A 72,089-nucleotide genomic window follows, 5' to 3' on the forward strand; every position below is an offset into this window, starting at 1 on the left:
GCGAGACCGGAGAGGGATCGGGACATCTCCAGGTGATCCAAATTCCATGGCAAACTACACCACTGCCAAGAACCTCAATGGAATGGGATGGACCATAGTACCCTTCCCCCTACCTAGGAACTAGATTGCCTGTGGGAAGAATCTCAAAGGCTGAAAATAGGAAAGGAATAGGGAGGAGGAAAGGGAAAAAGGGAGGATGGGATAGGGTAGAGAGGATTGGGGGGTAATTAGGTTTGGTCTGGAGAAGTAGACCAAAGGGTCTAATTCCTCAGACCAAGAGCTTCTTCACCACGCCAAGGAGCCCCCCTTGAAGACGACTAAGTTGCATGCCTACCCATTTCATCTGACTGATAAAGCATCAAAAAACTTATATACCCAGTTAAACAATGGAAAATGTTTTACACTTGAAGTGGCTTTCACAAGCCTCTATATTCATCAGCCTCATCTCTTCCTTGCCTGTAAACTCATTCGTCTTTATCAACTTACGGTGTAGAGTTGGTAGAATTACCGACAATATGTAAAGTAAAAGGACACAAGTGCAACTAATGTGATATTTTTATTGTGGCAACGTTTTGCTCTCCCGGAGCTTTGTCAAGCTGTTACAAACAGTACATTGACTTTGTCAATGGTCCAAGTCGGACCGAAACGTCGTCGTAAGCTTCTCTCTTTTATGTGCAGGTTATTTGTGTATGGACACAGAGGGTACATATAGGCTCAGAGTGAGGTGCAATACTAGTGGTAGTAGTAGTAGTAGTGATATAAGTTGTAGCAGTAGTAGTAGTAATACAATATGTTAGAACAATTAACTCGCACATGAGTAAAAGAATATAAAAGGTATTACAGTACTTGGGTAACATATTTGTCTAACCTACTTTTATGTTACCCAAGTAATAGCTTTTATATCCTTTTACTCATGTGCGAGTTAATTGTTCTAACATATTGTATTACTACTACTACTACCACTTGTATTGCACCTCACTCTGAGCCTATATAAACCCTCTGTGTCCATGTACTGCTTGTAACGGCTTGACAAAGCTCCTGGAGAGCGAAACGTTGTCATAATAAAAATGTCACATTAGTTGCACTTGTGTCCTTTTACTTATGGTGTAAAAGTAGATTTTTCTAGTTCACATAGATGGTCAAGTGCCTCTTTCTTGAGTGGGCCAATATGTCAGTTAAGAGTGTCACAGATGTTAGTTCCTCAGAGCTGAGGACACTATTATGTGTATGACACTGGGAAAACATGACGGTTAATAATAATAATAATTATAATATAATATTTTTATTTCAAGTACATGTACAAGATATACAGGCCTAACTGATATGTGATATACTACTATAGAAAACTGTGTGTTTTGAAGAGCATTTTGGGCAAATTACATCAATTTTGTCCCAGGATGCGACCTACACCAGTTGACTAACACCCAGGAACTCATTTTTATTGATGGGTGAACACTGACAACCGGTGTATGGAAACATGCCCAATGTTTCCATACAGTGCTGAGGACACTATATGTATGACACTGGGAGATGTCAGTTAATAGGTGCTACAGGTGTTAGTTACAGTGCTGAGGTCACTATGTGCATTAACTATTGTACTCCTATATTATTTACACAAATATAATGGAGTGCTCAACTTTTTACACACTTAGCGAATGTTAACTGGTAAATATTGTATGAGTGCTCATTTTGTAAATTGTTGTGGTGAAACCTAACATAGCCAATGTGTAAACAAGGACCTTATTCTCAAGCTATAAAAAGGTAAATTTTACAACTCAGCATTAGTCGTGCTTCTGAATTCCACTCGTCTCCTTTACCAAGCTAAGGAATAAAAGTGAATCTGCAAGACTGTATATACCTAGAGAGGGTTTTGGGGGTCAACGCCCATGCAGCCCAGTGTATGACCAGGTCTTGTGGTGAACCAGGGCCTGATTTACCAAGCTGCTACTGTTGGCCAGAGGTAAACCGAAGAAAAGAGTTTATTTGGATCTTTAAACCCGATTAGCCATCCAGGACAATCCAAGGAAGTGAGTGTATCATCGAGGGACTATATGTCTGATTTCCAGTGGGGGTCCTCAATCTTGTCCCCTAAGCTACGACCCACACCAATTGACTAACACCCAGGTACCTACCTGCTTGCTAGGTGAACAGGACAATAAGTGTAAGGAAACATGCCCAATGTTTTTACCCTTCCCAAGGATCGAACCATGGACACTCAGCCTGTGAAGCAAAAGCATTGCCAAGGGGATTCTATACTGAATGAACACTCATGTGTTGTATTAAATGTGATTTCTGTGCAAAATCTTTTAAGCACTCTGAACACTTAAATGGTTTTTCTTGTGAATGAATTCTCAAGTGTCTTATTAGATTTCCTTTCAGTGAAAAGTTTTTTAAACACTCTGAACACTGATATGGTTTTTCTTGAGAATGAACTGTCATGTGTTGTATTAGATGTGATTTACATGAAAAGTCTTTCAAACACTCTGAACACTGAAATGGTTTTTCTTGTGAATGAACTCTCATGTGTTGTGAAAGATATGATTTTTGTGAAAAGCCTTTTAAACACTCTGAACACTGATATGGTTTTTCTTGTGAATGAATTCTGATATGTTTCATTAGACTTGATTTACATGAAAAGTCTTTTAAACACACTGAACACTGACAAGGTTTTTCTAGTGAATGAACTCTCATATGGCTTATAAAATATTTTTTTAAAGCAAAGTTTTTTAAACACTCGGAACACTGGTATGGTTTTTCTTGTGAATGAATTGTCATGTGTTGCATAAGAGTTGATTTTTGTGAAAAGCTTTTTATACACTCTGAACACTGGTATGGTTTTTCTTGAGAATGAACTGTCATGTGTCGTATTAGAAATGATTTTCTTGAAAAGTTTTTTAGACACTCGGAACACTGATATGGTTTTTCTTGTGAATGAATTTTTGTGTGTCGTATTAGATGTGATTTTCTTGAAAAGTTTTTTAAACACTCAGAACACTGATATGGTTTTTCTTGTGAATGAACTATCATGTGTGATGTTAGACTTGATTTACATGTAAAGTTTTTTAAACATTCTGAACACTGGTATAAATTTTCTGATGAATGAACTCTCATGTGCCGTATAAGACTTGATTTACATGAAAAGTCTTTTAGACACTCAGAACACTGATATGGTTTTTCTTGTAAATGAAGTCTCACATGTTGTACAAGATATTTTTTTGTAACAAAGTTTTTTAAACACACTGAACACTCATGTGTGTTGTTTATATTAGGAACTTTCATGGGCTGCATTATGTTACCTAACTGAGAAGTCACTTAGATAATGAGTACTGATATTACTTTTTTTGCTTATTAAACTCTTGCACATCATCCAAAATTTCTAAAAAAAGAATATTGTGGAAAAGATCATTTAAACACATTGTGTTCATATAACTCATTATTATCTCTTGTTTATTGTTAAAATTACCTAATGTTTAAAAAAATTATTAAAAACTTTAGAGAATATAATTTAATTTTAAATTAAGCATTATTTACTGACTTATATTGTAAATGAGAGAATAAAAACAGTTTTTTTTTGCAATTAATGTTCAGACTTAATACAAATTCTAAGCACAATGAATAATGAGCAATCCAATGACAAAATTCTAAATAATTCATGGAATATATTAGTATTAGTATTTTATAAACTTTATATGAACTGCAATTAAGTAATTAGCATTTTCTTAAGTAATTTTGTTATCTGCTATTGTTTGTATGACTAAAATTAGTACACTGCATCAACGTGAATGTATATAATAACAACAGTGCAGAGCATCAACATGAGTGTATACAATAACAACAGCACACACTCTCTTAAACTCTGCATATTATACATCACAGCAGTGTTCACAACAATGTTTAATTCATACAGTCCACAAATTTGTTGAGCAGCAAATATTGGTCTAGACATATGAGAATGGGTTCATGTGGTGAGTGCACAGCATAAAAATAATTCTACCACACAGGGCATGACAGTAACAGCTAACCTTTAACTCTGTGTTTTAATTAAAATAATTTTGGGAAACTGTTAACATGATATAACATATTCAGTTGCCTTCGTTATTACTTCTGCAAAATGGTTAATAAAATACTGATATTTTTAGACAAAAAAATTACAAAATAAATTTACACAGTTTATTAAGACTCTACGCTTACGTTTAATAACAATACTAAATATTTACATATGCTAGGAAGCTGTCAAGATGTAATTGGTTTTAGAGCAAAAGATATTGATAATACATGTACAGTGTTATATTAACATAAGTACAGTATTTCTCCCTGGGGAAGTGGAATAGAATTCTTCCTCTGTAAGTCATGCGTGCCATAAGAGGCGACTAAAATGCCGGGAGCAATGGACTAGCAACCTCTTCTCCTGAATACATAACTAAATTTAAAAAGAGGAACTTTTGTTTTTCTTTTTTGGGCCCACCTGCCTTGGTGGGATATGGTCAGTTCGTTGAAAGAAGAACTACATTATTATAATAAGAGAGCTAACGTTCACTGGTTGTTGAAGATGTAGTTGCGATTGTCAGAATAATTAGGTGAGCTTCAAGTCTGGACCATTGTTCACACAGTTTCTGCAGTATATCTGCCACTTACAACACTTTCATATTACTGGATGATGACATTAAGTATAATTCTTTTTTGTTGAGATGATTAACTGCAAAAGGAAGGAATACACATTAATCAACAATTGTAAATGTAATATTCATAATTTTATTAAAGATGTAATTTGTTCTCAACTGGTTTTCAACCAAATGTATAGATGTTGTGCAAGAAAGGTATAAGGTATACAATAATGACAAGATGAAAGTTAAGACACATCTAACTGAGATAATTACTTTCAGAGACACTTGCAGTTATCTCACCTTATTAAGAAAAGATGTACTGACCATAACTGATGATACCTATACCAAGATAGATGTATTGTTAGAAGCCTATGGTGGGGCTGTTATAAAGCACCTCTGCACAAAGTTTACATTGAAACAAGCTATTATACTGGTTATATTTCAGTAGGTATATCAAGTGGTGTATTTCCCATCAGGTCAGTGGACTTGTTGATAGGGAATGATATCCTTCATGCTGGTATATGTAAGGAACCACTTGTGATTGATAATACCACTGATGATAATTAGGCTATTGAAGCTTGTAGAGAGAAGCCTATTTTATTTCCTCTCAGCGCAATTACTAGAGCTATGTCAAAGATACAACAACCATCCTTGTCTCTTGTTGAGTTAGTGGATGACAATGATTTGGGCTTGAATATGTTGTTCAGTGATGCTCTGCACCCAGGATCATTAACACTGACTTCCCCATGTCATCAACCTAGTCAGGACACAACTGACGTTAAATTTCTAACTCATGATGATTTAATGAAGGATCAGTTTGTTGATCAGTCACTGGAAAGACTGAGAGATATAGCAGTTACTGAGAGTTAAGCAAAGGATCTCGATAATTGTTACTATTATAGTAATGGTGTACTGATGGAGAAAAATACATTTAAGTTGTCAGCTGATAGTGTTTCCACCACAGTCAAGCATCTCACAGTGTTACCAGTTACATTTCGTGAACAAGCCATTGATTTTGCTCACAATAGTCCCATTGGAGGACATATGGGTGTCAAGAAGACACTCGTTAAACTGGCAAAAAATGCAAAAGCTATTCATGTGCGACGTTGCCACACGTGTCAAGTGACAGGCAAGCCAGCACACACACCTCCACCTACACCTCTTAGTAAACGTTCTCAAGAAATATCTGCTTTTACTGTTCAAGATGGATTGTTTAACTACCTCGTCACCCCCTTCAGCTTATGTAACGCGGCTTCTTCATTCCAATGTATAATGAATGAGTTAACCCACAACTTCGACGGAGTAGAAGCCTACCTTGACGACTTAGTGGTGTACAGTGACGAGTGGGAACAACACTTGACGCGTATCAGAGTATTGTTTGAGAGACTGGCGCACTACAGCTTCACTGTTAACTTAGCTAAATGTAGTTTTGGTCAAGCCAAGATTACCTATCTAGGCTTTTGTATCGGCCAAGGTGAGGTTGCTCCTATTGAGGCTAAGGTTCGTGCTATTTCTGCATTTCCAGTGCCACAAGATAGGAAGGAAATACAGTGGACCCCCGGTTAACGATTTTAATCCGTGCAAGAGGGCTCATCGTTATGCGAAATAATCGTTATGCGAATGAATTTTCCCCATAAGAAATAATGGAAATAAAATTAATCCGTGCAAGACGCCCAAAAGTATGAAAAAAATTTTTTTTTACCACATGAAATGTTAATTTTAATACACACAAACTGAAAAAGGCATGCACAATTACATGACACTTACTTTTATTGAAGATCTGGTGATGATTGATGGGATGGGAGGAGGGGAGAGCATTATCTTCTTACTGTTTAGAAGGGGAATCCCCTTCCATTAGGACTTGAGGTAGCAAGTCCTTTTCTGGGGTTACTTCCCTTCTTCTTTTAATGCCACTAGGACCAGCTTGAGAGTCACTGGACCTCTGTCGCACAACAAATCTGTCCATAGAGCTCTGTACCTCCCGTTCCTTCAAGACTTTCCTAAAATGGGCCATAACATTGTCATTGAAATAGTCACCAGCACGGCTTGCAACAGCTGTGTCAGGGTGATTTTCATCTATAAAGGTTTGCAGTTCAACCCACTGTGCACACATTTCCTTAATCTTTGAAGTAGGCACAATGGATTCCACAACTGGCATAGGCTTCTCAGGGTTAGCCCCAAACCCTTCAAAATCTTTCTTAATTTCCATACTAATTCTCACCCTTTTTACCACAGGGTTGGCACTAGAAGCTTTCTTGGGGCTCATGGTCACTTATTTTCCAGAAACAGCACCGAAAACACTGTAATAATACGAAATATTCCGAGTGTATGCTTGGATGTTACCGCGGAGGCTGGCTGGTAAACAATGGGACGGCCGGCACATGTGAGGGCACATTGGACGCGTCTCGGACGAAAATCGGTAAGCGGGTTTTTAATCGGTATGCGCGGCAAAAATTTTGCGATAAAAGTAATCGGTATGCGGAAAAATCGCTATGTGATGCCATCGTTATGCGGGGGTCCACTGTACAGAGATTCCTGGGCATGGCAGGATATTATTGCAGGTTCTGTCCAAACTTTTCTCAGATTGCTGCTCCTCTCACTGAGCTTACTAGTAGCAAAGTTCAGTTCATCTGGACTAGAGATTGTTCAGACTTGTTCAAAAGGTTGAAGCGTTTGCTCTCCTCTGCTCCTGTATTGAGGAGTCCTAATTTCAATCTTCCTTTCTTTTTACATATAGATGCGAGTGGTTATGCAGTGGGTGCTGTGCTGCTCCAACAGTCAACATCCACTGACATTCTCCATCCTATATGTTACTATTCATCTAAGCTCAAACGACACCAGAAAAACTATGCCACTGTTGAGAAAGAGGCTCTAGCTCTTGTGGTGTCCTTGGAACATTTTGACGTGTATTTGGGCACTTCCCCATTTAAAATTAACATTTTTCCAGACCACAATCCACTCACCTATATAAACACAATGAAGAGTAAAAATGATAGGATCATAAGGTGGGCTCTCAGAATCCAGCCTTACTCTATTAGTATCCAACATATCAGTGGTCATTGTAATGTAATTACTGACGCTTTGTCACGTCCTTAATTATCATAGTTACATTAAATTAACGTAATTTTATGCCCAAATACCTTTTGTTACTTGCTACGTCAAATTCAGTAAAGTAACATAATCTCTCCAGCCCATGTAAACTATGTATACTCATATCTAATTAATCCATTTATATATTCACAGTAGTGGTGATATATGTTGGTGTGAGGAGGAGACAGTTGGAGACAGAAGCTGAGTGTTGAGTGTGTAGTGTTGTGTGGGCAATATTACCGAGTGGCGGAACAGTTCTGCCGCAGACCCCCCCCCCTTCACTACACACCTTAAGTTTTCTCATATGCAGATGTCCATACTGCCTCGCATTCCACTACCACTACTTAAGAGTGAAATGCCGTCTCCTGTCTATCGCACAAGACTGTTGTTCATATGCAGTCTCCACTACTATGATCGAGCCTCAACATGTCATGCTTGTCTACGTTATCCTGTCTCTACACTGATGTACAAACCACAAGTATGCAGAGATATGATACTGTGTACTGCCCTAGTACAAGAGGCATAACTTATAGTGAAACAGATGCTTTAAAATGTAAAAAGTGCTTGGCACAAGTGTGACTCTTAATTTTATAATGAATTGTATTATTAAAGTGACACGAGTTATAAGAGTAATTATGTGAAAGACATTAACGCAACTCCTAGTGCGACCGTTTGTCGTGCTGGGGGGGTATTGCGACCCCTGAATGGGTCACAATGCATATAATGTATATTACCTGTTCATATAATTTTATATTGCTTATATTTGCGATAATAGCTAAATCATAAATATTTTGCTTTATATTATTATTTGACTTAGTTATGCTATTAGGTAGGATGTAACATGTATATATATATATTATTCAGTGCTCATAGTTCAAGTCTTGATTGTCTAACTACTGTAATTATCGCTCATTGCTCGTTTCTTTGCCGGCTTCTCGGTGCTGCTGGGTAGCAGCAGCACGGAGTCACGTGATCAAAGGGGGGTGTTCACACCTCGCCTGGAGTAGTCTGCCTGGGCTGCGCTCTCTCTTGTTGGTTGGACGTTCTCCTGGCAAGACACCCCACATGCCTGTCTCTTGTGGGCCCTTGTTGGAAGATCGTCTCTGTCATTTTCTTGTTGTTGGTTCTGTGGAACTTTGTTCATAGAACATTGTCTAGACTTAGTGATTTTCGACGTTGTACTGAGGTTGTGTGTCGCATAGACACTCTGAGAAACTCAGGTCCTGAGCTGTAGCTTCTGACCTAACTTGTACTGGTACCTGTGCACTGTCACAGTCGGGGATTTTCTAATGCTGAAATTAGATTCAGTAGTATGGGAGTTTTGTGATTTTTGTGGAGGATCTGCAGATGGTCCCTACTTAGTGTCGTTATATTATCTCCTTGTTCCTGATTCTGTGTCACTTTTGCTTGTTATATTGCTGTTCGGCTTATCAGTCATTTTATTGTTCAAGCAAGCTGTTCTGATTGCCAGGTTGGTCAAGAAGTTAGTTGATGTGAGGACTTTGTCAGTCACTGGTTTAAGTCTAGTCGAGTCATGAGACATAGCGAACTACTTAGAGCACTTACACACATACACACAAACTTATTTGTATATATATGTATTATTAAATGTTAATGTACCAGACGGTACTTATGACATATAAATGTGATATGTGCCTTCAGCACAATACTACTGTACACGAGAGAAGTGATTATTTCGATTATGTTCATTACATTAATTTAATTTGATAATATACGCCTAGACAATTTTATTATTAATAAACTTATTAAATTTGAATTTCTTTAGTCGTAGCCTACCAGTTGCAATCCTGAAGCACTAATAATTATTATTGAATTCTAATGAATAATTGGACCAGGATACTGACTACTTGTTACAAAAACCCAGTAACAGGCTGGATGCTAGAAGGGCAGTCCTTCCTAGTATTCACTGGAGATCTCTATGCTTATTAGAAATCGCGTTTTTTGTAACAAGGGCAAGTGTGTGAAGACGGGGGTTAATGGAGGAGAGTGCAAGAGGAAAATAAAAATTGCAGATACTCTAATAAGCTAGCAAATTTAACCCTTTCAGGGTCGGTGCCATACTTGTATGGCTTGAGAGCCAGGGTCAGTGCCGTACTTGTACTTATAAATTCTAGCGCCTTCAAATCTAGCGAGAGAAAGCTGGTAGGCCTACATATGAAAGACTGGGTCTGCATGGTCAGTGTGTGCAGTATAAAAAAAAAAAAATCTTGCACCTCAATGCATAATGAATAGAAAAAAACTCAGACTGTGTTTTTGGTTTAAAACAGGGACTTTGCAGTGTATTTTTGTATGGTATTTATGGTTGTGTTCTCGTTTTCTTGGTTTCATTTGATAGAATGGAGGATATATTACAGAAATGGTGATGATTTTGATTGGTTTCATAATGAAAAGTACCTTGAAATTGAGCTCAAAATAGCGGAAATGTTCGATTTTTGCCGATGTACAAGGGCAAACAAATCATGCCACATGTCCAATACACGTCAACTAGTGAGTCTAATATTCTTTCACAAGTATGCTGATATTATTTATACCATTTTTACAATAATGCAGTAGTCTGCATAATAAATCTTCTATTTTTTGTGAGAATAAAAATTCAAAATGAAAAGCAAGAGTAATATAAGAGAGGCCTGGAGACATGACTAATGAACAGAGAACATGTTATTTTAGTGCCAGGAATGTCTGTCTTGTTTATTCTAGACCCTATTTTAAAATGGACATCCTTTGAAATTTGTGAGAAATTGACCAAATTGCCAATTTCTGACCACTTTATTAGATAGTTGAAATCAATAAATGGGCAGTTTCTTGTACTCAATTGATAGAACAAATGGAGTTCTAGCAAAATAGTTATGATTTTAGCCAACGGAACACTGGAATTGGCCAAAAATAGGCCTGAAAATTGGCAAAACCACTGATGCATGTACAGTGGTAGTGATGGTGGTAGAGGTTAGTAGTGATGGTGGTAGAGGGTGCCTTCTGTGATTCAGCGATTCTACTAACTTGTTCAATATTGTTGGAGTTATTTAGGGCTACAGAAAACACCGCTGCCTCAGCTGCAGCCTTCACCAACATCATGTATGGGTTATACTCACAGTGGCCCTTATACATCCAACAACAACACAACACCTGTCGTTACATAATGACTTATTTTATTCATTCCAGAGTATATGTCATGTTTCTATGTTATTAATATTGTTTATTATGTCATATCAGTTGAATTGTGATAGATAAATAAGCTATAGAGCTGATATTAGTGTCATATTCCCCAACAATAAACTCGCCTCCCCTCCCTCTGCCATACACCAAGAGTCTTCAATAAAGATATGTGTGATGTTAAATGTTCATTTATATATTTTATTAGTGCTTTATATTTATTTGTCAATCTTTTCTGCATGTAAATCTATATTTAAGCTAGGGAAGTGGCTAAGGAAGTGACCCCTGATAAGGACTTGGTTCCTAGAGTCCTTATGGAGGGGGATTCCCCTTTCAAACAATAACCTCTCTTCCCTCTCCCCTCCTCCCTGTCTTCCATCCATCAACAACAGCCTTTAATAAAGGTAACTATCATGTTGAATGTTCATTCTTTTGTGCATGTAAATCTCTCTTTAAGGTAAAAAAAAAAATTTTTTTTTGTCGATACTTCTGGATGTCTGGAACAAATTAATTTGATTTACAATACAGTGGACCCCCGGTATTCAATGGCATCAGTATACGTTAAATTCGGTATTCGATACATTTTAATGCCAAAATTTTGCCTCGCCACTCGTTAAAAAACCTGCCACGTAATTTGCCTGGGACGCGTCCACGTGAGTGCCAGTGTTTATAAGCCAGCCAGTGTGCTCGCATCTAAGCATATATTCGGTACATTCCATATTATCGCAGTGTTTTTGGTGCTTGTTTCTGCAAAATAAGTCACCATGGGTCCCAAGAAAGCTTCTAGTGCCAACTCTGTGGTAAAAAGGGTGAGAATTAGTATGGAAATTAAGAAAGATTTTGAAGGGTTTGGCACTAACCCTGAGAAGCCTATGCCAGTTGTGGAATCCATTGTGCCTACTTCAAAAATTAAGGAAATGTGTGCAAAGTGGGTTCAACTGCAAACCTTTATGGATGAAAATCACCTTAACACAGCTATTGCAAGCCGTGTTGGTGACTATTACAATGACAATGTTGTGGCCCATTTTAGACAAATCGTAAAGGAACGGGAGGTACAGAGCTCTATCGACAGATTTGTTGTGCGACAGAGGTCCAGTGACTCTCAAGCTGGTCCTAGTGGCATTAAAAGAAGAAGGGAAGTAACCCTGGAAAAGGACTTGCTACCTCAAGTCCTAATGGAAGGGGATTCCCCTTCTAAACAATAAGTTCGACACTCTCCCCTCCTCCCATCTCATCAATCATCACCAGATCTTCATTAAAGGTGTCATGTATTCTATTGTTAGTAGAGTACTACTAATTGTGCATGTCTTCTTCAGTTTGTGTGCATTAAACTCAATATTTCATGTGGTAAAAAAAATTTTCGTAGTACTTTTGGGTGTCTTGCACGGATTAATTTGATTTCCATTATTTCTTATGGGGAAAATTAATTCGCCTTTCAATAATTTTGGCATACAATGAGCTCTCAGGAACGGATTAATATCGTATACTGGGAGACCACTGTATTTTTTATGGGGAAAATGGTTTCGTAAATCATAAATTTCGATAGTCAAAGTCTCGGGAACGGATTAATTATGAAAAATGAGGGATCACTGTATTCACTTTTAACCCTTTCAGGGTCAAAACCCTCGATCCTTAACTCCCACTCAGGGTCAAAAAATATTAAAAAAAAAAAAAAAAAAAAAAAATTTCTTATGAAATGATAATTCTTTTCTGATCATAATGACACCAAAAGTATGAAATTTGATGGAAAACTTATGGAATTATGCTCTTGCAAAGTTAGCGGTATCCACGATATTTATGCGTCAGCGATTTCTCCCACTTTGATCCCTATTTTCAGCTAATTCCAATGTTTCAGTCTACAATCATAGCTATTTTGCTAGAGTTCCATTTGTTCTATCGACTGAGAATGAGAAACTGCATTTACCAACTCCAACTACACAATAAAGTGGTCAGAAATTAGCAATTTGGCCAATTTCACACAAATTTGAAAAGATGCCAATTTCAAAACATGGTCCAGAATAAACAAGACAGACATTCCTGGCACTAAAACAAGATTTTATCTGTTCATTAGTCACATCTCCAGGCCCCTCTTACATTACTTTTGCTTTCTATTTTGAATTTTTATTTTCACAAAGAATAGAAGATTTACTGTTATGTATACTACTGCATCATTGTAAAAATGGTATAAATAATATCAGTGCACTTCTGCAAGAATATCAGACTCACCAGTTGATGTGTATTAGACGTGTGGCGTGATTTGTTTACTCTTGAACATCGGCAATAATCAAACATTTTCGCTACTTTGCCCTCAATTTTGAGGTACTTTTCATTGTGAAACCCATCAAAATTATCTCTATTTCTGTAAAATATCTTCCATTCTATCACAAGAGACCACGAAAGCAAAAATACAACCATAAATTCCATATGAAAATAGACTGCAAAGTAGCTGTTTTAAACCAAAAACACAGTCGGAGTGTTTTTTCTCCTTATGCACTGTGTGCTACAGGATTTTTTTATACTGCATACACTGACCATGCAGACCCATTCTTTCACATCTAGGCCTACTAGCCATTTCCTGCTTGAGTTGAGGGTGCAAGATGTACTATGTCAAAAACCTTGAAAGGGTTAATTTTCTTCTTTTACAAACCCTACCAAACTCGTCCAGCAACCTCTGCAGCTTCTCTTCAGAATCTCCCAAGAGAACAGTGTCATCAGCAAAGAGCAACTGTGACAATTCCCAATTTGTGTTAGATTCTTTATATTTTAACCCCACATCTCTTGCCAACACCCGAGCATTCACTTCTCTTACAACTCCATCTAAAAATATATTGAACAACCATGGTGGCATCACATATCCTTGTCTAAGACCTACTTTTACTGGGAAATAATCTCCCTCCTACAAATTTTAACCTGAGCCTCACTATCCTCATAAAAACTCTTCACTGCTTTCAATAACCTACCTCTTATTCCATACATCTGTAACATCTGCCACACTGACCCCCCTCATCCACCATCATACGCATTTTTCAAACCCATTAATGCCACAAAAGCCTCTTTATCCTTAACTATATGTTTCACTGTGAACACTTGGTCTACACACCCCCTATCTTTCCTAAAATCACCTTGTTCATCTGCTATCCTACTCTCCATCTTACTATTAATTATTTCAATAATAACTCTACCATACACTTTACCAGGTATACTCAACAGACTTATTCCCAAATAATTTTTGCACTCTCTTTTGTCCCCTTTGCCTTTATAAAAAGGAATTATGCATGCTCTCTGCTTATCGCTAAGTACCTTACCCTCTAACATACATTTATTAACCCCTTAACTATCCAAACATAGATCTACATTTTCTCGCCCAGCGCTCCCAATATTTAGATTTTTTTTTTTTTTAAAGAAAACATTTTTTTACATCAAGCAATGTAAAAAAAAAACGAGTCAGTACTTATGGAGATAAAAGGTCGCAAATTTGGCACTTGTTGCTCACCTGATGGCAACATGAAGCGCTGCCATTTGCAGAAGTGTTGCCGACATACCTTTTTTTCTCATTTTATGAATTTGTATAATTTTTGTTTTCTGATAATTACAATTTGTAGTAGTTCGTGTGATTTCATAGCTGATCTTTGTTCTGACACTAATAAAGTGGACCTTCGCCTAACGAATGCATTGCATAACATTAAATCCGCCTAACGAAGCATTTGAGTGTAAAAAATTTGGCCCGCTCAATGATAAAAAACTCGCCCAATGTGATTCTTCCCAAACCTGTCCGTCCAGCCTGAGCGCCTCAGCTGCCTTGCTGTCATTGTTTACAAGCCAGGGTGGCCGGTTGCATGCATACATTTGATACATTTTGTATTATTCCATTGTTTATAGTGCTTGTAACTGCTAAATAAGCCACCATGGGCCCAAAGAAAGCTTCTAGTGCCAACCCTGTGGTAAAAAAGGTGAGAAATACTATTGTACCGCAGTCAGGTGTTGCTGCACCACGGTCAGCTGTTGCACCAGCCTGCTTCACCACCATCAGCTGTTGCTGCACCACAGTCAGCTGCTGCTGCACCACAGTCAGCTGTTGCTGCACCACCATCAGCTGTTGCTGCACCACAGTCGGCTGCTGTTGGACCAGTCAGCTGTTGCTGCACCATGATCAGCTGCTGCTGCACCACAGTCAGCTGCTGCTGCACCACCATCAGCTGTTTCTGACCAACATGACTTGTCCCGAACCTGTCCATCCAGCCTTGCCGTCATTATTTACAAGCCAGGGTGGCTGGTTGCATGCATACATTCGATACATTTTGTATTATTCCATTGTTTATAGTGCTTGTAACTGCTAAATAAGCCACCATGGGCCCAAAGAAAGCTTCTAGTGCCAACCCTGTGGTAAAAAGGGTAAGAAATACTATCATACCACAGTCAGCTGCTGCTGCACCACCTTCAGCTGTTGCTGCACCACCGTCAGCTGTTGCTGCACCACCGTCAGCTGTTGCTGCACCACTGTCAGCTGTTGCTGCACCACCGTCAGCTGTTGCTGCACCACAGTCAGCTGTTGCTCCACCACCATCAGCTGTACTACTAGAAGATGTGGAGAGTGTGTTGTTGGTGTGGCTTAACGTGAAACAATTACCGAGAAACGATTAACCCCAGAGGGTTAGCCACCCAGGAAAACCCAAGAAAGCCAGTGCATCATCGAGGACTGTCTAACTTATTTCCATTGGGGTCCTTAATCTTGTCCCCCAGGATGCGACCCACAGCAGTTGACTAACACCCAGGTGAACAGGAAAAAATGCCTGGAACTAGTGCTCATATTGATGAATTTAAGGGCAGCAATGGTTGGCTTGAGAGATTTAAGAATTGTAGTGGAATACACAGTGTGATAAGGCATTGTGAAGCTGAAAAATTCATCCCCCAACAAGTGTTCAATTGTGACAAAACAGGCCTCTTCTGGAAGAAAATGCCAAACAGGACCTACATAACTCAGGAGGAAAAGGTACTCCCAGGACACACACCTGTGAAAGACAGGCTAACTCTCATGTATTGTTGTAATGCTAGTGCAGATTGCAAAGTGAAGCTTTTACTCATGTATCACTCTGAAAATCCGAGAGTGTTCAAGAAAAAAAGTGTCTCATCACCCATCAATACTCTTCAATAAAGGTACATAAGTGTCATTTTAACATTTATTTGTGTAGTTATTGTTCATGTCTTATTGTTTTCTTTGTAGGGAAATGTATATTTCATGAAAAAAAAAAATTTTTTTAATACTTTTGGCTGCCTGGAACGGATTAATTGGATTTCCGTTATTTATGAGGAAAATTAACTCGGCTAACGATGAGCTCTTAGGAACGGATTAATATCGTTAGGCGAGGGACCACTGTATTAGGTGCTGAAATAGTACTCAAATAGTCACAAACACAGTGACAGGTGAAAATATTCACCTACCTTAGTCACATACTATTGTCTAGATATATATACATACAGAGGCGTTGCTAGGGTTGGTGTCACCCAGGGCGGCATCTCTGGTGTCACCCCCATGAAATCCAGGGGTGTGGGAATGGGGGGAGTAAACTCCAGTTACTTCACTACTGCATGACCAGTGACTAATGTTTAGCAATGAGAATGTTTAACCCCTAAACAGTCCAAACGTATATATACACCTTCTTACGTGTAGCGCCCCAAACGTATACATACGTTTTATTTTTCCTGCCTCAAAATTTGGCATGATTGGTCTGAGATGCCTGGTCAGCATAGAATTGGTCTTAACACTCAGTGTGCGCAGTATTAAAAAAATATGGGACCACTTAGTACCTTGTGGGAGCACCAGTTAAACTGAGTGCCAGCTAGAGCAAACAGTGCAGCAAACACCAAGGATTCACTGATGTAATGTCATATTAACACTTCTCTTTTAAGAGGAAAGTTTAGGGTCTGTCGATTTCTGTCTCTGTCTCTATGTCTCTGTCTGTCTGTCTTGTATATCTCTGTCTCTTTGTCTATCTCTGTCTGTCTCTATCTGTGTCTGTCTCTGGCTTTGTCTATCTGTCTCTGTCTATCTTTTTCAATGTCTTTGTCTGTCTGTCTCACAGGTACACATAAATACAAGTATACATAGTATAAATTACCTAGGATAACCCAAAAATCCAGACAAAGTGCTATACTCTTCTTGATGCGAGTAAATTGATGATGCAGTCTTGTGGCTCTCTCTGAGACAGAGAACTAGACAGATAGTTAGACAAGGAGCTTGACAGACAGAAATGTTTGTGCACCAGCAAAAACAAAGCATGGGGGAGGGTCATCTAATCTTTTCTTATCAGCTGCACCCTCCCCCACCCTCGTGTATGCTCTTATCAGATGTTATCTCCCCTTATCATGTCACTGTCAGGGGTGGACTTAGTTTTTTATGCTTCAAGGGAACTTATTATTACGTATTATTATTAGGTACACCTACCATCCGACTTACGACCGAGTTCGGTTCCGAGAAACCGGTCGTAAGTCGAAATGGTCGTAAGTCGAACTTTACTACTGAATATCAGCAAAACATTTTTTTGTAATGACTTTATTTTATTGTTTTATTTTGGTATTTCATGTTTTACTTTACTTTTTATGTTGTTAGTACTGTATTTTATACTGTAAGGTTTAGGATAAACACTGTACAACACAAATAGTTGTTTATTTCCCAGAAATTTGGCATAAAAAACACGGTCATAAGTCGAGTGGTCGTAAGTCGAGCAGGTCGTAAGTTGGATGGTAGGTGTATTATTATTATTACGTATTATTATTATTATCATTATTATTATTCTCCTCCATCTCCTCCTCTATCTCCTCCTCTATCTCCTCCTTCTCCTCCTCCTCCTCCTCCTCCTCCTCCTCCTCCTCTCTTCCTCATTATTATTATATACTTCAACATATCCAAAACATTGCTGGGACCTATAAATACTTTGTTTCTATTCCAAGACAATAGTAAATGGCCAAGGCAGGTGTAAATGTCCATCTGTCAATGTCTTTGTGACAATTTGAGTACAATTTCAGTACCTAATACTAGTGTCAGAACGAAGATTGGTTATGAAATGGCAAGAACTGCTATAAATTGCAATTATCAGAACATAAAAATTATATAAAATACAGTGGAACCTCAAAAATCAAACTGCTCCCAACACAACCAATTATGTAAGTGCATTTTTGTAAGTGCTTTTATAAGTGTATTTTTGAGGGTCTGAAATGGACTAATCTAATTTACATTATTCCTGATGGGAATAAATTCATTCGGTAAAGACACTTGAACAGCCTTCTGGACCGAAGAAAGTTCGATATTTGAGGTTCCACTGTAATATGAAAAATAGAAAAAAAGGTATATTGGCAACACTTCTGCAAGCAGCAGGACTCCATGTTGCTGTCACATGAGCATCCAGTGCCAATTTCTCTGCCTCATATCTCTCTAAGTACTTATTCTAAATTTTTTTTTTATTCTAAAACACTTAAAAAAATGTGCCCTTTTTTTCTATGAAAAAAAAAGTTTTTTTTTTTTTTTCAAAATGTTCAGGGCACTGGGCGAGTGAATGTATATATACGTCTGGACCGTTTAAGGGTTAAGGGCCATAAACGAAACAATAGAATACTTCTCAGCTTTATTAATGAAAAAAAAAAAATAATCATAGTAATATTGAGGAAACAAACTCAAATACCACTTTGAGTACAGGTAACAGATCCTACATTTATTCACCTCCATGGACCCCAGCCATGGTGGCAGCATTGTCATATCCTTGAGCACAGCACAGCATGAAGTCCAGTCCATCACTTTCCAGCTTTTTCAGGATATCAGAACTGATATCAGCAGCTTTTTTTGCCCTTCAAAGGGAAAAAACAAGAAAAACTTCCTTCACTTGAACTCTTCCATCCTCCATTTGCACGTACCTGATGACTTCTGACATACAGTCAGTGTGTGGTGCATCTGGTGTACTGTCAAACATAATGCTGTAGTATACAGCTCTCCTGATATCAGTAACAAGCTTCTCTTTGACTCAATTTGCCAGAACACTTAAAAGCTCATTTTGAGTTGATGGTGAGAGATACGAAACTGATGATCTGTGTTCACTTGAGCTGCACTTCAGTCTCATTAGGTGCTCTTTTAGCACAGGATCATACTTAGCCATTAATTCAACCATCTCAAGAAAGTTTCCTCTATTTGACGAGAGTTCATTCTCCCTGTGGCCACGAAATGCTAGATTCTGTTTAGCCAGAAACAATGTAATGTCAAGCAACCTGTACAATATTTCCTTCCACCTTTTCTTCTGGATTTCCATTGAAACAATTATTTCTGCATCTATGGTTTTGTTCACCCTTAGACCGGCTGCCATGGTTTTCCAATTCTCAAGGCAACTTAAGTGTTCATCAGAAATTTCATAATTGTGTACTTTTGGATTCAGCTTCCACCATATTTGAAACCCAGTCACAAACTTTGATGTTATACTTGTAACATCAGAGGTAAACAATCTACAGCAATAACAGTATAATTTCCCATGGACTGGCACGTACACCATCCATGATCGCAAAACTTTCTCACCATTCAGCATCTGTTTGTAGAACCACTCTTTAGAAAGCTGACGTTCATCACCTTTAGCATTTTTCCTCTTTGTAATATGAAAAGGGCCATCCTTGTTCTGATGATTTCAATCCGGGAATGGTCTGGAACTGGAATTATCCAAGAAGAAACATCACACATCGATGCTAACTCTCTCAGACTCTCATTCCTTTCATTTCTCTCGCTTATATTACCACTGTCGGAGTCAGAATCGACATCAGTGTTATCAGTAGGATCATGACTAAAATCATTTGATGAACTCTGGCCATTATCAGGTTTCTTGAGATACTGAACCATAGACCCAGCCATTTTTCACATTAGCTGAACTTTTTCATTTTTTGCCTTCCTTTGTTGACATCCACTAGGCCTCTTTGATTTATACACTCCATGAGGCATGATGTTATATCAATGATCTGAAAAAGAATGCCAGGTCCACCATTTTGGTTCTACTGAATATTCAGTAATTTTTAATGGTGACAAAGAAATAAATGGTCCCAATCCTATTATCCTACTGAGGATGAAATGAAGTTAGGAAAGGAAATAAGTGGGTTAGGTTCAGATGAAATTAAGACTAACCATTAATAACTGTTGTTTCATGATTGCATTAATTTTTTCAATAGAACTTAATTTGAATATTTAATTCAGACTCTAACCAGACTGAGAGCAAAGCAGAAAAAATTTAGCCTACGTTCCAATGAATTGGCAAAATAATCATAATGGTCATTACAGATGTAATCCTAATGTGTACCACATATACAGTGGAACTTCTACTTGAGAGTTTAATCCGTTCCATGACCTTGCTCGCAACTGGATTTGCTCGTTTGCAGAGTCAATTTTCCTAATTTAAATTAACTGAAATGCAATTAATCTGTTCCAGTAGAATTCTGTACTTCAATAATTTTGCTAATATCAACTCTACGGCTTATTTATCAATCTCACTTCATCTAATATGACATAATAAACAATATAAATAACATAGAAACCTGATATATACTCTAGAATGAATAAAATATGCCATTCATGTAGTGGTATGGGTGGTGTCCGCGGTGGACGAGAGTTTGTCTGGAGACCGGGCATGATATTTCATGAATAATTTCGCTAATATCATCTATACGGCTTATTTATATATCATAGTTCATCTAATATGACATAACAAACAATATAAATAACATAGAAACATGATATATACTCTAGAATGAATAAAATATGTCATGTAACAGGTGGAGGCGGCCACAACCGCTCCCTCTTTGTTGTGGTAAACATTGCCATCTAGTGACGGCCTTTTGAAGCCTTCTATTATTATAATTATTACAAGTAGTACATTATTATTATATATGTATGTATTATTATTATACATATATTATTATTATGATTATTATTGTATTATATTATTATACTATTATTATTATACATATTATTATTATACATATTATTATTATACATATTATTATTATACATATTATTACATAAATTTGTAATTTTTATTCACACAAAAAATATAAGATTTACTATTATTCCTTATTGCAATAATTGTATAAATAATGTCAACTCATTCACGACTGCATACTGGAATGGACAGTGACATCAATTGTTTACTCTGAAACAGCCAAGCAATGGACCATTTCTCCTAGGTTGAGCTCTATTTCAAGGTACTTTTTGTTGTGAAAGCAATTAAAATCATATCTATTTCTGTAATATATTTCCGTTCTATCAAATGAGACCAAAAAACAAGAATACAACCATAAAAACCATTCGAAATTATCGCAAAGGGGTGGCTAATTGCTGAGAAGTGAACTCCATTATTTATACTTAGATTTCTTTCATTTTTGGTGTACGTTAAGAAGCATCTTTCCATCATACATTGCCCATGTTTCAATAAGATAGTCCAACAAACAATTCCCAAGATCAAGAGCAAGAGTCCCTTACCAGTGTCAAGGAACCTGCCTTGAGGTCTGCTCGCTTGTGGAAATTTTGCTCGCGTATGGAAGCAAAAAATCGACCCATCGACTGCTTGTATTTGGAAAAACTCATACGTGGACATGCTCGCAAGTAGAGGTTCCATTGTATATGGTAAGCTTCCTGGGCCTATAGGCTTTAGCCCACAAAAATTGGTAACAACAATGCACAGTTAAAACGGATACCAATAAATAACAAAAAGACACAATACCATGACTGGAGCAATACAAATAACCCACACACAAGAAAGAGGAGCTTACGATGATGTTTCAGTCCAAGTTAGACCATTTACAAAGTCACACTAACAAAAAGCAGAGAAGGAGGCCATATATATAGGCCAGCAGACAGGGACGGGACAAGAGAGGTAGTAGGAAAGAAGGAAGAGAAGTAGTGGTAGAGGTAGTACAGTGGACCCCCGGTTAACGATATTTTTTCATTCCAGAAGTATGTTCAGGTGCCAGTACTGACCGAATTTGTTCCCATATGGAATATTGTGAAGTAGATTAGTCCATTTCAGACCCCAAAACATACACGTACAAACGCACTTACATAAATACACTTACATAATTGGTCGCATTGGGAGGTGATCGTTATGCGGGGGTCCACTGTAGTAGTATAGTGGAGTCAAATACTAAGAAAGAGGAGCACTGCAAGGGAGTTATGGGCCCACAAAAGGAACATGAACACAGAGGGAGTGGGGGGAAATAATAATAATGGATCAAATACCCAAGGCAGAAGAAAGAAAACCCAAAGGAGAAAGAGGAAAGGAGAAGGGGGAAAAAAGAATCAGGTTAAGTCATGGGTGTTCTGAAGTTTGGAGCATTTTACAATGTAGTGGGAAAGGAAGGCATCTACAGAGACAAAGCCATGACTATGATTCATACAAGGAAAGTTGTGTATGTAGATGACATCTTTGCTCTTTGGCCTCATGACTCTAGTCTCTTTCAACCATTTCTTGATGCCCTTAATAATCTTGCCCCTTCCATTAACCCTTTCAGGGTCCGTCCCGTAGATCTTTACGTTCAGGGTCCAAACCGTAGATCTACGCCATGAGCTCAGCTCACTCTGATAAACTGTGAGTGGTACATTTGGGCCTAGATATGAGAGAATACATCTATGTGGTATGTGTGCACCACATAAAACAGATCCTGCAGCACACTGTGTATAATGAGAGAAAAAAAATGAAATCATGATTTTTCGATTAAAACAGCAACTTTGCAGTGTTTTTTCGTATGTTTTTTATAGTTGTATTTGCGATTTCTTGGTCTCATTTGATAGAATGGAAGACATATTACAGAAATAGAGATGATTTTGATTGGTTTTAGCACTGGAAATGGCTTGAAACTGAGCTCAAAGTAGCGGAAATGTTAAATTTTTGCCGATATTCAAGAGTAAACAAACGACCTCACACATCTAATACACGTCAGCTGGTGGGTCTAATATACATTCACAAATATGGTGATGATATTTATACAATTATTACAGTATTGCATAACAGTAAATCTTCTATTTTTTGGTGTGAATAAAAATTCATTATGTGAATAAAAAATCAAAATGGAATTTATTTGTAAAGCATCAAAACATAACTAATGAACAGAGGAAACGTTAGTTTAGTGCCAGGAATACCTACATTGTTTATTCTGGACCCTATTTTGAAATTGGAATATTTTGAACTTTGAGTTAAATTGGCCAAATTAACAATTTCCTATCACTTTATTTTGTAGTTGAAACAGTTGACTTGGCGATTTCTTGTGCTCAATCGATAGAATAGAAGTAATACTAGTGAAATAGCTAAGAATTTGGTTGATTGGAATAATGTAATTGGCCTAAAATGGGAGTCAAAGTCGGCAAAATCACCGATTCGTAAATGTCGCTGACACATCAAAATTCACGAGAGCATAATTTCGTCAATTTTCCACCAAATTTCGTACTTTTTGTTTTATTACCTTCACAAAAAGATTCTCTACGATTTCATAAGAAAAAATAACAATTTTTTTTTTTTGAAAATTCTTGGACACTGGTGCGTGACTCCAGATATGGGCCTTGGACCCTGAAAGGGTTAAGTTTAAAGCTGAATGGGAATCTAATATGATAAATGATTTTGAAAACTGACAAGTTGAAGATTGATACATGTAAAGTAAAAGGACACAAGTGCAACTTATGTGACATTTTACTGTGGCAGCATTTTGCTCTCCAGGATCTATGTCAAGCTGTTAATGGCTTGACATAGCTCCTGGAGAGCGAAACGTTGCCACAATAAAATGTCACATTAGTTGCACTTGTGTCCTTTTACTTTACATATTGTCGGTAATTCTACCAACACACATACAAGATGGAGACACTTATGCAACATATGGGAATCTTTATTAAGGAAATGTTTTGCCACAAGTGGCTTCATCAGTACAATACAAAGCAGAAATAGGTATGGAGAGGAGGATTTTGGGGTAATCCAGGCTGAGGGACTGATTATCTCAAACTCCTCCTCTCCCTACCCATTTCTACTTTGTATTGGACTGATGAAGCCACTGTGTGGCAAAATGTTTCCTTAATAAAGATTCCCATATATTGCATAAGTGTCTCAATCTTCAATGGAAATCTAATTCCTTGCTTCCTTTCCTTTATGTTAACCCTTTCAGGGTCCAGAGGCCCTCTCCTAAACTTGTTCTCAGGGTCAAAAATTTTTCGGGAAAAAAAATTTATTTTCTCTTATGAAATGATAGAGAATCTTTTCCCGATCATAATGACACCAAAAGTATGAAATTTGATGAAAAACTTATGGAATTATGCTCTCGCAAAGTTAGCGGTCTCGACGATGTTTATGCATCGGCGATTCAGCCCACTTTGAGCCCTATTTTTGGCCAATTTCTGTGTACTAGTCGACAAAAATCATATTTATTTCGCTAGAACTTCATTTTTTCTATCGAATGAGTACAAGAAACCACATATTTACCGATTTCAACTATCCAATAAAGTGGTTAGAAATTGGCAATTTTGCCAATTTCACACAAATTTCAAAAGATGCCAATTTCCAAATAGGGTCCAGAATAAACAAGAAAGACATTCCTGGCACTAAAATAACAAGTTCTCTGTTCGTTAGTCACGTCCCCAGGCCCCTTTTATATTTCTTTTGCTTTCCACTTTGAATTTTTATTCTTACAAAAAATAGAAGATTTACTGTCATGGAGACTACTGCATTAGTGTAGAAATGGTATAAATAATATCAGCACACTTGGAAAAGAATATTAGACTCACCAGTATTGGACACTCAAGTATTGGACACTTGGCATGATTTGTTTACTTTTGAACTTTGGTCAATATTGAAAATTTCTGCTACTTTGAGATCAATTTCAAGGTACTTTTCTTTGTGAAACCAGTCAAAATCAATTCAGTTTCTGTAATATGTCTTCCATTCTATAAAATGAGACCAGGAAAACTAGAATACAACCATAAATACCATACGAAAATACAGTGCAAAGTCACTGTTTTAATCCAAAAACGTGGTCAAAGTTTTTTTTTTGAGTCTCATTACGCACTGTGTTCTGCAGGATTTTTTTTATACTGCGCACACTGACCACATAAACCCATTCTTTCATATGTAGGCCTACCAGCCTTCTCTCACTAGATTTGAAGACGCTAGAATTTAGGCGTACTAGTACGTCAATAACCCTGGTGCGTAAGCCATACCAGTACGTCGAAAAACCTGAAAGCGTTAATGTCCTCCTCTCAGATACAGGTTTTGGTTTTTCCATGTAGCGCAAGCCAATGCACAGTGGCATATACATTCACTACTGTGATAAATGGTTTGAAAACTGACAAGTTGAAGATTGAGGCACTTACGCAACATATGGGAATCTTTTATTAAGGAAACGTTTCACCACAAAGTGTCTTCTTCAGTCCAATACAAAGTAAAGAGTCAACATTTCACTCTCCAGGAAGTTTGTCAAGCCGATACAAACAATACAGGGACACAGAGGGTATATATAGTCTTTGAGCGAGGTGTAGTACAAGTCGAGGTAGTAGTAGTTGTAGTTGTTCTTATGCATGTGGTGGAAAAGCTTTGGGTAGGGGTGGTTTTGATAAGGACCTGCCTTGTATGAGCCAGCAGGCCTTCTGCAGTGTTCTTCCATTCTTATGTTCTTACGTACCACGGTTATTTCAACAGGGAGAGTAGCAGACATGCAGGGAGTGTAGCAGGCATGCAGGGAGTGTAGTAGGCATGCTGGGAGTGTAGCAGGCACGCAGGGAGTGTAGCAGGTATGCAGGATGTAGCAGGCATGCTGGGAGTGTAGCAGGCATGCTGGGAGTGTAGCAGGCATGCAGGGAGTGTAGCACGCATGCTGGGAGTGTACAAGGCATGCAGGGAGTGCAGCAGGCATTCTGGGAGTGTAGCAGGAATGCAGGGAGTGTAACAGGTATGCTGGGTGTAGCAGACATGCATGGAGTGCAGCAGGCATGCTGGGAGTGTAGTAGGCATGCTGGGCGTGTTGCAGGGAGTGTAGCAGGCATGCTGGGAGTGTAGCAGACATGCTGGGAGTGTAGCAGGCATGCTGGGAGTGTAGCAGGCATGCTGGGAGTGTAGCAGGCATGCTGGGAGTGTAGCAGGTATGCAGGGAGTGTATCAGGCATGCTGGAAGTATAGCAGGCATGCTGGGAGTGTAGCAGGCATGCTGGGAGTGTAGCAGACATGCAGGAAGTGTAGCAGACATGCTGGGAGTGTAGCAGGCATGCTGGGAGTGTAGCAGGTATGCAGGGAGTGTAGCAGGCATGCTGGGAGTGTAGCAGGCATGCTGGGCGTGTTGCAGGGAGTGTAGCAGGCATGCTGGGAGTGTAGCAGAAATGCAGGGAGTGTAGCAGATATGCAGGGAGTGTAGCAGACATGCAGGGAGTGTAGCAAACATGCAGGGAGTGTAGCAGACATGCTGGGAGTGTAGCAGGAATGCAGGGAGTGTAGCAGGCATGCTAGGAGTGTACAATGCATGCAGTGAGTGTAGCAGGTATGCTGGGAGTGTGGCAGACATGCAGGGAGTGTAGCAGACATGCAGGGAGTGTAGCAGACATGCTGGGAGTGTAGCAGGCATGCCGGGAGTGTAGCAGGCATGCTGGGAGTGTAGCAGGCATGCAGGGAGTGTAGCATGAATGCAGGGAATGTAGCAGGCATGATGGGAGTGTAGTAGGCATGCTGGGAGTGTAGCAGGCATGCAGGGAATGTAGGAGGCATGCAGGGAGTGTAGCAGGTATGCAGGGAGTGTAGCAGGCATACAGGGAGTGTAGCAGGAATGCTGGGAGTGTAGCAGACATGTAGGGAGTGTAGCAGGCATGGAGGGAGTGTAGCAGGCATGCATGGAGCGTAGCAGGCATGCTGGGAGTGTAGCAGGTATGGAGTGTAGCAGGCAGGCAGGGAGTGTAGCAGGCATGCTGGGAGTGTAGCAGGTATGGTGTAGCAGGCAGGAAGTGTAGCAGGCATGCTGGGAGTGTACAAAACATGCAGGGAATGTAGCAGGCATGCTGGGAATATAGCAGGAATGCAGGGAGTGTAGCAGGTATGCTGGGTGTAGCAGACATGCAGGGAGTGCAGCAGGCATGCTGGGAGTGTAGCAGGAATGCAGGGAGTGTAGCAGATATGCAGGGAGTGTAGCAGACATGCAAGAAGTGTAGCAGACATGCAAGAAGTGTAGCAGGCATGCAGGGAGTGTAGCAGGTATGCTGGGAGTGTAGCAGACATGCAGAGTGTAGCAGGCATGCAGGAAGTGTAGCAGGCATGCTGGGAGTGTAGCAGACATGCAGGGAGTGTAGCAGGCATGCCGGAAGTGTAGCAGACATGTAGGAAGTGTAGTAAGCAAGCTGGGAGTGTAGCGGACATGCAAGGAGTGTAGAAGATATGTAGGAAGCGTAGCAGGCATGCTGGGAGTGTAGCAGACATGTATGGGGTGTAGTAGACATGCAGGGAGTGTAGGGACATGCATGGAGTGTAGCAGAAATGCAGGGAGTGTTGCAGACAGGCAGGGAGTGTAGCAGACATGCAGGGAGTGTTGCAGACAGGCAGGGAGTGTTGCAGACAGGCAGGGAGTGTTGCAGACAGGCAGGGAGTGTTGCAGACAGACAGGGAGTGTAGCAGACATGCAGGGAGTGTAGCAGACATGCAGGAGCGTTGCAGACAGGCAGGGAGTGTAGCAGACATGCAGGGAGTTTGCAGACAGGCAGGGAGTGTAGCAGACATGCAGGGAGTGTTGCAGACAGGCAGGGAGTGTAGCAGACATGTAGGAAGCGTAGCAGGCATGCTGGGAGTGTAGCAGACATGTATGGGGTGTAGTAGACATGCAGGGAGTGTAGGGACATGCATGGAGTGTAGCAGACATGCACGGAGTGTTGCAGACAGGCAGGGAGTGTAGCAGACGTGCAGGGAGTGTTGCAGACAGGCAGGGAGTGTAGCAGACATGCAGGGAGTGTTGCAGACAGGCAGGGAGTGTTGCAGACAGGCAGGGAGTGTAGCAGACATGCAGGGAGTGTTGCAGACAGGCAGGGAGTGTAGCAGACATGCAGGGAGTGTTGCAGACAGGCAGGGAGTGTAGCAGACATGCAGGAGCGTTGCAGACAGGCAGGGAGTGTAGCAGACATGCAGGGAGTGTTGCAGACAGGCAGGGAGTGTAGCAGACATGCAGGGAGTGTAGCAGACATGCAGGAGCGTTGCAGACAGGCAGGGAGTGTAGCAGACATGCAGGGAGTGTTGCAGACAGGCAGGGAGTGTAGCAGACATGCAGGGAGTGTTGCAGACAGGCAGGGAGTGTAGCAGACATACAGGGAGTGTTGCAGACAGGCAGGGAGTGTAGCAGACATGCAGGGAGTGTTGCAGACAGGCAGGGAGTGTAGCAGACATGCAGGGAGTGTTGCAGACAGGCAGGGAGTGTAGCAGACATGCAGGGAGTGTTGCAGACAGGCAGGGAGTGTAGCAGACATACAGGGAGTGTTGCAGACAGGCAGGGAGTGTAACAGACATGTAGGAGGCGAGAAGAAGGTGAGTTTATCATGCTTCAATATGATGCTAATATCATCTCTATTTACTTATCACAATTCATCTAATATGACATAATAAACAATATTAATAACACAGAAACATGATATATACTCTAGAATGAATAAAATGTCATAATGTATGTGAGGAAAAGTGATGGAAGTGTTGTTGTTGGATTTATAATGGCCACTGGTGGGAGGCTTCTGCGATAAAATCGGATACCGATGCATTTTTGCATATAAGTATTGACTTGGCCAACGATGAAAAACTCAGTTAATGACATTTGTCTCAAACGTGTCCGCGCAGCCTTAGCCCATGTACAAGGTAGTGTGCCATTGTTCACAAGCCAGGGAGGATGATTCCACGCTTACACGCTTATATTTTGTATTATTCCATTGTTTTTATTGCTTGCAATTGCTAAATAAGCCACCATGGGCCCAAAGAATGTTTCTAGTGCTAACTCTGTGATAAAGAAGGAAAGAAGCACAATAAAATTCAAGAAACACTCGCAGCAAAGTACCGAAGTGAAGGAGGAAGAGAGAAGGGTGAATGTGCCTTCTGTTGTGATTCAGTGATTCTATGATATGTATGATACTAAAGCAGCAGGTATCGATAAAGGCTATAGTGCAAGTCAGTGATAAAGTGTAGAATAAAGAGTGTAGCAAGTAAGTTAAGCGAGTAAGCGATAGAGAAATGACGCGAAAGTAACTCTCCAATGTTGTTGGCTGTGTGTATATCTGCTGAACATTTGCAGGCCTGCTATCTTCCACTACCCTAAACCTCTGCCAGCATCTGCATCAAACTAATTAAACTAACATCTCCTCCAAGGTAAGTGTAAATATAAAAGTGTAAGCATAAAAGTATATATAGTGGACCCCCTAGTTTCGTGATTAATCCGTTCCAGAGAGCCCGCCAAAGGTCGAAATTCACGAAACTCGTAACCATTTTCCAAATAAGAAATAATGGAAATAAAATTAATCCGTTTCAGATACCCAAAAATATTAAAATATTTTTTTTCAAATTAAATAAAGATTTACAAATTGAAAGCAATCAGAAATCAAGTACATGCATTTAAAATAAATAATAACAACATTACACTTACCTTTACTGAAGACTTCTGCGTGGATGAAAGACGGGAGGACGGGATAGGAGGAAAGTGTACACTATTTTTTGGAAGGAGAATCTCCTTCCATTAGGAATTCAGGTACGAAGTCCATATCTGGGGTTACTTCCCTTCTTCTTTTAATGCCACTGGGACCAGCTTGAGAGTCACTGGACCCCGTCGCACAAAATATCTGTCCAGAGAAGTCTGTTTCTAGCGTTTCTTTAAGATTTCCCTGAAGTGGGACACAACACTATCATTGCACATGTTGCCAATACGGCCTGCAACAGCTTTGTTAGGGTGAAATTCATCCATAAATGTTTGCACTTCAGTCCACTTTCCACAAATGTCCTTAATCTTTGAAGAAGGCATATTCCTCCATCTCTCTTCCTCCTCCTCTGCAGCAGTTTCCGGAGCTGTGATCTGTTGCTGTTGCAGATGAAGCTCTTGCAGCTCTTCAGTGGTTAGCTCTTCCCTGTGGTCCTCCACCAACTCTTCCACATCCTCACCACTCACCTCCAACCCCAGGGACATCCCCAATGCCACAATAGTTTCCACAACTGGCATAGGTTCCTTAGGGTCAGCCACAAACCCTTCAAAATCCCTCTCTTGTACACAATCTGGCCACAAATTTCTCCAAGCAGAGTTCAAAGTCCTGGAAGTCACTCCCTCCCAAGACTTACCTATAAGGTTTATGCAATGGAGGATATTAAAGTGATCTTTCCAGAACTCTCTTAGGGTCAATTCAGTGTCTGAGGTCACTTCAAAGCACTTCTGAAACACTGCTTTGGTGTAGAGTTTTTTGAAGTTTGAAATGACCTGCTGGTCCATTCGGCTGGAGGAGAGGAGTGGTATTAGGAGGCAAGAACTTCACCATGATGAAACTAAACTCCTCCACTATTTGCTCTTCCAAGTCTGGAGGATGAGCAGGAGCATTGTCCATTACCAGGAGGCACCTGAGTGGCAATTTATTTTCCAGGAGGTATTTCTTCACACTGGGGCCAAACACTTCATTAAACCAGTCTAGGAAAATTCCCCTTGTGACCCATGCCTTACTGTTAGCCTTCCACATCACACACAAGTTACTCTTGGCGACACTATTTCTTGAACACTCTGGGATTTTCAGAGTGATACACCAGTAAAGGCTTCACTTTAAAATCCCCACTAGCATTACTACAAAACATGAGAGTAAGCCTGTCTTTCACAGGCTTGTGTCCTGGGAGTGCCGCTTCCTCCTGCGTGATGTAGGTCCTCTTTGGCATTTTCTTCCAGAAGAGGCCTGTTTTGTCGCAATTAAACACTTGCTGGGGTTTGAATTCTCCAGTGTCAATGCACTCCTTAAACTCCTGTACAAACTTCTCAGCTGCTTTTTTGTCAGAAATGGCAGCCTCACCATGCCTTATCACACTGTGAATGCCACTACGCTTCTTAAATCTCTCAAACCAATCTTTGCTGGCCTTAAAATCACAAGCATCACCACTTGTTGCAGGCATGTTCTTTACGAGATCGTCATGCAACTGCCTTGCCTCTTCACATATTATCGACTGCGTAACACTATCTCCTGCTAACTCTTTTTCGGTAATCCACACCAACAATAACCTCTCCACTTCTTTGAGGATTTGTGATCTCCTTTTTGTCAGCATATCCACCCCTTTTGCAACAACAGCACACTTTATTTCCTTTCCTTTCGCCACGATCGAAGTGATGGTTGAATGGGGCTTGCCATACATCCTGGCAAGCTCTGTAACACGCACTCCACTCTCATATTTTTCAATTATTTCCTTATTGAATTCGATCGTGTTTCTCACTTTCTTTACCAAAGGTCTTGCACTAGTTTTCCTTGGGCTCGTGGTGACTTATTTAGCATTTGCAATAACAAAAAAACAATGGATTATTACGTATGAACCCGCGGGGTGATGGTCACGTGTTGGTAAACAATGGCACACTGAGTGTGAATGGCATGGGAGACTGGCTTTGTGTGCGCGGTGACGGGCGGACGGGTACCGGACGGTCGCCGAAACACGAGTTTTTTCACGAAACTCGAGGCCAAATTTTTCCAAAAAAACTCACCGAAGGTCGAATTTCATGAAAGTCGAGGCTGCCAAAACTCGAGGGTCCACTGTATAAGTGTAAATATAAAAGGACCCCAATGGAAATACATAAGTGACTGACTTTTTTGGGTTATCCCAGGTACTTTAGACATATGCTGCTATGTATGATAATCTATGTAACTGTATTTGTGTATACCTGAATAAACTTACTTATTTATAAATTAAAATGTAAATATTTCTTATTTATAAATTAAAATGTAAATATTTCTTATTTATAAATTAAAATGTAAATATTTCTTATTTATAAATTAAAATGTAAATATTTCTTATTTATAAATTAAAATGTAAATATTTCTTATTTATAAATTAAAATGTAAATATTTCTTATTTATAAATTAAAATGTAAATATTTCTTATTTATAAATTACATACATTAAGTGTGATGGTGGTGGTGGCAAAAGCCTCCACCTCCTCCAAGAGGGCTTCTCTCAGTGGCAGCCCTTAAACCTAACAACAACATTTACACCATTTACTCCTCTTATACATTATGACATTTTATTCATTCTAGAGTATACATCATGTTTCTATGTCATTAATATTGTTTATGATGTCATATTAGATAAATTGTGATAGATAAATAAGCCATAGAGATGATATTAGCATCATATAGAAGCATAATAAACTTGCGTTCCTCTTGCCTCCTACATGTCTTCCATACACCAACAAGTCAATAAAGGTAAATGTGATGTTAAATGTTCATTTATCCATTTTATTTGTGCTTTATATTTATTTGTCATTGTTTTCTGTATGTATATTTATATTTAATCTTTAAAAAAAATATTTTTCGTTAATACTTTTGGCTGTCTGAAATTAATTAATTGGATTTCCATTATTTCTTATGGGGAAAATTAATTCAACTAATGGCTAATTCGACTAAAGGCTAGCTCTCTGGAACGGATTATAGGCATTAGTTGAGGGTCCACTGTACTAGTATGCTGGACACAGTACCAGCACCAGTGTACTAGTACGCCAGACACAGTGCCACCACCTGTTTACTAATATGTCGCACATAGTTATGATAATGTTTAGTTGGACATTTATAGCTGTGTTAAGAGTATTGGTAGTCATCCAGGTTAATATCTTTAAGAGCACTCATTAACAATGCTGTTGAAAGAATTTAAATTTGGGCAAGAGATGACCAAAGTCTGCAAAGTGATGAGGTCTAAGCTGCTGAGATACATCTGAAAGATCATTGATGTATATGAGGAAATGCATAGAGCCAAGAACACTGCCTCTATATTGATGTGGAGAAATTTTCTCCAGGAGGGGGTATCAGCCCCCTTCAGCCCCTTTCAGCCCTGAGGGGCCCAGCCCTCTCAGAAGGGGCAAACATCTTGTCTACTGCTACAGCAAGTAATTGATCCCAGATGCAATATGAGTATGTGACGTGGTCAAGCGACCGCCGCTCCTTGCAAGAGTCCAATGTTGCAAAGTGTAGCTTAATGAGAGACAGTCCATCTCTTACCTTAGCAGGACAATTAAGGAAAATCCTGCTCCCACTTTATTACCATGGTAAAGATAGTGTACATTGTTGTCTATGCTTAAGACAGCAAGAATCAAGCATTCTGCTTTGCTTCATGGAGGAAGTTTGGCAAGGAAACAAAAAGTACTAGGTCAGCTTTTCTTTTATGTTCTAGGGGCATTGCAGCAGCGTAGGAGGCTGTGAGGTCAGATTACTTTTGACTCTACTGAGAGAGAGACATTGACGTGCCGGGATAACCAACAAAGAACACTGTTCCGCATGTTTTGCACAAAAGAATCTCAATAAACACTTACAGAGAAGTGTGATCAGCTTCTTTAGTGACATTATGGTGTGAACATTTATTGATGAACAGTGTAACAACAAGTGCTTCGATCCAACAGAGTGTAGTGCGATATTCTTCAAAGAACACTATTCTTCAATCAACACTTTGGATATCCGGGCATAACTACGGGTCAGATACATATACCCAGATAAGTGTACTAACTCGAGATGTACTACTCTTGACTGCGCAGTTGAGTATAAGTTACGAGTTAGTCACTTATCATAAACCCCACACAAGTAAGTGTCATCAGCAATCAGTGTCTGATATATGCTGACATAACACCCCCTGGGGGTAATTTATAATCATACCTAATATACTTTATTTCAGCCCGTTGCGAAGTGGTCAAGATAGCTTCTGAAGACCTTGCCTGCAGGGGCGGCTGTGTGGGGGATAGCTGTCTTATCCAGATAAGTTCCCCCTATATTTAACCCTTTGAGGGTTTCAGCCGTACTAGTACGGCTTATGACCCAGGGTTTTTGACGTACTAGTATGCCTAAATTCTAGTGCCCTCAAATCTAGTGGGAGAAAGCTGGTAGGCCTACATATGAAAGAATGGATCTATGTGGTCAGTGTGCACTGTATAAAAAATATCCTGCAGCACACAGTGCATAATGAGAAAAAAAAAAACTTTGACCGTTTTTTTGGAATAAAACAGCGAATTTGCACTGTATTTTCGTATGGTATTTATTGTTGTATTCTAGTTTTCTTGGTCTCATTTTATAGAATGGAAGACATATTACAGAAATTGAGATGATTTTGACTGGTTTTACAATGAAAAGTACCTTGAAATTGAGCTCGAAGTAGCAGAAATGTTCGATTTTTACCAAAGTTCAAAAGTAAACAAATCATCCCAAGCGTCCAATACACGTCAACTGGTGAGTTTAATATTCTTTCACAAGTGCGCCAATATTATTTATACCATTTTTAAACTAATGCAGTAGTATGCATAACAGTAAATCTTCTATTTTTTGTGAGAATAAAAATTCAAAGTGGAAAGCAAAAGAATGTAAGAGGGGCCGGCCTTGAGACGTGACTAATGAACAGAGGAAATGTCATTTTAGTGACAGGAATGTTTTCTTGTTTATTCTGGACCCTATTTGGAAATTGGCATCTTTTGAAATTTGTGTGAAATTGGCAAAATTGCTAAATTCTGAAGACTGTACTGGATAGCTGAAATTGGTAAATGGGAGGTTTCTTGCACTCATTCGATAGAAAAAATGGAGTTCTAGCGAAATATTCATGTTTTTTGTTGACTAGTACAGTGGAATTGGCCGAAAATGGGGCTCAAAATGGGCAAAATCGCTGATGCGTAAACATTGCCGAGACCACTAACTTCGCGAGAGCATAATTTCATAAGTTTTCCATCAAATTTCATACTTTTGGTGTCATTATGATCGGGAAAAGATTCTCTATCTTTTCATAAGAAAAAAAAAATTTTGTTCTTTTTTAACCCTTTCAGGGTCCAAGGCCCAAATCTGGAGTCACGCACCAGTGTCCAAGAATTTTCAAAAAAAAAATTTGTTATTTTTTCTTATGAAATCGTAGAGAATCTTTTTGTGAAGGTAATAAAACAAAAAGTACGAAATTTGGTGGAAAATTGACGAAATTATGCTCTCGCAAATTTTGATGTGTCAGCGATATTTACGAATCGGCGATTTTGCCGACTTTGACTCCCATTTTAGGCCAATTACATTATTCCAATCAACCAAATTCTTAGCTATTTCACTAGTATTACTTCTATTCTATCGATTGAGCACAAGAAATCGCCAAGTCAACTGTTTCAACTACAAAATAAAGTGATCGGAAATTGTTAATTTGGCCAATTTAACACAAAGTTCAAAATATTCCAATTTCAAAATAGGGTCCAGAATGAACAATGTAGGCATTCCTGGCACTAAACTAACATTTCCTCTGTTCATTAGTTATGTTTTGAGGCTTTACAAATAAATTCCATTTTGATTTTTTATTCACATAATGAATTTTTATTCACACCAAAAAATAGAAGATTTACTGTTATGCAATACTGTAATAATTGTATAAATATCATCACCATATTTGTGAATGTATATTAGACCCACCAGCTGACGTGTATTAGACGTGTGAGGTCGTTTGTTTACTCTTGAATATCGGCAAAAATTTAACATTTCTGCTACTTTGAGCTCAGTTTCAAGCCATTTCCAGTGCTAAAACCAATCAAAATCATCTCTATTTCTGTAATATGTCTTCCATTCTATCAAATGAGACCAAGAAATCGCAAATACAACTATAAAAAACATACGAAAAAACACTGCAAAGTTGCTGTTTTAATCGAAAAATCATGATTTAATTTTTTTTCTCTCATTATACACAGTGTGCTGCAGGATCTGTTTTATGTGGTGCACACATACCACATAGATGTATTCTCTCATATCTAGGCCCAAATGTACCACTCACAGTTTATCAGAGTGAGCTGAGCTCATGGCGTAGATCTACGGTTTGGACCCTGAACATAAAGCCGTAGATCTACGGGACGGACCCTGAAAGGGTTAATTTGGCCGACCCTGAGAACGAGTCTTGGAGAGGGCCTGTCAACCCTCAAAGGGTTAAACTTTAACCTTAGCTGGTAAACCATTTCTCAGCAACTGATAAACCATATCACCAGCAGGGCTTCAACCCACAGTTAGAGTGGTAAAACTCCAGACTGATGTGCAAAGCCCTTGATGTCTGTTATTAAGGTAGAACTTTATACAGTGGACCCCCGAGTTTCGTGATTAATCCGTTCCAGAGTGTCTGCCGAACGGCGAAATTCACGATTTGCGAATCTATTTTCCCCATAAGAAATAATGGAAACCCAATTAATCCGTTTCAGACAGCCAAAAGTATTAACAAAAAATATTTTTTTTAAAGATTAAATATAGATTTACATACAGAAAACAATGACAAATAAATATAAAGCACTAATAAAATGGATAAATGAACATTTAACATTGCACTTAACCTTTATTGATTCTTGTTGGTGTAGGAGGTAGGTAGGAGGCAAGAGGAAGACGAATTTATTATGCTTCAATATGACGCTATCATCATCTCTACGGCTTATTTATCTGTCACAATTCATCTAATATGACATTATAAACAATATTAATAACATAGAAACATGATATATACTCTAGAATGAATAAAATATGTCATACTGTATGAGAGGAGTAAATGGTGTAAGTGTTGTTGTTGGGTTTAAGGGATAACCCAAAAAATTCAAGAGTGACATATTTCCATTGGTGTCCCTTTATATTTACACTTATATTTACTTTTATACTTACACTTTTATATTTACACTTACCTTGGAGGAGATGTTAGTTTAATTAGTTAGTTTGATGAAGGAGATGTTGGCAGAGGTTTAGGGTGGTGGAAGATAGCAGTGCGGTGTATGTTCAGCAGTCCTATACACATCCAACAACATTGGAGAGTTACTCTCATGTTGTTTTTCTATCGCTTACTCGCTTAACTTACTTGCTACACTGTTAATTCTACACTTTATTGCTGGCTGGAGCTATAGCCTTTATCGTACCTGCTGCTTTAGTATCATACATATTGCAGAATCACTGAATCACTGCAAAAGGCACATTCTCCCCTCTCTCTCTTCCTCTACTTTAGTACTTTGTTATGAGTTTTTTCTTGAATTCTATCATGTTTCTCACCTTCTTTACCAAAGGGCTGGCACTAGGAGGTTTCTTTGGGCCCATGGTGGCTTATTTAGCAGTTGCAAGCACAAAAACAATGATTATGAAATGCATTGTATGAACCCGTGGGGTGATGGTCACATGCTGGTAAACAATGGCACACTGAATGTGAATAGTGCGGGAGACTGGCTTTGTGTTCGCGCTGACGGGCAGACGTGTACCAGAAGGTCGCCGAATCACGAGCCCAATCACGAACCACGAAGCTAAATTTTGCCGAAAAAACTTGCTAAAAGTCGGATTTCACGAAAGTCGTGGCTGCCGAACAGCGGGGGTCCATTATATATACAAGTTCATGACCTATGCAGGATGCTGTGGTCTACTGTATCAAAAACTTTCCTAAGGTCAATATAGAAGACTAGTGGATATTCATTATTTTCAAGAGATGCATGAAGAAACTCCTGCATTTTTATAACTGCATTGTCTGTTCTCATATGAGGTTTGAAACAAAACTGGCAGAGGTTGAGTATAATTGAATGATAGACAGGAGTACAATATCATGTGTATTTTTTTTGTCTTGAAAATTTTGTATAAGCTGGTAGATGTGCATCCAACTATTATATTCCTTTGTACAACCATGTATCATGTCAAAATAAAAATTATTATGATTATAATAATAATACTAATACTAATAATAATAACTTCCTAACAAATAAAACACAGTAAACAGAGAAAAGTCTGGGGCAGTTACAGTGAAAAGTTCTGTTCCACAAGGCACAGTTCTCGCTCCCATCTTGTTCCTCACCTTTATATCTGACACAGATAGGGATGTAAGCCAATGCACCATGTCTTCTTTTACAGATGAAACCTGTATTTGCATGGCAGTGTCCTCCAAGCGGACATCAACCAAATCTTTAAATGTGCTGCAGAAAACAAAATGAAGCTCAATGAAGAGAAATTTTAATTACTCTGATATGGAAAATGTGAGGAAATTAAAACTACATCGGAGTACAAAACAAATTCCAACCACACACTAGAGCAGAAGACTAATGTGAAGGACCTGGAAGTGATGTCAGAAGAACTCACTTTCAAAGATCACAATAATGTATCTACCACATCTGCTACAAAAATGATAAGATGGATAAAGAGAACCTTCAAAACTAGGGATGCCAAGCCCATGATGATTCTCTTCAAATTGCTTGTTCTCTCTAGACTGGAATACTGCTGTACACTAACAGCGCCTTTCAAGGTACGCAAAATTGCTGACCTGGAGAATATACAGAGAACCTTCACAGTGCACACAAGTATGATAAAACACCTAAATTACTGGGAACAGCTGAAATCCCTTAATGTGTATTCCCTAGAATGCAGGTGAAAAAGATACATGATAATATACACCTAGAAAATCCTAGAGATTAGTACCAAATTTCCACACGAAAATCACTCACTATGAAAGCAAAAGACTCAGTAGGAAAGGCAACATTCCCTCAGTGAAATACAGGGGTGCCACAAGTATGTCAGGGGTCCAAGACTGTTCACCTGCCTCCAAGAATACATCAGGGGATTACCAATAGATCCCTGGTTGTCTTCAAGAAGGCACTGGACAGGCACCTAAAATCAGTACCTAACCAACTGGGCTGTGATTCATCTGTCAGTTTGCATGCGGCCAACAGCAACAACCTGGTTAAACAGGCAATGATCCACCATGAGGCCTGGTCACAGAGTAAGCTGTGGTGTTGACACATGAAACCCTCTTAAAGTACAACAATGGAAACATAAGATTTTTAACCCCCAAGGGATAGCCACCCAGGATAACCCAAAAAAGTGAGTGCATCATCGAGAGACTGTCTTACTTCCATTGTGGTCCTTCAATCTTGTCCCCCAGAATGCAACCCACACCAGTTAACTAACCCCCAGGTACCTACATTCTGCCAGGTGAATGGTGCAACAGGTGTAAGGAGACACTATTATTAACAATAATAATTAATATTAATAATATGAGCATATTTACCACACTGAACAAAAGTTTCATTCACAAATATCCTGCACATAGAGGAGCTTACAACGACGTTTGGGTCCGACTTGGATCATTTACAAAGTCGTAAGCTCCTCTCTTCTATGTGTGGGTTATTTGTGTATCATTCTGAATATATGCATCACACTCAGAATATATGTATCACACTCAGAATATATGCATCACACTCAGAATATATGCATCAAACTCAGAATATATGTATCACACTCGGAATATATGTATCACACTCGGAATATATGTATCACACTCGGAATATATGTATCACACTCGGAATATATGTATCACACTCAGAATATATGTATCACTCAATATATGCATCACATTCAGAATATATGTATCACACTCAGAATATATGTATCACTGAATATGTGTATCACACTCAGAATATATGTATCACACTCAGAATATATGTATCACACTCTGAATATATGCATCACACTCAGAATAAATGTATCACACTCTGAATATATGCATCACACTCAGATTATATGTATCACTCTTAGAATATATGTATCACTGAATATATGTATCACACTCAGAATATATGTATCACTGAATATATGTGCCACACTCAGAATATATGTATCACTGAATATATGCATCACGAGAAAGAATATATTTATCACACTCAGAATATATGTATCACACTCAGAATATATGCATCACACTCAGAATATATGTATCACACTCAGAATATATGTATCACACTCAGAATATATGTATCACACTCAGAATATATGTATCACACTCAGAATATATGTATCACTGAATATATGCATCACACTCAGAATATATATATCACACTCAGAATATATGTATCACACTCAGAATATATGTATCACACTCTGAATATATGCATCACACTCTGAATATATGTACCACACTCAGAATATATGTATCACTGAATATATGTATCACTCAGAATATATGTATCACTGAATATATGTATCACACAATATATGTATCACACTCAGAATATATGTATCACACTCAGAATATATGTTTCACGGAATATATGTATCACACTCAGAATATATGCATCACACTCAATATATGTATCACTGAATATATGTATCAAACTCACATATGTATCACTGGGAAGCGTAAACCCGTAGGGGTCAAACAGCATGAAGGTCAGTCAGTTTAGATGTAAAATAAAGGGTGATGACTGTAGTTCCTTGGATCAAGATCCTTCAGGGTGATCCACCTTGATGGATATGTATCACCAGCGGTGGTAAACCCGCAGGGGTGGACGGGTGAGAGCCACAAGTATGAGAGATAAAGGAGACTCGTCAATGTTTACAAGTGTGATGTTGATCTCACTGTGTTCCAACATCTACACTTAATTATACAAATATTATATACAACATCTATCATCTATTATATACATTACTTATAATATACTTCACTCTTCTATACACTATTATAAATTTTTAACCTGCTAGTATATGCCTTCAACACAAGTGTAAGGGATTTAATTAATAAAATGTTAAATTTAAGAAGTTTCGGAGGAAGTGTTGACTGGCGACTCCAGCTGTAAATCCGGATTTATTTTGACAATAATAATAAGAGATAAGATAAGATTTCGTTCGGATTTTTAACCCCGGAGGGTTAGCCACCCAGGATAACCCAAGAAAGTCAGTGCGTCATCGAGGACTGTCTAACTTATTTCCATTGGGGTCCTTAATCTTGTCCCCCAGGATGCGACCCACACCAGTCGACTAACACCCAGGTACCTATTTGCTGCTAGGTGAACAGGACAATAGGTGTAAGGAAACGTGTCAGAATTTCCACCCGCCGGGAATCGAACCCGGGCCCTCCGTGTGTGAAGCGGGAGTTTTAGCCACCAGACCACCGGGCCACGTAATAATAATAATAATAATAGTAATAATCTTTTACTTACTACAAGGACAAGTACATGGTATACAGGCCTAGCTGACATCAGTGACATACTACTATATACAAATCCGCTTGCTATTTATTTATTTATTTATTTATTTTATTTATTTAGAAATTTTAGCATACATACAGAGGTACAAAAAAATACAGGTAAGAGCAGCATGCCAAAGCCACTTATATGCATAGCATTACGGGCTGGCTTAAAATTAACTTAAGATTAACTAAGCAATGATGAAATCAGTGGTAAGACATTATTGTAAACAGATAACTATAAAATACAAATGTATTACAAAGACAGGTCATATGGTTGCATGCATTGCTGTTCATTCAGTAGAATGGAGTATTCTGTTAGGTAGTGTATTTAAAAAAAATAACAAAGTTAGGTTTAACATATGTGTGATATAATTGTGAGTAACATTTAGGATATACAATTTATATGGTTCAGTTATTCAGTATTTATTTGGTTTTGAGTGGGTAAGTGAACTTTGAGAAGAGACTTGAATTTATAAACAGGTAGTGTTTCTTTTATATTTACAGATAATGAATTCCAGATTTTAGGGCCTTTTATGTGCATTGAGTTTTTGCATAGCGTGAGATGGACACGAGGAACATCAAAGAGTGATCTGTGCCTTGTATTATGGTCATGTGTTCTGTTGAGGTTGGCAAGGAGATGTTTGAGGGGAGGGTTTATGTCAGAGTTAAGTGTTCTATGTATGTAATAAGTGCAATAATAAGTATGGATGTTTTGTATGGTGAGTAGGTTGAGTGTTTTGAATATTGGTGGAGTGTGCTGCCTGTAGTGAGAATTTGTTATCATTCTAACTGCAGCCTTTTGTTGGGTAATTAGTGGTCTGAGATGGTTAGTTGTTGTTGAGCCCCATGCACAAATTCCATATGTGAGATAGGGGTAAATAAGAGAGTGATATAGGGCCAGGAGGGCTGACTGTGGAACATAGTACCGTATCTTCGATAGTATGCCTACAGTCTTGGAAATTTTCTTAGAAATTTGTTGTATATGTGTATAAAATTTGAGTCTATTATCGAAGTGGATTCCTAAGAATTTTCCCTCTGTTAGCTTTGTGATAGGTGATCCGTTTATCGTTATGTTAAGAGGTACATCTCTAGCTCTGTTACCAAACTGAAAGAAGTAGGTTTTGTCAATGTTTAGTGTAAGTTTGTTAGTCCTCATCCAGGTAGATATTTTCTGTAGTTCGGTGTTTACAGTATTGGCTAGCGTGACTGGGCTCGGGTGAGAGAAGGCGTATGTGGTGTCATCTGCAAAAAGTGTGGGTTTGAGTAATTGCAAAGCATTTGGTAGGTCATTTATGTATAGGAGAAAGAGAAGAGGGCCAAGGACACTTCCCTGTGGGACACCAACTGTAATTGGTTGTGCGGAAGAGCTTGCCCCATTTGCGTACACATATTGGCTTCTGTTGCTGAGGTAAGACTTGAGGTAGTTGAGGGAGTGCCCTCTAATACCATAGTGTGACAATTTTACGTGGAGCAAGTCATGGTCAACTGTATCAAAAGCTTTACGTAAGTCAATGAAGATCCCCAGTGGGACTTCTTTTTTCTCTATTGCAGTGTATATATGTTCTAGCATGTGTATAATAGCATCATTAGTATTTTTATTAGGCCTGAATCCAAATTGGCAGGGGTTGAGAATGTTATGGGAGATGAGGTAGGAGTAGATTCGTTTATGAATTAATTTTTCGAAGATATCGGGCAAATTAGGTCAGTTTTGTCCCAGGATGCGACCCACACCAGTCGACTAATACCCAGGTATCCATTTTACTGATAGGTGAACACAGACAATCAGTGTAAGGAAACACGTTTAATGTTTCCACCTTTTTGCCGGGGGTAGAAATTATTTTGAAATCATAGCCCCACTCCACAAAGGGGGCAGTAAAGCAATAGCAAAGAACTACAGACCGATAGCGCTAACATCCCATATCATAAAAATCTTTGAAAGGGTCCTAAGAAGCAAGATCGCCACCCATCTAGATACCCATCAATTACATAGCCCAGGGCAACATGGGTTTAGAGCAGGTCGCTCCTGTCTGTCCCAACTACTGGATCACTACGACAAGGTCCTAGATGCACTAAAGTTAAGTTTAATATGTTTATTATGCACCCCATACCCATCCTGTGGGCGGTAGTCAAAAGATTACAGAGGTACATAATTAGTCCAGGGACTGGACTCCAAAGTTTTGATAGCTGAGCAAGTTACAGAGGTAATGAATTCACAATTTACAAAGGTAATGAACTCACAATTTACAAAGGTAATGAACTCCAGGTAGGTCTAGTCACAATCATGACAAGTTACAAAGGTATTTACAGATTACAGAGGTACGTAATGGGTCCAGGGACTGGGCTCCCAAAGTTGTGATGGCTGAACTAGGTACAAGGTAATGAGCTCACTAAAGACAAAAAGAATGCAGATGTAATATACATAGACTTTGCAAAAGCCTTCGACAAGTGTGGCCATGGCGTAATAGCGCACAAAATGCGTGCTAAAGGAATAACAGGAAAAGTTGGTAGATGGATCTACAATTTCCTCACAAACAGAACACAAAGAGTAGTAGTCAACAGAGTAAAGTCTGAGGCAGCAACGGTGAGAAAGCTCTGTTCTGCAAGGCACAATACTAGCTCCCATCTTGTTTCTCATCTTCATACCTGACATAGACAAGGATGTAAGCCACAGCACCGTGTCTTCCTTAGCAGATGACACCCGAATCTGCATGACAGTGTCTTCCATTGCAGACACTGCAAGGCTCCAGGTGGACATCAACCAAATCTTTCAATGGGCTGCAAAAAACAATATGAAGTTCAACGATGAGAAATTTCAATTACTCCAATATGGTAAACATGAGGAAATTAAAACTTCTTCCGAGTATAAAACAAATTCCAGCCACACAATAGAGCGAAAAACTAACGTCAAAGTCCTGGGAGGGATCATGTCAGAGGATCTCGCCTTCAAGGACCATAACATTGTATCAATCACATCTGGTAGAAAAATGACAAGATGTATATTGAGAACCTTCAAAGCCAGGGATGCCAAGCCCATGATGACACTCTTTAGGTCGCTTGTTCTATCTAGGCTGGAATATTTCTGCACACTAACACCACCTTTCAAGGCAGGTGAAATTGCTGACCTAGAAAATGTACAGAGAACCTTCACAGCTCGCGTAACTGAGATAAAACACCTCAATTACTGGGAGCGCTTGAAGTTCCTGAACCTGTACTCCCTGGAATGCAGGCAGGAGAGATACATGATTATATACACCTGGAAAATCTTAGAGGGACTAGTACCAAACTTGCACATGAATCACTCTCTACGAAAGCAAAAGACTCGGTAGACGATGCAGCATCCCCCCAATGAAAAGCAGGGGTGTCACTAGCACGTTAAGAGACAACACAGTAAGTGTCAGGGGCCCAAGACTGTTCAACTGCCTCCCAGCATACATAAGGGGGATTACCAATAGACTCCTGGCTGTCTTCAAACAGGCACTGGACAAGTGCCTAAAGTCGGTACCTGGCCAGCCGGGCTGTGGCTCGTACGTTGGATTGCGTGCAGCCAGCAGTAACAGCCTGGTTGATCAGGCCCTGATCCACCATGAGTCCTGGTCACGGACCGGGCCTCGGGGGCGTTGACCCTCGGAACTCTCTCCAGGTAAATAGGGCATATGGGCATAAGGAGCCCTTAACATAACACTTGTAAATAATGTATGACATTGAAGACAGATTTGAGTAGTTACACAGAGTATATAATAAACTTAGGAGATAATAGCATCGTTATAGGACCTAGGATAGTTAGAAATACGTCAAATACAGTAGTAGAGATAATAGCCAGTGATTCAAAATTCGAACTAAGATCAGTTGATGCTGGTTAAGTCAGTCATTATTCACAAGTCGAGACCAGACGTGTGATAGCAGAAGCCAAGAGACCGGCATTGTGGGAATTTTATAAGTTTACCTGTATGAACTTTGTCCTTACATTCATACAAATAATCTCATTAGGAGGTGACAACCATATATTGTGTACACTCAGTAGTTACCCCGTTAGACATGTGAGAAAACTTAAGCCACTCCTTGTCACTGCAAGCAACACCTTCGACACATCTGTCCTAGACCAGTATTATAGATTAAGGTTGGATAACACCAATAGGCATGGCGTTACAAATTAGTTGTGGACTGTATGTATAAACTGGACCGATTAGAAAAAGGAGGGAAGAGGTTACATGTATCAACACAATAAGACCACCACTTACCCGATTATTGGTGGTTACTGGAGATCTTTGTAATGTCTACAGTACCTGTGGAAAATTCTGATGTAATTTTCTCAAACTTATATTGTATCATGTAAATATGTAATTAATGTGTTGTTGTTGGTCAGAAATATATTTGAAAGTGGAAGAGATAAGATAAGATAAGATAAGATAAGATTTCGTTCGTATTTTTAACCCCGGAGGGTTAGCCACCCAGGATAACCCAAGAAAGTCAGTGCGTCATCGAGGACTGTCTAACTTATTTCCATTGGGATCCTTAATCTTGTCCCCCAGGATGCGACCCACACCAGTCGACTAACACCCAGGTACCTATTTGCTGCTAGGTGAACAGGACAACAGGTGTAAGGAAACGTGTTGAAATGTTTCCACCCGCCGGGAATCGAACCCGGGCCCTCCGTGTGTGAAGCGAGAGCTTTAGCCACCAGGCCACCGGGCCACCAAATGGAGAAACCCTGTGCATGCGCTGGGGTGCGCGAGGGGAGGGTAATCCCACCTACCAGTGACTGTGCCCTCGTCTGCTACACCTCACGTTACTATATAAGCACCAGGCTCCTTTCTTCTGCTTCAAAATCTCCACGACTATGGTGCTCTTCGCACCTACTCTAGGTTGAGGGACTGATTACCTCATCTTCTGTACATAGTTCTACTGTCTTCAAGTTATGTCCTAGAATTTGTATTGATAAAGCCACTGGATGGCGAAACGTCTACAATAAAGATACCCAGATGTTGCACGTGTCTTAATTTCATCGGGAGAAGAGGAGATGCGGGAGTGTTTTGAACGAGGTTAACAGGCTGGTCAAAAAATGGGGCCAGGAAATTGGCGTCCACAGCGGCCTAAGGACTAATATAGGCCTCACTTCATAATAGGAAGTGTTGCAACTGTTCCCGGTTTAGAAAAGGGACAGAAAGTGAATGAAACTACCATAATAGGGTAGTGAGAATGGGAAATAGTGAGGGATGCCAGCTTGGAGAGAGTGGAGGCGGTGACAACAAACTCGCATAATTTAATCAAGCTTTATCGAGGACACCAACAAGACTGCCTATGCATGCCCATGGCGTCCCCTCTCCCACCCGGTGCATGGGCAGAGCTTCTCTGTTGGTTCTCTTCCACTTTCAAATATATTTCAGATCAACAGCAACACATTAATTACATATTTACATGATACAAGATAAATTGGGGAAAATTACACCAGAATTTTACAGTTATATCTTACTAGGGTAGAGGAACTATTTTAACAATGAAACTTCCTCGAACATCGATCATAATTGCTAATATTCCTTCAAGACCCAGTGGACTGGGTTTGCACTTTTGTCAGCATTATTGGAAAATTTTACTGTTGAAACATGGATCAAGAACGTTCTGCTGGGAGATTTTGGTAGAGGATCAACAACATAACCCGTCAATTTCTGAGGTATCGAGTAAGGAAGTGTAGCTCCCTCTATATCAAGTAAGTTGATTTGCCGTGTACTATAGGTAATATATAACAACAAAAATCTTGTGGATTTTCTCTTGCACGAGCCACTGGCGTGTCCGAGTTGGTATCTCGGGATATCTGTGTCAACAGTTTTAGCTAAATTAGCTGCATGTTAGGAAGCAGTTTGCAGAAAATCCCAATATTTTTCTGGTCCTTCAGAACCCGGATGTGGTACAGTGACTGCAGTAGACAGGTCTTAGCTAGACCACAGTTACATACCAGGGATTTACAGGCTAGGCTAAGCTAACCGCCCACAGAATTTAATTATTCACAGTGATTTACAGGCATAGCCCCACTCCACAAAGGGGGCAGAAAAGCAACAGCAAAGAACTACAGACCGATAGCACTAACATCCCATATCATAAAAATCTTTGAAAGGGTCCTAAGAAGCAAGATCACCACCCATCTAGAAACCCATCAGTTACACAACCCAGGGCAACATGGGTTTAGAACAGGTCGCTCCTGTCTGTCTCAACTATTGGATCACTACGACAAGGTCCTAGATGCACTAGAAGACAAAAAGAATGCAGATGTAATATATACAGACTTTGCAAAAGCCTTCGACAAGTGTGACCATGGCGTAATAGCGCACAAAATGCGTGCTAAAGGAATAACAGGAAAAGTCGGTCGATGGATCTATAATTTCCTCACTAACAGAACACAGAGAGTAGTAGTCAACAGAGTAAAGTCCGAGGCAGCCACGGTGAAAAGCTCTGTTCCACAAGGCACAGTACTCGCTCCCATCTTGTTCCTCATCCTCATATCTGACATAGACAAGGATGTCAGCCACAGCACCGTGTCTTCCTTTGCAGATGACACCCGAATCCGCATGACAGTGTCTACCATTGCAGACACTGCAAGGCTCCAGGCGGACATCAACCAAATCTTTCAGTGGGCTGCAGAAAACAACATGAAGTTCAACGATGAGAAATTTCAATTACTCAGATATGGTAAACACGAGGAAATTAAATCTTCATCAGAGTACAAAACAAATTCTGGCCACAAAATAGAGCGAAACACCAACGTCAAAGACCTGGGAGTGATCATGTCGGAGGATCTCGCCTTCAAGGACCATAACATTGTATCAATCGCATCTGCTAGAAAAATGACAGGATGGATAATGAGAACCTTCAAAACGAGGGATGCCAAGCCCATGATGACACTCTTCAGGTCACTTGTTCTATCTAGGCTGGAATATTGCTGCACACTAACAGCACCTTTCAAGGCAGGTGAAATTGCTGACCTAGAAAATGTACAGAGAACCTTCAAGCGCGCATAACGGAGATAAAACACCTCAATTACTGGGAGCGCTTGAGGTTCCTGAACCTGTATTCCCTGGAACGCAGGCGGGAGCGATACATGATTATATACACCTGGAAAATCCTAGAGGGACTAGAACCGAACTTACACACGAAAATCACTCACTACGAAAACAAAAGACTTGGCAGACGATGCAACATCCCCCCAATGAAAAGCAGGGGTGTCACTAGCACGTTAAGAGACCATACAATAAGTGTCAGGGGCCCGAGACTGTTCAACTGCCTCCCAGCATACATAAGGGGAATTGCCAACAGACCCCTGGCAGTCTTCAAGCTGGCACTGGACAAGCACCTAAAGTCGGTTCCTGATCAGCCGGGCTGTGGCTCGTTAGTTAGTTGGTTTGCGTGCAGCAAGCAGTAACAGCCTGGTTGATCAGGCTCTGATCCACCAGGAGGCCTGGTCACAGACCGGGCCGCGGGGGCGTTGACCCCCGGAACTCTCTCCAGGTAAACTCCAGGCCAGAGTAGGCTAGTTAGCCTGTAAATTAAATTATTTACAGTGATTTACAGGCAGGCCATAGTAGGATAGTTACCCTGTAAATTCAATTATTTACAGTGATTTACAGGCAGGAGAGAGTAGGCTATTTAGCTTGTAAATCTCTCTAAAATAATTTACACGCAGCACCGGTAGGCTATTTCAGCTTGTAATTTAATTATTTACATTAATTTACAGGCAAGCCAGAGTAGGCTAGTTAAGCTTGTAAATTCAGTTTACCTACGGTGAATTACAAGTCAGACTTAGGCTATAGTTATACGCTAATTACGACAGTTATAAAGTTAGGTTAGGATTTACTTATCCAGCAAACAATGTTGAATTCAGCTAGGCACAGTTACCTGGAATTTACTTGGAGAGAGTTTCGGGTGTCAACGCCCCCGCGGCCCGGTCTGTGACCAGGCCTCATGGTGGATCAGGGCCTGTTCAACCAGGCTGTTACTGCTGGCCACATGCAATCCAATGTACGAACCACAGCCCAGCTGGTCAGGCACTGACTTTAGGTGCATGTCTAGTGCCTGCTTGAAGACACCCAGGGTTCTACTGGTAATCCCCCCTTATGTGTGCTGGGAGGCAGTTGAACAGTCTTGGGCCCCTAACACTTATTGTGTTGTCTCTTAACGTGCTAGTGGCACCCCTACTTTTCATTGGAGGAGATGTTGCATCGTCTACCGAGTCTTCTGCTTTTGTAGGGAGTGGTTTTCGTGTGCAAGTTTGGAACTAATCCCTCTAGGATTTTCCAGATGTATATAATCATGTATCTCTCCCGCCTGCATTCCAGGGAGTACAGGTTCAGGAACTTCAAGCATTCCCAGTAATTGAGGTGTTTTATCTCAGTTATGCATGCCGTGAAGGTTCTTTGTCCATTTTCTAGGTCAGCAATTTCACCTGCCTAGAAAGGTGGTGTTAGTGTGCAGCAATATTCCAGCCTGGATAGAACAAGCGACCTGAAGAGTGTCATCATGGGCTTGGCATCCCTAGTTTTGAAGGTTCTCATTATCCATCCTCTCAATTTTCTAGCAGTTGCAATTGATACAGTGTTATGTTCCTTGAAGGTGAGATCTTCTGACATGATCACTCCAAGGTCTTTGATGCGGTTGGAATTTGTTTTATACTCTGATGAAATTTTAATTTCCTCACGTTTACCATATCGGAGTAATTGAAATTTCTCATCATTGAACTTCATATTTTCTGCAGCCCTTTTAAAGATTTGGTTGATGTCCACCTGGAGTCTTGCAGTGTCTGCAATGGAGGACACTGTCATGCAGATTCAGGTGTCATCTGAAAAGGAAGACACGGTGCTGTGGCTTATATCACTGTCTCTTTCCGATATGAGGATGAGGAACAAGACGAGAGCGAGTACTGTGTTCTTGCGGAACAGAGCTTTTCACCGTAGCCACTTCAGGTTTTACACTGTTGACTACTACTCTTTGTGTTCTATTTGTCAGGAAATTATAGATCCATCTACCAACTTTTCCTCTTATTCCTTTATCATGCATTTTGTGCACTATTACACCGTGGTTACACTTGTCAAAGGCTTTTGTAAAGTCTGTGTATATCACATCTGCATTCTGTTTGTCTCTGTTTATCACATCTGCATTCTGTTTGTCTTCTAGTGCATCCAGGACCTTGTAGTGATCCAGTAGTTGGGACAGACAGGAGCGACCTGCTCTAAACCCATGCTACCCTGAGTTGTGTAACTGATGAGTATCTAGATGGGTGGTGATCTTGCTTCTTAGGACCCTTTCGAAGATTTTTATGATTTGGGACATTAACGCTATCGGTCTGTAGTTCTTTGCTATTGCTTTACTGCCCCCTTTGTGGGGCCATGTCTGTTGTTTTTAATAACTGTGGGGCAACCCCAGTGTCCATGCTCCCTCTCGCCTCCTGGCGGTATATAAGGCTCCATCCTGTCACTTCAACTCCATATTGTTTCAGACTATGGAACAACTCTTCTCCAGACTGAGGGACTGACCACCTCAAAACTTCAAGGGTGATGGACTGATTACATCGTCTTCACGTCTCTTCTATCAACTTTTCTGTATTCGACTGAAGAAGCCTACTGTGTACGCGAAAAGTTTTGAAATAAAGATACCTAACTATTGGATATTGTCTTACCTGATAACCTGTCGGTATTTGAGAGGGACGTGACCTCCCAACGACTACATTCTTACCTCTACCTATGGCCTACATCTCACCTCCTGGCGGTATATAAGGCTCCATCCTGTCACTTCAACTCCATATTGTTTCAGATTATGGAACAACTCTTCTCCAGACTGAGGGACTGACCACCTCAAAACTTCAAGGGTGACCTGGAGTTTACCTGGAGAGAGTTTCGGGGGTCAACGCCCCCGCGGCCCGGTCTGTGACCAGGCCTCCTGGTGGATCAGAGCCTGATCAACCAGGCTGTTACTGCTGGCTGCACGCAAACCAACGTACGAGCCACAGCCCGGCTGGTCAGGAACCGACTTTAGGTGCTTGTCCAGTGCCAGCTTGAAGACTGCCAGGGGTCTGTTGGTAATCCCCCTTATGTATGCTGGGAGGCAGTTGAACAGTCTCGGGCCCCTGACACTTATTGTATGGTCTCTTAACGTGCTAGTGACATCCCTGCTTTTCATTGGGGGGATGTTGCATCGTCTGCCAAGTGTTTTGCTTTCGTAGTGAGTGATTTTCGTGTGCAAGTCCCTCTAGGATTTTCCAGGTGTATATAATCATGTATCTCTCCCGCCTGCATTCCAGGGAATACAGGTTTAGGAACCTCAAGTGCTCCCAGTAATTGAGGTGTTTTATCTCCGTTATGCGCGCCGTGAAGGTTCTCTGTACATTTTCTAGGTCAGCAATTTCACCTGCCTTGAAAGGTACTGTTAGTGTGCAGCAATATTCCAGCCTAGATAGAACAAGTGACCTGAAGAGTATCATCATAGGCTTGGTCTCCCTAGTTTTGAAGGTTCTCATTATCCATCCTGTCATTTTTCTAGCAGATGCGATTGATACAATGTTATGGTCCTTGAAGGTGAGATCCTCCGACATGATCACTCCCAGGTCTTTGACGTTGGTGTTTCGCTCTATTTTGTGGCCAGAATTTGTTTTGTACTCTGATGAAGATTTAATTTCCTCGTGTTTACCATATCTGAGTAATTGAAATTTCTCATCGTTAAACATCATATTGTTTTCTGCAGCCCACTGAAAGATTTGGTTGATGTCCGCCTGGAGCCTTGCAGTGTCTGCAATGGAAGACACTGTCATGCAGATTCGGGTGTCATCTGCAAAGGAAGACACGATGCTGTGGCTGACATCCTTGTCTATGTCAGATATGAGGTGATGGACTGATGGACTGATTACATCTTCCTCACGTCTCTTCTATCAACTTTTCTGTAATCGACTGAAGAAGCCTACTGTGTAGGTGAAACGTTTCGAAATAAAGATACCTAACTGTTGCATATGTGTCTTACCTGACTACATATTGCAGATATACTGGCCTCTTTTAGCCGCTCTGTTATTCTTTGCCTTCGCCTGTAAAGGGAGCACCTTTCTCTTTCTAGTTTACATCTCCTTTTTCTTAAAGGAATATGCCTTGATCATACATCGAGTGCCACACGAATACCACCTGGTGGTTCACTCACTCACTCATTTGACCATAAACAGAAATATTAATCTCAATCTTAAAATAATGAATCCTGTGATACTCCAATACTGAAACTATGTACTGTGCCAAAACAAAAGCATTCACATTGCTAAACTCACAAACTAGTATTTAGTCACTTAGCCATAATACCAACTTACCTCATAATTTGTAATATTTTACAATTAAGAATAAAACTAAGTCTGCCCGAAATGCCTAGCCATGCTAAGCGTTCTAGTGGCACACTCTGTAATCACTATTTTACTACATGTAAACCACACAATAACCAAATTTCTGTAAAATCAACATTGTAATCCTTATAGAGAATAAACTTTGAATCTGTTCTAGGCATAAGTTGGGGTTTGTGTTGCTTAGCTATCTTCCCAGCTTATGTCATTTAGGACTTGGTTTACTAGGTCCCATTTTATGTTCTTGTTATTGAAATTGAGTTTGGTGAAGGCTCCCACATGACTAATCACATTTTGTCGGTCTGGAGCTCCGCGCATACATGTCTGAACCTCTCTTACGTTGTGATCTGAGTATATTGTTTTTGATATGGTGACATTTTGTATCAGATCATCATCGTTAGTGAAGATGAGGTCCAGTGTATTCTCCAGTCTAGTAGTTAGTTTAATATGTTTATTATGCACCCCATACCCATCCTTTGGGCGGTAGTCAAAAGATTACAGAGGTACATAATTGGTCCAGGGACTGGGTCCCAAAGTTTTGATAGGTGAGCAAGTTACAAAGGTAATGAACGCCAGGTAAATCTGGTCACAATCATGCCAAGTTACAAAGATATTTACAGATTACAGAGGTACATAATGGGTCCAGGGACTGGGGCCCCAAAGTGTGATAGCTGAACTAGGGACAAAGACAATGAACTTACAAGTTACAAAGGTAAAGAATCCTGTAAGTAAATTTACTTACTTACGTTAATACATGGCTACAATCATGAACAAGTTATAGAGTTATGAGCAATTTACACGTCCACACCCGGTCACAACTGTAATGAGATATTGGTGCAAATGTTGATTGTTGAGTCACACACACACACACAAACGGGTGAGTACACACACACACACACACACACACACACACAAACGGGTGAGTACACACACACACACACACACACTGTCCCATTTTCAAAAAAGGAGACAGAAAAGAGGCACTAAACTATAGACCTGTGTCATTGACGTGTATAGTATGCAAAATTATGGAGAAGATTAGTGATAGTGATTAGTGATAGTGCTGTCCTGGGAGACAGTAATGGTGAAGCTGGAGGTGCTGTCCTGGGAGACAGAAATGGTGAAGCTGGAGATACTGTCCTGGGAGACAGTAATGGTGAAGCTGGAGATTTTGTCCAGGTAGTCGGGAATTATACGCAGGAAGGAATACATATAAATGACCTCATAGAAGACAGGAGCCATAGTAGGGAAACAAGTGTAGTCAAAGATAAGATAAAACCAATATTGCAAACAAGAAATACCGCAGGAAATAGCAAACAAGAGGACTCCAATAGCAATAGTGAGGATAAATTACCAAAAACAACTGGTGGGAGCTCCATTGTTGGTGCTAGGGAGGATAGGAATAAGACAGGGAAACATGCACCAACAGGGAATACAGTCACAGAAACCCAAGGCAAACGGAAACCAAGCCTGTGCACATACTATGCACTTGGTATCTGCTGGCATGGGAAATCTGGAAAAACAGATGGGACATGCAACTATGACCACCCTAGAAAATGTCATGTCCATATGACAACAGGAAAATGCAAACTCCCTTCCTGTAAGCTTTTTCACCCTGAAATGTGTACCTCTTCAGTACAGGAAAGACTGTGCTATAACTTAAATTGCCAGGCATACCATCTAAAGGGGACAAAAAGATACAAAACATCCAGGCCATGGGAAAACCTGGGTAGCCACAGACACTCAAGAGGGAGAGGTTTTTTAGTGCCAGGAAGGAAAAAAAACTGGCAGGAAATGGCAGAAATCGTACACCAAATCCAGTCATTCCTGGAGTGGAACCACAGTCGATGGCCTCCACTCCAAACCAACAGATACAGATACTAATGCCGGAAAAAAAATCCCCCCCCAGTACCAACAATACCACCAGTCCGATAACATTCTTCTTTGCAAATATACAGGGTCTAAAGCCAGCAACAAACAACAAAATACCTTTCATCCGTGGACTGCTTGCAGAGGCAAAGGCAATGTTCGCGGCTTTCACTGAGACCCACATAAAGGATCACTTGGACAACGAAATATGGATCCCAGGTTACAACCTATACAGATGTGACAGAGTGAACAGGCAAAAGGGGGGGGTTGGCCTGTACATTGCAGAGTCACTTGTTTGCACAGAACTGCTTAATGCCTCAAATGACGTAGTGGAAGTTTTAGCAGTAAAGGTCGAGAACCAAAACCTAGTCATTGTGGTAGTCTACAAGCCTCCGGATGCAACTTCCCAGCAATTCCAGGAACAGCTGTTAAAAATTGACCACTGTCTGGAAAATCTTCCAGCTCCTGCACCCAACATCTTGCTCCTGGGGGATTTCAACTTAAGGCACCTAAAATGGAGGAATATAGCAAATAATATTGTTGCAGAAATAACACCAGGAGGCAGCTCTGATGAAAACTCACACTCACACGAGCTTTTAAATCTCTGCACAAAATTCAATTTAAACCAGCAAATAATAGAGCCTACTAGACTGGAGAATACACTAGACCTCATATTCACTAACAATGATGATCTGATAAGAAATGTCACCATATCAAAAACAATATACTCAGATCACAACATAATTGAGGTTCAGACATGTATGCGTGGAGCCCCAGACCGACAAAATGAGACTAGTCACGAGGGAGCATTCACCAAATTCAACTTCAATAACAAAAACATAAAGTGGGACCAAGTAAACCAAGTCCTAACCGATATAAGCTGGGAAGATATACTAAGCAACACAGACCCAAACTTATGCCTAGAACAGATTAACTCGGTGGCACTCGATGTATGCACAAGGCTTATTCCTCTAAGAAAAAGGAGGAGCAGATGTAAAATAGAAAGAGACAGGCGCTCCCTTTACAGGCGACGGAAAAGAATAACAGAGCGGCTAAAAGAGGTCAATATATCTGAAATGCGCAGGGAGACACTGGTCAGAGAAATAGCAAGCATCGAACTTAAGCTAAAAGAATCCTTTAGGAGTCAGGAATCGCGGGAAGAACTAAAAGCCATAAATGAAATCGAAAGAAACCCAAAGTATTTCTTCTCCTATGCCAAATCAAAATCGAGAACAACGTCCAGTATTGGGCCCCTACTTAAACAAGATGGGTCCTACACAGATGACAGCAAGGAAATGAGTGAGCTACTCAAGTCCCAATATGACTCAGTTTTTAGCAAGCCGCTAACCAGACTGAGAGTCGAAGATCAAAATGAATTTTTTATGAGAGAGCCACAAAATTTGATTAACACAAGCCTATCCGATGTTATCCTGACGCCAAATGACTTCGAACAGGCGATAAATGACATGCCCATGCACTCTGCCCCAGGGCCAGACTCATGGAACTCTGTGTTCATCAAGAACTGCAAGAAGCCCCTATCACGAGCCTTTTCCATCCTATGGAGAGGGAGCATGGACACGGGGGTCGTCCCACAGTTACTAAAAACAACAGACATAGCCCCACTCCACAAAGGGGGCAGTAAAGCAACAGCAAAGAACTACAGACCAATAGCACTAACATCCCATATCATAAAAATCTTTGAAAGGGTCCTAAGAAGCAAGATCACCACGCGCTCCCATCTTGTTCCTCATCCTTATATCCGACATAGACAAGGATGTCAGCCACAGCACCGTGTCTTCCTTTGCAGATGACACCCGAATCTGCATGACAGTGTCTTCCATTGCAGACACTGCAAAGCTCCAGGCAGACATCAACCAAATCTTTCAGTGGGCTGCAGAAAACAATATGAAGTTCAACGATGAGAAATTTCAATTACTCAGATATGGTAAACATGAGGAAATTAAATCGTCATCAGAGTACAAAACAAATTCTGGCCACAAAATAGAGCGAAACACCAACGTCAAAGACCTGGGAGTGATCATGTCGGAGGATCTCACCTTCAAGGACCATAACATTGTATCAATCGCATCTGCTAGAAAAATGACAGGATGGATAATGAGAACCTTCAAAACTAGGGAGGCCAAGCCCATGATGACACTCTTCAGGTCACTTGTTCTATCTAGGCTGGAATATTGCTGCACACTAACAGCACCTTTCAAGGCAGGTGAAATTGCCGACCTAGAAAATGTACAGAGAACTTTCACGGCACGCATAACGGAGATAAAACACCTCAATTATTGGGAGCGCTTGAGGTTCCTAAACCTGTATTCCCTGGAACGCAGGAGGGAGAGATACATGATTATATACACCTGGAAAATCCTAGAGGGACTAGTACCGAACTTGCACACGAAAATCACTCATTACGAAAGCAAAAGACTTGGCAGACGATGCACCATCCCCCCAATGAAAAGCAGGGGTGTCACTAGCACGTTAAGAGACCATACAATAAGTGTCAGGGGCCCGAGACTGTTCAACTGCCTCCCAGCACACATAAGGGGGATTACCAACAGACCCCTGGCAGTCTTCAAGCTGGCACTGGACAAGCACCTAAAGTCAGTTCCGGATCAGCCGGGCTGTAGCTCGTATGTTGGTTTGCGTGCAGCCAGCAGCAACAGCCTGGTTGATCAGGCTGTGATCCACCAGGAGGCCTGGTCTCAGACCGGGCCGCGGGGGCGTTGACCCCCGGAACTCTCTCCAGGTAAACTCCAGGTAAACTCCAGGATAACCAGGCAGGACTTCAAAGAGACCTGGACAGACTGGACACCTGGTCCAGCAAATGGCTTCTCGAATTTAATCCTGCCAAATGCAAAGTCATGAAGATAGGGGAAGGGCACAGAAGACCACAGACAGAGTATAGGCTAGGTGGCCAAAGACTGCAAACCTCACTCAAGGAGAAAGATCTTGGGGTGAGTATAACACCGAGCATGTCTCCGGAAGCACACATCAATCAGATAACTGCTGCAGCATATGGGCGCCTGGCAAACCTGAGAACAGCATTCCGACACCTTAGTAAGGAATCATTCAAGACACTGTACACCGTGTATGTCAGGCCCATACTGGAGTATGCAGCACCTGTTTGGAACCCGCACTTGATAAAGCACGTCAAGAAACTAGAGAAAGTACAAAGGTTTGCAACAAGGTTAGTTCCAGAGCTAAGGGGAATGTCCTATGAAGAAAGATTAAGGGAAATCGGCCTGACGACACTGGAGGACAGGAGGGTCAGGGGAGACATGATAACGACATATAAAATACTGCGTGGAATAGACAAGGTGGACAAGGACAGGATGTTCCAGGGAGGGGACACAGAAACAAGAGGCCACAATTGGAAGTTGAAGACACAAATGAGTCAGAGAGATAGTAGGAAGTATTTCTTCAGTCATAGAGTTGTAAGGCAGTGGAATAGCCTAGAAAATGACGTAGTGGAGGCAGGAACCATACACAGTTTTAAGACGAGGTTTGATAAAGCTCATGGAGCGGGGAGAGAGAGGGTCTAGTAGCAACCGGTGAAGAGGCGGGGCCAGGAGCTAGGACTCGACCCCTGCAACCACAAATAGGTGAGTACACACACACACACACACACACACACACACACACACACACCAGATACCTGTGGGGGCCAGGAGCAGGTGAGCAGGAAGGATAAACCAAGAAGCATAGGGGCCATAACGAGGGAAGGGACTGAAGGAAGGAACACTCCACGGGAAGGAACTAAAACACATCAGAGAATGCAATGGGAGTCACAGTGGGAGGTGGAAAGGGAGAGATCCGTGTTTGTCTATGGGCTAGACGAAGCTAAAGGGGAAACTTATGATGAAAGAAAGCAGGAGGAGAAAAAAGCGATTGAAGACATCATGAAGGTGATAGGCGAGGGGGACATGACCCAGGTGGCAAATTTTCGGAGAATTGGGTGGTTCACAAAGAAAAGGAATCGGCCTCTCAAAGTAATTTTCAAGGCAGAATCAACCCGAACCATGATCCTGCAGGAGAAAGCACGGCTGAGAGGCAAGCAGGAGTTCCGGAGTGTGTACCTCGACCGAGACAGAACACAGGACGAAAGGAAGACAATGAAAGAGAGAGTTCAAAAACGAAAGGAGAAATGGGAGGAAATGAAAAAGGAGAGCAGAATAACCCAGGATCAAATGGAAGGACAAGTGCACCCCCCAGAAACACCTGCAGAAGGACTCCAGCCACGACACCCCCAAGGCAACTGAACAATCCAAACCAACCATCACACACCGATCCCTCTGTTTCCACCCCCCGCACCACAGTTACAGTATTAGAACAGAAGTTGAAGGTTTGGTACACAAATGCAGATGGATTAACGAATAAACATGAGGAATGGCAAGAAAGAATCAATGAGAAGTCCCCAGACATCATAGCAGTTACAGAAACAAAACTCATGGAGACAATAACAGATGCAATCTTCCCACCAGGATACCAGATCATGAGGAAAGATAGAAGGGGCAGGGGGGGAGGTGGGGTTGCTCTGCTCGTAAAAAACAGATGGAAATTCGAGAAAATGGAAGGAATAGATGAGACGGGAGAAAGAGACTACATAGCAGGTACACTTCAGTCGGGGGAACACAAAGTGGTCATTGCAGTGATGTATAATCCACCACAGAATTGCAGGAGGCCAAGAGAGGAATATGAAGAGAGCAACAGAGCAATGGTGGACACACTTGCTGAGGTGGCAAGAAGAGCTCACTCCAGCAGAGCAAAGTTGCTGGTTATGGGGGATTTCAACCACAGGGAGATTGACTGGGAAAACCTGGAGCCACATGGGGGTCCCGAAACATGGAGAGCCAGGATGTTGGACGTGGTGCTGGAAAACCTCATGCACCAACATGTTAAGGACACTACCAGAGTGAGAGGGGAGGATGAACCAGCAAGATTGGACCTTGTGTTCACCCTGGGCAGCTCAGATATTGAGGACATCAAGTATGAGAGTCCCCTAGGAGCTAGCGACAACGTGGTTCTTTGCTTTGAATACATAGTAGAGCTGCAAGTGGAGAGAATAACAGGAGTAGAATGGGAAAAACCTGACTATAAAAGAGGGGACTACATAGGGTTGAAGAACTTCCTGCGGGAGGTCCAGTGGGACAGAGAACTGGCAGGAAAGCCAGTAAATGAAATGATGGAATATGTAGCAACAAAATGCAAGGAGGCAGTGGAAAGGTTCATTCCCAAGGGCAACAGTAACAACGGGAAGACCAGAACAAGCCCCTGGTTCACCCGATGGTGTAAGGAGGCAAAAACAAAGTGCAATAGAGAATGGAAAAAGTACAGAAGGCAGAGAACACACGAAAATAGGGAGATCAGTCGCAGAGCCAGGAATGAGTACGCACAGGTAAGGAGGGAGGCCCAGCGACAGTATGAAAATGACATAGCATCGAGAATCAAGACTGATCCGAAACTCTTGTATAGCCACATCAGGAGGAAGACAACAGTCAAAGACCAGGTGATCAGATTAAGGACAGAAGGTGGAGAACTCACAAGAAATGATCAGGAGTTATGCGAGGAGCTGAACAGGAGATTTAAGGAAGTTTTTACAGTAGAGACAGGAAGGGCTGTGGGAAGACAGAACAGAAGGGAACATCAAGAGGGAATATACCAACAAGTGTTGGATGACATACGAACAACTGAGGAGGAGGTGAAGAAGCTCTTAAGTGACCTTGACACCTCAAAGGCGATGGGACCGGACAACATCTCCCCATGGGTCCTTAGAGAAGGAGCAGAGATGCTGTGTGTGCCTCTAACCACAATCTTCAACACATCCCTTGAAACTGGGCAACTACCTGAGAAATGGAAGACAGCTAATGTAGTCCCCATATTTAAGAAAGGAAACAGAAACGAGGCACTAAACTACAGACCTGTGTCTCTGACATGTATCGTGTGCAAAGTCATGGAGAAGATTATCAGGAGGAGAGTGGTCGAACACCTGGAAAGGAACAAGATTATAAATGAAAACCAGCATGGGTTCATGGAAGGCAAATCTTGTATCACAAACCTCCTGGAGTTTTATGACAAGGTAACAGAAGTAAGACACGAGAGAGAGGGTTGGGTAGATTGCGTTTTCCTAGACTGCAGGAAGGCCTTTGACACAGTTCCCCACAAGAGATTAGTGCAGAAGCTGGAGGATCAGGCACACGTAAAAGGAAGGGCACTGCAATGGATAAGGGAATACCTGACAGGGAGGCAGCAACGAGTCATGGTACGTGAAGAGGTATCACAGTGGGCGCCTGTTACGAGCGGGGTCCCACAGGGGTCAGTTCTAGAACCAATGCTATTTTTGATATATGTGAACGACATGATGGAAGGAATAGACTCTGAAGTGTCCCTGTTCGCAGATGACGTGAAGTTGATGAGAAGAATTAAATCGGACGAGGATGAGGCAGGACTGCAAAGAGACCTGGAGAGGCTGGACATGTGGTCCAGTAACTGGCTTCTTGAATTCAATCCAGCCAAATGCAAAGTCATGAAGATTGGGGAGGGGCAAAGAAGACCGCAGACAGAGTATAGGCTAGGTGGACAAAGACTACAGACCTCACTCAGGGAGAAAGACCTTGGGGTGACCATAACACCGAGCACATCACCGGAGGCACACATAAACCAAATAACCGCTGCAGCATACGGGCGCCTGGCAAACCTGAGAATAGCGTTCCGATACCTTAATAAGGAATCGTTCAAGACACTGTACACTGTGTATGTTAGGCCCATACTGGAGTATGCAGCACCAATCTGGAACCCACACCTGGTCAAGCACGTCAAGAAGTTAGAGAAAGTACAAAGGTTTGCAACAAGGCTAGTCCCAGAGCTCAAGGGAATGTCGTACGAGGAAAGGTTAAGGGAAATCGGACTGACGACACTGGAGGACAGAAGGGTCAGGGGAGACATGATAACGACATACAAGATACTGCGGGGAATAGACAAGGTGGACAGAGATAGGATATTCCAGAGAGGGGACACAGGGACAAGGGGTCACAACTGGAAGCTGAAGACTCAGACGAGTCACAGGGACGTTAGGAAGTATTTCTTCAGTCATAGAGTTGTCAGCAAGTGGAATAGCCTAGCAAGTGAAGTAGTGGAGGCAGGAACCATACATAGTTTTAAGAAGAGGTATGACAAAGCTCAGGAAGCAGAGAGAGAGAGGATCCAGTAGCGATCAGTGAAGAGGCGGGGCCAGGAGCTGAGTCTCGACCCCTGCAACCACAATTAGGTGAGTACACACGCACGCACATGTGGTAATGCTTTATTTACATGGAGCAAAGTCAGGGTATTTTTTCATAATGGTCTGTAATATACCACTGTGGATAAAATACTTAGACATATCTTGAACATTTCTGAGTGAGTTATCTCTGAATGCTTTAATTTTATCGCACTTCAATACATAATGACGCAGGGTGTGACAATAGTCCGTCTGGCAAAGTTTACATTTCGTTTGGTCTACATCTGGTGGTGGTGATTTAACCTGCAAAAGATACTTGTAACCCAGCCGGAGCCGGGCGGTAGTGACATCCAAGAGTCTGCTTATTTTGTTGGATGCACCATAGACATGTGGCTCCTCCTGCATGATAGAATGATGATAGATGGACTCACTGGTGTCAATCTCCCTGAGTCTTAAGTCAATAAAATTCAGTTGAAGTTCTTTTCGTATTATTGTTCTCAAACTACTACCTGACAAGCCAAGATTGTAATCTACTCCCTCTTTGAAAGCATACAGCTTAGCCAATTTATCAGTTCTATCATGCATCTGAAGACCAATGTGAGATGGAAGCCACAGCATGTGCACTCTGACTCCACTGTCAACAATCCTACCATACCTGTGTCTGGCTTCTGACACAAGCATGCCACAATTTATACTTAATGAGTTGAGAGCATTTATGGATGACAGAGAATCGGTTACAGTTAAAGTGTCAATCTTAGATACATGGACGCATTTCAGTGCAAGAAGTTTGGCAAACAGTTCTGTCTGAAGGGTAGAGGCTCAGTTATTACCTGAAGTTTACCTGGAGAGAGTTCCGGGGGTCAACGCCCCCGCGGCCCGGTCTGTGACCAGGCCTCTTGGTGGATCAGAGCCTGATCAACCAGGCTGTTACTGCTGGCTGCTATTGATGCATGCTCCAATTTCTTTAAGAGAGCCATCACTCTGTACGACAACAGCAGCTCTACCAGCTGCACCAGTGGACTGGTGAACAGAACCATCAATGTAAATAATTTGCGAGTGTGTGTGCTGTGTGACTAAGTTATCAATACAGCTGAAGGCATCATGTTTGGCTTCAAGGCAAAGCTTTGGTTGTGATTTAAGTAATAGTTTGGGGGGAAGTGGAGGAATGGTAGTTTGGAATGGGGTAATATCCCATGGAGCGGAGAAGTGCCGCTGTTGCTTTACTTGACATAGGTCATGTATCTGATTCATGCAGAGGTCGGTTCCAGTTTTTTCGATCCATCTGGAGGAGTGTTCACCAGTGCTGAGGAAAGTTTGGAGGGCTTCTGTGCAAGGGTTTGAATGGGCTTGCCTGAGCATATTAACCAAAATTAGGATACGTATTTCTTTCGGTAGCACGATCTCTGATGCTTGGTATATCAAGTTCTTGTTGCATATTTAAAATTTTGGCAGTACGAGGGCATCCTAAAATGATCCTCATTGCTTCGTTCTGCAGTTTTTCCAGCCCTCCAAGCTTCCAGTCAGACACTAGACCAAGTAGTAGCGCAGCATAATCAACCAATGATATAATATAAGCAAGATACATCATTTTCACAATTTTAATATTAGCTCCATACCTGGGATGAAAACCTGCCACGACTCTAAAGTGCTCTCAGCCTTTCTTTGTATTGGCGACAAAGTCTCGTTACAACAGGTCCAAGTAGTGGAACCTCAAAGCCTAGATACCTGTATCTGCTTACATATTCTAGAAGAGACCCATCATGCAACTGGATCTGACGAATTGTGCCTCTCTGTCGAGGAGGACGCCTATTGAGTATCTTTGTTTTATCAGTAGAGATTATCAACCCCAGGTCCTGACACGAGGCTAGTACATGGTTAAGAATGTTTTGGGTGTTGGAGAATCCGGTGATGTGAATAATTATATCATCAGCAACATTAATCATATAATGATGGGGCTGGCTAGGCATAGCATTGAGTAAGGCATTAATTAGAATATTGAATAGGGTGGGACTGAGCACACCTCCCTGTGGGGCTCCTAATTCAAAGTCTTCAGTTACACTTCTATGGAGTTTACCTGGAGAGAGTTCCGGGGGTCAACACCCCCGTGGCCCGGTCTGTGACCAGGCCTCCTGGTGGATCAGAGCCTGATCCACCAGGCTGTTACTGCTGGCTACATGCCCCTGGAACAATACAGAAGACTTTCTGTTGGACAGGTAACCCTTAATCCAGCGGAGAAGCCATCCTCCAACATCCATTCTGGCAAGTTTACATGCAAGTTTACAATGATTACATGTCGGTTTTTTACATCAAAAGCAGATTTAAGGTCAAGGAAGGTAGTGTATGAGCTGACAGTGTGCAGGGTGAGAAAGGTGGCTTTGCAATGATGCACGCTCCTTCCATGCATGAAACCATGTAACCGGGGAGACAAAAATTGTTTGATTCTGTACATGAGACGATTAAGAATCATTCTCTCAAATGTTTTACACAAGCAGCTAGTAAGAGATATTGGGCGAAATGCATTTTGTTGATTGGGCTTAGGAATTGGAATGATGAGGCTGTTGGTCCAAGATTGAGGGAGCTCCCCAGTTACATAGCTCATGTTATATAATTCAAGTAATGGATTACCTGGTACTCGACACAGCAATCTGAGTATGTTGTAAGTAATACCGTCCTCACCAGGTGACGTGGAGTTGCCCTTAGTTAGTGCTGCATCAAGTTCATAATTAGTTAACCATTATTTAATTTAGTCCCTTACATATTTTTTCCTTTATTTTATCTTTATTATAGCTTTACATAACAACCTTAGTTCATATATTCACAATTGTTAAAATAATCAAGGTGCTATTCTCAGGTGCTAAAGTGTAATAAGTTCACTATTTTGCCATTATATTCTCTAGCTCATTTATTTGATTACCACTTTATTTGTTCACCACAAAGTTTTTTTAGTCCCTTTTATATTGTCTCCTTTATTTTAGCTTTAAAGAACTACCTTAGCTCAAATTATTACATTTGATAAAATAACTCAGGTGCTATTTTATAGCTTTAGAATACTTACTTTGTCTTATAATTAATTCTAACTATAGATTCACTATAAATCTTATGATAACAAGCATTGATCCTGATACCAACCTCTTATTGAATGACTTAAATGAATCAAACAGTAACTATAATTACTACACAGGAGAACAATCAAAGGCACTTCTCAGAGCCAACAACAACATAACTTTCTTTAACTACAATATCCGATCTTTAAGTAAACATTACGATGACCTCATAGCATTACTAAATTCCTTGCATGCCAATATGTCCATCATTACTCTCACCGAAACCTGGCTAAAGCCTGTTGCTACAGATGTCTATGAAATTCCTGGTTACACAGCCATACACAACTGTAGGCCAGATCAGCAAGGGGGTGGCACAGCTATATACTACTCAGACCAACTAGAATGTATAACTAATACTTGCACAAGGGATGAGCATGGGGAATATATAATAGCTAAATTCAAATCCAAATACCTGCAAAAATCTCTCACAGTGATAAACATCTAGAGTACCACAGTCAAACATTAGCCGTTTTAGTGAAAACCTAGGAAGTGTAAGAACATGAGAAAGAAGGAACACTGCAACAGGCCTACTGGCCCATGCGGAGCAGGTCCACCCCCCCCCGGATTAGACGAATGACCCACCCCCCGGATTATCCCAATGACCCACCCAGTCTGGTCATCCCCACTCAAGGATGGAGCACTGTACCAGACCAGCAGCGCAAGCTAGTCAGGTCCAACTCACAGCCACCCACGCCCACTCATGTATTTATCTAACCTATTTTTAAAACTACACAACGTTTTAGCCTCAATAACTGTACTCGGGAGCTTGTTCCACTCATCCACAACTCTATTACTAAACCAGTACTTTCCTATATCCTTCCTGAATCTGAATTTTTCCAACTTGAAACCATTGCTGCGAGTCCTGTCTTGGCTGGAAATTTTCAGCACACTATTTACATCCCTTTTATTTATTCCTGTTTTCCATTTATACACCTCGATCATATCCCCCCTAATTTTACGCCTTTCGAGAGAGTGCAGATTCAGGGCCTGGGAGTGATCATGTCGGAGGATCTCACCTTCAAGGACCATAACATTGTATCAATCGCATCTGCTAGAAAAATGACAGGATGGATAATGAGAACCTTCAAAACTAGGGAGGCCAAGCCCATGATGACACTCTTCAGGTCACTTGTTCTATCTAGGCTGGAATATTGCTGCACACTAACAGCACCTTTCAAGGCAGGTGAAATTGCTGACCTAGAAAATGTACAGAGAACCTTCACGGCGCGCATAACGGAGATAAAACACCTCAATTACTGGGAGTGCTTGAGGTTCCTGAACCTGTATTCCCTGGAATGCAGGCGGGAGAGATACATGATTATATACACCTGGAAAATCCTAGAGGGACTAGTACCGAACTTCCACACGAAAATCACTCACTACGAAAGCAAAACACTTGGCAGACGATGCAACATCTTCCCAATGAAAAGCAGGGGTGTCACTAGCACGTTAAGAGACCATACAATAAGTGTCAGGGGCCCGAGACTGTTCAACTGCCTCCCAGCATACATAAGGGGGATTACCAGCAGATCCCTGGCAGTCTTCAAGCTGGCACTGGACAAGCACCTAAAGTCGGTTCCTGACCAGCCGGGCTGTGGCTCGTACGTTGGTTTCCGTGCAGCCAACAGTAACAGCCTGGTTGATCAGGCTCTGATCCAACAGGAGGCCTGGTCACAGACCGGGCCGCGGGGGCGCTGACCCCCGGAACTCTCTCCAGGTAACTCCAGGTATCCTCATAGGGAAGATTTCTGATACATGGGATCATCTTTGTCATCCTCCTTTGTACATTTTCCAAAGCATTTATATCCATTCTGTAATACGGTGACCAGAACTGAGCAGCATAGTCTAAATAAGGCCTAACCAAGGATATATAGAGTTGAAGAACAACCTGAGGACTTCTATTATTTATACTTCTAGATATGAAGCCAAGAATTCTGTTAGCTTTATTGCGAACACTAATGCACTGTTGTCTTGGTTTTAAATTACTGCTAACCAGAACTCCTAAATCCTTTTTGCAATCGGTAGTATTAAGATCTACATTATTTAGTTTATATGTGGCATGGTTATTTAACTGTCCAACATTTAGAACTTTGCATTTGTCAATATTAAACTGCATCTGCCACTTCTCCGACCATTGCATCAGTCTATTCAAATCATCCTGGAGTGCTCTAGTGTCCTCATTAGAATGAATTGGACGGCCTATTTTGGTGTCATCAGCAAATTTGCTTATGTCGCTATTTATTCCCTCATCTGTGTCGTTTATGTAAATTGTGAACAACAACGGGCCCAACACTGACCCCTGAGGAACACCGCTTGTGATGCGCCCCCATTCTGATTTCTCCCCATTTATGCAAACTCTCTGCTGTCTATTTTTCAGCCATGCCTCTACCCAGGAAAAAATTTCTCCTCCTATTCCGTGTGCCCTAAGTTTCCTCAATAGCCTCTTGTTTGGAACTCTATCGAAAGCCTTACTGAAGTCCATATACACAATATCATATTCATTACCATGATCTATCTCCTCAAACACCTTAGTGAAAAAAGTTAATAAATTCGTAAGACAGGAACGCCCCTTTGTAAAACCGTGTTGAGAATCATTAATCAATCTGTGCCAGTCAAGATGGCAACGAATTGCTTCGGCAATTATTGATTCCATAAATTTTCCCACTATTGGTCTATAGTTCGAAGTCAAGGACCTGTCACCTGCCTTGTAAATAGGTATTACATTTGCCATTTTCCACTTATCAGGCACTATGCCAGTTTGTAGTGATATGTTAAAAAGATCAGCCAAAGGTATGCTAAGTTCCTCTTTACATTCCTTTAACACCCTTGCAAACAGTTCATCAGGGCCTGGGGATTTGTTAGGTTTTAGTTTCTCTATTTGTCTGAGGACCATGTCACTAGTTACCGCAATCGTACATAGTTTATTATCATCCTGTTCTACGTAATCTATTATTTCAGGAATATCGCTAGTATTTTCCTGGGTGAAAATTGAGAGGAAGTAGGTATTTAGAATTTCACACATATCCTTTTCAGTCAGTGATCTGACCAGAGTTACTCTTAAGTGGGCCAATCTTGTCCCTAATCTTACTTCTGTATACCTGAAAGAACCCTTTTGGGTTAGTCTTTGAATCCCTTGCGACCTTAGCCTCATAATCTCTTTTTGCTTTTCTTATTCCTTTCTTTATTTCTCTCTTTAATTGAATATATTGATTTCTTAACTGCCCATACCCTCTTTTGATACGCCTATATATGCCTCTCTTTTGACCAATGATATGTTTTAATCTATTGTTCATCCATTTGGGATCATTTTTGTTAGATCTAATTTCCCTACTCGGAACAAAAGTTGTCTGGGCAGCTAGAACTATGCTCTGAAAAACCTCATATTGGCAACCAAGATCACCTACCCGACCCATAGTTAGGACATCCCAATTTATCCCACCCAAGTAATTTTTCAGTCCCATGAAGTCGGCCAAGCGAAAATCTGGGACAGAGATTTGATTGCAGTTATCTGGGTAATTCCATGATATATTGAAACTAAGTGATTTGTGATCACTTTCCCCAAGCTCATCATTAACCTCAAGATTATTAATTAGTGAATCTTTGTTGACAAGAACCAAGTCATGCAGATTGTTTCCTCTAGTTGGTTCTGTCACAACCTGTTCTAAAAAGTAATCCTGAACCGTATCAAGATGCACGCATGAACAAAGATCACTTACTACTCTCAGGTGACTTCAATATAAATCTCCTGCAAGACCAGGACCCACACATTACTGAATTCACAAACACTATGAGTAACTGCATGTTGCTACCAACAGTAACAAAACCTACAAAAGTTACAGAGACTAGTGTTTCCCTACTAGACCACATCTGGACCAACACCATATCCCCTTTAAAATCAGGCATAATCACAGATAATACCACAGATCACTACCCTACCTTCCTCATAACAAATCTTGGCAAATTACCCCTAGACACTACTAAAGTCACTTTCAGACTTCACAATGAGGCAGCCATTAATAACTTCACAGCAGCAGTGACAAACATTGACTGGCACACTGAGCTAGAAATCTATACAGATATTGACGAATGTATTAATAATTTTCTAAAAAGGCCCAATACCTCTATAACAAGCACTGCCCCCCCAAAAACTAAACAGATGACAGCTAAGAGACTGAACAGTCCCTGGCTAACACCCAGCATCCTCAAATCCATAAATACAAAGCACCTATACGAAAAACAGTACAGAATGGGTCATATAACCAGAGACCAAACAAAACGTTACTCGTCAATCCTAACCAGCCTGATAAGAAGGGCTAAAAAATTTTATTATGAGAACAGATTATCCAACTTACGAGGTGACATAAAAAAGACCTTGAAAACCCTATCAGAAATTCTAGGAACAAAAAAGATATCACGAAATAGCGAAATTGAATTAACAAAACCAGATGAACCCCAACTCCCACCAACTGAAACAGCAAACAGACTCAATAATTTCTTCTCCACTATAGGAAAAAACCTTGCCAATAAAATCCCAAGCTCAGATACCCCACCCAATGACTACCTCACTGGCAACTACCCGAACACACTGTTCCTAGCTCCGACTAACCCTACTGAAGTCTCCCTTATTATCAACACACTAAAAAACAAGACGGGAGATTTAAATACCTTACAACCCTTCATATACAAAAAGTGTCACAAGTGCTGTCACCAATCATTACAACACTCTTTAACAAATCCATAGAATCCTCTACCTTCCCTACAGTTCTCAAAATAGGTCATCCCAATCCATAAAGGAGGAGACCAAACAGACTTGAATAACTATAGGCCAATATCCAACTTACACCCTCTCTCTAAAATCTTCGAAAAATTAATTCATAAGCGAATCTATTTCTACCTCATCTCCCACAACATACTCAATCCCGTCAATTTGGGTTCAGGCCTAACAAAAATACTAACAATGCTATTATACACATGCTAGAACACATACACTGCAATAGAGAAAAAAGAAGTCCCACTGGGGATCTTCACTGACTTACGTAAAGCTTTTGATACAGTGGACCATGACTTGATCCATAAAAAAATGTCGCACTATGGTATAAGAGGGCACTCCCTCAACTACCTAAAGTCTCAGCAACAGAAGCCAGTATGTGTACACAAACGAGGCACACTCTTCCTCACAGCCAATTACAGTTGGTGTCCCACAGGGAAGTGTCCAAGGCCCTCTTCTCTTTCTCATATACATAAATGACCTACCAAATGCATCGCAACTACTCAAACCCACACTATTTGCAGATGACACTACATACGTCTTCTCTCACTCGAGCCCAGTCACGCTAGCCAATACTGTAAATACCGAATTACAGAAAATATCTACCTGGATGAGGACTAACAAATTTACTCTAAACATTGATAAAACCTACTTCATTCAGTTTGGTAACAGAGCTACAGACGTCCCTCCTGACATAATGATTAATGGATCACCTATCACAAAACTTACAGAGGGAAAATTCTTAGAAATCCACCTTGATAATAGACTCAAATTTCAAACACATATACAACAAATTTCCAAAAAAAATTCCAAGACCGTAGGCACACTATCGAAGATACGGTACTATGTTCCACAGTCAGCCCTTCTGGCCCTATATCACTCACTTATTTACCTCTATCTCACCTATGGAATTTGTGCATGGGGCTCAACGACAATAAACCATCTCAGACCATTAATTACCCAACAATAGGCTGCAGTCAGAATAACAAATTCCCACTACAGGCAGCACACTCCACCAATGTTCAAAACTCTAAGTCTACTTACCATACAAAACATCCATACTTATTACTGCACCCACTACATACATAGAACACTGAACTCGGATATAAACCCTCCCCTCAAACGTCTCCTTACCAACCTCAACAGAACACATGACCATAACACAAGACACAGATCACTCTTTGATGTTCCTCGTGTCCACCTCACGCTATGCAAAAACTCAATGCACATAAAAGGCCCTAAAATCTGGAATTCACTACCTGTGAATATAAAAAAAACAGTGTTTATAAATTCAAGTCTCTTCTCAAAAATCACTTACACACCCACAACTAAATTTATTAAATACTGAATAATTGTATCTCATAAATTGTATCTCATAAATGTTTCTCATTATTGTATCTCATAAATGTTTCTCATTATTGTATCTCATAAATGTCTAACCTGTGACCAAATCAAACTTTGTTATTTTTTTAATTACATTACCTAACAGAATACTCCATTCTATTGAATGCACAGCAACACAGTAAATGACCATATGACCTGTCTTTGTAATACTCATTTGTGCTAAATTGTTATCTGTTTACAATAATGTTTTTACCACTGAATATATAATTGCTTAGTTAATCTTAAGTTAATTTTAAGCCTGCCCATAATGCTTTGCATACAAGGGGCTTTGGCATGTTTCACTTTAATAACTATATTCCTTTGTACTTCCCTGTATCATGTTCAAGTTAATAAATAAATAAATAAAGGAATGTTGCAGTCATCTTCCCTGCTGAGCATAAAGCAAACAAGTCTCTCCCTTAATTCCATGTATGTCCCTCCATGCCCAGCTAAGTGGGGTGTGAAATCTTGTGTGGACTGCCTCCAAGTGAGTCGCCTACCCTGGCAAGCTCTGTTGACACCGAGCTCTGAGGTCGGTACCTCAGCCTCACAAGTGGCTTATAGGACAGATTTTCACAAATGATTGTTGTTGCAAGAAACTCGCCTACATGCACGTATAAAGGACTAACTTGGTGTTGCAGCATATATCCTGATCTTCAACCTCCCTAAGCTTAGCCCCTTTGGACTTCCCCTCAGAAACCACGTGCAACCTGCAATATTCAATCGATATTAGTGACCTGCCTGCACCTCAGAAATTCCTATATCCAAGAGAGTGTGTATCCCCTAGTATAACTATGCAGGAACGGACACTAGCTTCTAAGTAGACAAGAGACGCTGGTATGTACTGGGCATGCACTGCCAGCTGCACAAAGGCCTACAGTTCAACTAACTCACAGCTTTCCCCAGAGACTGGCCAAAATCCTATGAAAGAGTGGAGGTCTTGTCTTACTGTATGGGCCTGATGGAGGAGGTCATCTATGGTACATCGAGGTGCCACTACCAGATTTCCCCAGGTCTCAAATGTGAAGACACGTGGGGGGCGCCATCTGCTGATCATGGCACATGTTGTCCAGTTGGTGTCTGTCCAAAGAAGAATGAGCTGGTCTCTTCCAGACCCGTGCCTCGTCATTCAAACTAGGGCTGCCAGTTCTCCCTAGCTAACTTAACCTAGTGTTTGCCTACATTATCGGCCTATTACTACCTACATTAAGGTCTTAGGTCTACATTATTATTATCTACAGTTGCCTTAATAATCCTAATATTAGTGTACTAACAGTAAAACTACCTACTTCTTCCCTGAAGGGTAAATCTATAAATTAAAAGGTACTGATCATCCACCCACGCCAA

The 72,089-nt window shown here is 40.7% G+C and overlaps 1 protein-coding gene across 2 annotated transcripts; it reads right to left on the reverse strand.

The window, feature by feature from the left end:
- Positions 1 to 2,154: 2,154 nt before the first annotated feature.
- Positions 2,155 to 40,456, reverse strand: LOC128703142 (zinc finger protein 551). Of its 2 annotated transcripts, XM_053797711.2 has the most exons (3): positions 40,193 to 40,456; positions 37,879 to 37,996; positions 2,155 to 4,696 (listed from the first exon to the last, which is right to left on the reverse strand). In XM_053797711.2, exon 3 carries the CDS (start codon positions 3,286 to 3,288, stop codon positions 2,251 to 2,253), a length of 1,038 nt encoding a protein of 345 aa, XP_053653686.2. In that variant the 5' UTR covers positions 3,289 to 4,696; positions 37,879 to 37,996; positions 40,193 to 40,456; the 3' UTR covers positions 2,155 to 2,250. The 2 variants fall into 2 exon arrangements, with proteins under 2 accessions (XP_053653686.2, XP_053653676.2); XM_053797701.2 differs by lacking the exon at positions 37,879 to 37,996.
- Between the last annotated feature and the right edge of the window lie 31,633 nt (positions 40,457 to 72,089).

The sequence above is a fragment of the Cherax quadricarinatus genome, chromosome 37 (assembly GCF_038502225.1).
Source record: "Cherax quadricarinatus isolate ZL_2023a chromosome 37, ASM3850222v1, whole genome shotgun sequence".
Classification (NCBI taxonomy): Eukaryota; Metazoa; Arthropoda; class Malacostraca; order Decapoda; family Parastacidae; genus Cherax; species Cherax quadricarinatus.

What these genes read in the sequence shown, in the direction of transcription:
- LOC128703142 (XM_053797701.2), bottom strand. Translation starts at nt 3,288, where the DNA reads ATGCAGCCCATGAAAGTTCCTAATATAAACAACACACATGAGTGTTCA.